This window comes from Lissotriton helveticus, chromosome 10 (assembly GCF_964261635.1).
Source record: "Lissotriton helveticus chromosome 10, aLisHel1.1, whole genome shotgun sequence".
Lineage (NCBI taxonomy): Eukaryota > Metazoa > Chordata > Amphibia > Caudata > Salamandridae > Lissotriton > Lissotriton helveticus.
Genome location: NC_136071.1, coordinates 1,099,303,691 through 1,099,375,779, shown reverse-complemented (window position 1 = coordinate 1,099,375,779; position 72,089 = coordinate 1,099,303,691). Strand labels below are relative to the sequence as shown.

General features: G+C 46.1%; 1 protein-coding gene across 1 annotated transcript; it reads left to right on the top strand.

The window, feature by feature from the left end:
• The first annotated feature begins 17,577 nt into the window (after window positions 1-17,577).
• LOC144784799 (regulator of cell cycle RGCC-like) lies at window positions 17,578-61,535 on the top strand. The gene is made up of 5 exons (XM_078663842.1): window positions 17,578-17,711; window positions 43,145-43,300; window positions 49,858-49,938; window positions 55,575-55,637; window positions 58,712-61,535. Exons 1-5 carry the CDS (start codon window positions 17,699-17,701, stop codon window positions 58,717-58,719), a joined length of 321 nt encoding a protein of 106 aa, XP_078519968.1. The 5' UTR covers window positions 17,578-17,698; the 3' UTR covers window positions 58,720-61,535.
• The last annotated feature ends 10,554 nt before the right edge of the window (window positions 61,536-72,089 follow it).

Below are 72,089 nucleotides of genomic sequence, written 5' to 3'. Positions count from 1 at the left end.
GGGGTTGAGGGTGAGTGAGGGTGAGGGGTTGAGGGTGAGGGGTTGAGGGTGAGTGAGGGTGAGGGGTTGAGGGTGAGTGAGGGTGAGGGTGAGTGAGGGTGAGGGTGAGTGAGGGTGAGGGTGAGTGAGGGTGAGTGAGGGTGAGTCAGGGTGAGTCAGGGTGAGTCAGGGTGAGTCAGGGTGAGTGAGGGTGAGTGAGTGAGGGTGAGTGAGGGTGAGTGAGGGTGGGTGAGGGTGGGTGAGTGAGGGTGAGTGAGGGTGAGGGGTTGAGGGTGAGTGAGGGTGAGGGTGAGGGTGAGGGAGGGTGAGCGAGGGTGAGGGGTTGAGGGTGAGTGAGGGTGAGTGAGGGGTTGAGGGGTTGAGGGTGAGTGAGGGTGATGGGTTGAGGGTGAGTGAGGGGTTGAGGGTGAGTGAGGGTGAGGGTGAGTGAGGGTGAGGGGTTGAGGGTGAGTGAGGGTGAGTGAGGGTGAGTGAGGGTGAGTGAGTGAGGGTGAGTGAGGGTGGGTGAGGGTGGGTGAGGGTGGGTGAGTGAGGGTGAGGGGTTGAGGGTGAGTGAGGGTGAGGGTGAGTGAGGGTGAGGGGTTGAGGGTGATTGAGGGTGAGAGGGTGAGGGTGAGGGGTTGAGGGTGAGTGAGGGTGAGGGGTTGAGGGTGGGTGAGGGTGAGGGTACATGCTTTTCACTTTCTTCAAAGGTTGTCCGTGCATCAAGGGTAGTTGACTGAACTTTAAGTATAATAATTGTACGTACTCTTCGGTGGCATTGAGCGCACACCCTCGAATGATCTTCGGTAGTATTGTTTCCTGTAGAATTCTATTTCCTGCTTATAAAGCGCATGTCTCGGTCAGTATCAGCAAAGTGGTATGTGCATGTGAAAGTCGGAGAGTTGGAGGCGGTTAAGGAAATGCAGAACATTCTGCAAAAGTAATGGGAAACCATTTTTATCTTGAAACTGTTTTTAACCGACAGTCTTTTATTCCTAATCATAGATGAGTGGGAGTAATACAGGGACTGGAGCAGCAGCGCCTCAGTTTGGATTGGTGTGGCAGGCAGGAGAAAGTCAGGAGAGGGAGGAGAGGGAGGAGGGGGAACTGCTTGTGAAATGAAATTAAAAGCGGCCGGCCGGGAAATGCTCTCGGTAGCATTCGTTTGAAGTGTGAAGCAGGGGGCGGGAGCAGCCTTTGATGTGCGGATAATTAGGGGAGGAGCAACCAGGAGATCCAAGCTGGGAAACAGATGGCTGGCGATTTGGTGCTGTGCACGCGCATTTTAGGTCAAAAGCCACGGGCACAGCACCAAATCGCCACAGTTAGGTAAGCTTTGTTTAAAGCCCTATAGTCTCGCTTCTCTCAATGCGCATGCGCATTGATAGGTCACGAGACCTAAAAATGAAAGTAGGAAACATTTTTTTTGCTAAACTACTGTAAAATTTCAGGTTCCATTTCTTTGCCGCATCATTTAGTAAAATGTGTTGATGCATGCTAGTATTTCCCCAAAATATTCATATTAGAAAATCAGTGTAACCAGTTTCAATAAGATTGTGGGAAACATAAAAATAAACAAGCAATGGCAAAGCCAGTAGGTCTGAAATGGTGGTCAGCTTTTTCGTTTTGGCAATGCGTGACTTGTTGTGGCATGGGTTTTTGTAAAACTTTGTGAGAGCTGCCGAACCCTCGCCATTATAACAAACATTGGCAAAAGCAAAAATTGTTTTTGGTCTCAGAAAAGCACACACTGCCACATTAGTTATTGGCACTGAACAAAACTACTTGGTGTGCCGATAAGCTCCTTATGAAAGAGCAGAATGCTGTCACTCACGTGAAGCCAGCCGATAGAGAGAGAATATTAATAAACACTAAAGGTCATGGTTAACACCAGAACAAATTAGGGGCCCAAATATTAAAGAAAGTTTCAAAAGTGCACCCTTAGTTTATGTCCATGTTAAGGGCAGCTATATGGCTTTCGTGAATTCACAAGAATTTACAGCAGTAGGGCAAGAAATACTACTCATAGAAAATATTTGTGTACTGCATTTTAGAAAGCAAAAATGCATGTGTAGATTTGCTCATGCGAAAACCTGAGTGTTTGCAAGTTTATTTTCCCTCCAATCACTTTTCTACCAACTCTGGAAGAAGGTTTACGTCTGCCATTGTCAGGAGTAAATTTCCAACATTTCTCAGTATTGGAAAAGATTAGCGAAGATTTGTTGAAAACCCTAAAAACATGCAAGTTAGTAGGTTTGTACAGACTCAAAAGGACATTCCAACTCTGGAACTATTGTTTACCACTTCCTTTAGTCCCAGTATGTTAGTCCCAGTATGTAGATCTGCGGAAATGTAGCAACATAAAGGGATTACTAGTATTCAAACACTACTATGGTATGAGCCCTGGCATAATCAGAGAGGCTATCTAAGAGCTCTTTTATAGATTGCTGCCATAATTTGTTGCCGCACATGGCACCGAAGGGACAAGTGGATTTTGTTACAGGACAAGTAGATTTATGAAGCAACCTGCCCCATGGACAAGTAGATATTTTAATGAATTCCACACCCCTGCCACACCCAAACTGGAGGTCTCTCCTTCCAAGTTTAGGTAGCCCTTGTTTGGAACATCTTACCAGTAACTCTTATACAGGCGTCGGAAGTACTTACCTTTAAGAAGTTGTTGAAAACCTGGTTGTTCCAGCAACAACCTTAAGGATTTTTGCATTCCCCTTCCAGGGTCTGCAACAGCTATGCTTCAAGGTTTCTTAAGCGCCGGGACACTCTTGTTGAGTAGCTGTGCACTCTACAAATATCATATATCATACGCGCTCAGCACAGTTGCATACTTACTCCAAGTCTCCAGTGTAAACTAATAGTGCTGAAGAGAATGGGCGATATAGTATGGTAGTAATGGGTCGTCAAACCTGGTGGAGATGTGGAGTTTCTACATGAACAATACTTACCCAGGAGTATTTGAGGCAGTCCACATCAGTTCTCCAAATAATGTGGATAGGTAGGGAAAAAAGGGAGACCAGTGGTTTTCAAATGATCTGGGTTTGTTTTCCAGGGAGGAAGTTATCTTCTTCGTGGCTAGTAAATTACAAAGGTGAATTAGCCAATCTCCCAGCCCCAGGATTGCCAGTTTAGCCCATAAAACCAAAATGGCTTGTATTGCAGTCACCAAGAGTCAACTTTTTGCAAAAGCCACAATTTTAGGGTGCATTTGCCCTAAAATGGGAGTCCTAGGATGATCACCTCTGGATTCCGTAGGATTTGTATGTTGTAGATAATATTAATCAGCTTCGAGATCCCTTCTTACAATGTATCCTGTTCTGGGCAGCGCCTAACTACGTGGCTGAGAGGACTCTACACACCACATCTCCACCAGATAGTGCTCTGTTTTGTCTGATCTCAGCCTGACAACCGCTCAGGGGTGTGGCACCTTTACATAATCAGCATGTGCTGCCTTTCTTTCCCTTTGCATTTCTAATGGCTGTGTGAGCTTTGTTATGTTATGTTATGTTATAAACCGTTTTGTAACGCGCTCTGTTACTGGTGAGTATCCTGGCGCGGGGAAAGGGACAAATCGGCAGAGAACAGAACAACGGGGGATCCTCCTAGCCTACACTCGTGAATAGATGAGTTTTCAGGTGTTTTTTGAAAGCAGTCACTGTCGGCCTTGAAGCCCATAGGAATCAATGGGAAATACTGATTCGGTATTTACCGAATCGGTAAATACCGAATCCTGGCAGGGGGAACAGGGTGTCACTTTGACACCCTGTAGCACCCCAATTGCAGGCTTGTGTGCCGTGTGGCACACATACATGCCCTAAGGGCATGTCTGTGTGTCACATGGCATAGGTGTACATGCACAGATGTGCATGTACACTGGAATTCGGTATTTTACCACCCAATAGGATTGGGTGGTAAATACCGACTCCTATAGGGCCTGTGGCACTCTTTGAAGTGCCACCTACATATGGATTTACAGAATCGGTAAATTTACCGATTCGGTATTTTACCGATTCTGTAAATTTACCGAATCGGTAAATATACCGATTCTGTAAATATGAGGCCCCCTACATGTCAAATCCCAAATACCGGTCGGTAACGGCCGAATTCGGCCATTACCGACCGGTATTTGGCGACCTACATCTGGCCCCTAGTACTTCCCTCAATAGCTCGTTTTGTGTCAACGTTTAAGTCCCCTTCTTCGCCGTTCATAGAGACCATCATCAGGACTTGATGGAGGTCCAAGCATTCCAAGGTACTACAAAGAAAGGAGTGGAACAGAGCTCAAATCACTTAGTATTACAGTACCATCTGCTGTTAATTATCATCACCAGAGGTTTTAAATAAATCACTGTTGATCAGTTGGTACCTTGTTACCCAAACTGTCAGCAACATCATGATCACTCCCAACCTCACTCAAAGAGTCTGAAGCAATGGCCAGAGGGAGGTCTCTTTGATCAGATAGTAAATAAAGCACCATAGCTTTGCAGTATCCCTTTCCCAAATTCTAAGTTGTTGCAACTAATTTGTTTGGTCAAGTGTGAGAGGGCCAATCGCCCTGGGACATCAGGGTGTTAGAGATATCTACTCACTATTCTAGGTTTCTTGCCGTCCCATATAAAGTTACTAACAATCACTTGGAAATGTTTAATCAAAGAGGCAGATATTGCAAGTAAGATATTTTTTTAACAGGTAAAGGATTTAGGAGGTTATTGCAATTTGCACAATAGCCACCTTTCCAATCCCTGAAAAATGGTTCAAATGCCATCTTTGCTGGTTCAGGTGCACCTCTCCCAGATTTAGGGGTAGATGAATGCAACCGTGTGCGATATGGAAGACACAATTTGAATTCCCAGGTTACTCATTGCTATAGACATCTAGTGGATCGGAAAAGGTGCATGAAGGGAATCATTTTGGTCCAGCAGGGAGTTAGGAGGTGTGACTCCAGTTCGGTAATATTTATCTTAAAACTGGAAACCACTCTGAATCAGTTCAATTCATCTGTCAATTGTGGCATGGATGAGAAGGAGTTTGAGAAGGATACCATCATGTCGTCAACGAGCATGGTTAATTTAAATGTCTATAGTTCATTTAAAGGTCTCTCTAGATCCACACTCACTGAATGTGGTTGACTTATCTAAAAAAAAGACTGCAAAAGGTTCCAGTATAAGGGCAAAGAGGAGGCGTAACCCTGCCGCACCCCTCTCCCGATGCTATAGTTCCAATTGTCATACTGTTAATACTAATATGTGCCGTTGATGCCTGATAAGTCGCCAGCAGTCACCTGGTAAAGTGGGCTCAAATATCAATTTGTGGGCTAGTGAGCACATATATGTTAAGTTCTCTCTGTCAAATACTTTGTCAGTGTCCACACAGAGGACAGGACAACTCTACATATATCCTCTGGGCCTTTTCAACAATGTTCAGCATTTTTTGGTGTTGTCACCCAAGTAATAGCCATATTCGCCTGGAACTATCATGTCAGTTTTAAAGGGGGTCATGCTAGCTGTCAGGATACTCATGAATAGTTTTTTAACAAGATTGAGTAGGGAGCTCCCCGTTTATTTTGTTGAGGTGTTGTGTCCTCAGTACAACAAACCGGCATCCAGCCTGTGGCCCTCTTATACACACACAAACACACAACTAACCATCCCCCTTTCCACACCCTTTGCAGTAGTAGAACTAGCTGCAAGGTTGCCCTGTATTTCCAATTAATGATACAGGAGCCGGGGCGGCTTGAGGGGCACTGCCTGGAGACACGCAGGTTAATGGTCAAAATATTAGGTTGACCCTTGGAGCTTAAACTGACAAGCAGATGAGTCCTTTACATCTTAGCTCTTCCCTGAAAATCTCTCTTTTCTGTGCACTTCACCTGCTTTTCCTGAGGTAGACCTGTCTGGCCTTAGATAGGGTTTTTGGTTTCAAGCTGGGTTTGATGCTTGACTCTACTGAGTGCCACTCAAAGTTCCCCCTGTAATGCCTGGCATACCTGGCTTACCAACATTGTGGAAAAGAGACTCCTTAGGAAGAGCAGAGAAGAGCAGTGCTGGTCCAAGTGGTGGTTCCCAGTCCTGGCTCTGTTCTACAGTTCATTGTAGCAATTGCACTCACAAACCCACTTAGTCAGAATCTCCTTGCTCCATCGCTCCTTCTGGGTACAGACGGACAGGCATTACAATGCACCATTCCTATTGTTAATCTTGTCTCCTTTCCTCTTGTTCCCAGGTGAGTTAATCTCAACTTCTCCCTCTCAAATGCTCTGGGCCTTCTCCTTTTCCTAAGGCTTAGGCCTCTGGGGCACCAACTGCACGTTCAGGGTCTCAGTCCCAATTTAACCACTCAAGTGATTGACTCTGTAAGGTGGTGACAGAGGGGCCCTTCCTTGAAATCAGGGGTAGCGGAGGATAGAACGACTGTCTCAGGCAAACCATGGAAAGCACATCTGGGACAGACTTGGGGCATGTCTGGAAAAAATCTGTGCAAAGAGGCTAAAAGAGCCTGACACTAAAGCATTCCCTCCCTGGACTATGATTATGGTTCCCTCTCCAGAGTTCATCAGTTGCTTCTCTACCGCCTAGTTTTTCTAATTGGTCCTTAATAAATTGTACAAGGTTCCCCCTTCCTTGTTCCAGGGAACCCTCCACCCTTTCTCTAAACATAGGTCCTTTGATTTGATTTAAGAACAGCATGTGCATGTGTACTACAATCAACCTTCTCTCTATCATTCCAATGTCCAGGAATGTTGTGTCAAGGCTTAACTTATTATTCCATTCAATAAGGATGGAATTAGCGCTTGCAGATCCAACACTGGTTGCCACTGATTTTCAGTCCCTGTTTGGGGAGACCTTCGGTGAGACGTTGGCTATGAGGCTCTAACTGTGTGGTTAAGGTCATTTGCCACTGGTTTTCTGGGGTCTGTCCTTCTATGGTTCAACAAACTGGGACAAGTAAAACCCTTTCTGCAACTGACTCTAAGAGTAGCGAGTAGTACAGTGCTCGTCTTTTAAGGACAATGTTAAGAATTTACTCTACTGGGATGCATTACAGGAACCACGAGCTTCTCTACAGAATGAAAATATGGAAGTAATTAAAATTGATGCCTGATCCAATCCTTTGAGAGTCACAGGTCACGGATGTTTTACTTGCCCTCTTAATCCCCCACTATGTGGTAGAGGTCATTTTCCAAAAGAGTCGTGGGGTCCATTCAACGAGGGTTCTGAAAACTAGACCAAGGACACCTTTCCCACACTTGACGCTCAGTGTAGTGAGAGCAAAAGTCACATTCTTCTCACCAAGGAGGTGATGGGGGCAAGAACTCAGAACTTGACAAATAACCAACAACCACAATAAAAAATCTGTCCGGCCCAGAGTTTTTCTGTGAAAAAGGAAAACTCCATTAAAAACTCAATTAACAGTAATACTATAGACATAAATGAGGTCCAATTACAGGATACTTGAAATTGCTATGTGCTGCAATCAACGTGTATAGTTTCTGTACCCACTCGGGGTACGGATCAGGGATCAGCGGTGGTGTCCTCTGCCCTGATGCAGCACTATCCAACTACAGCAATAGCCCCCACCTGTCTGCGCAGGACATATACTAATAGTGAATCTCAGGCAACAACAGGATCAGATGCAAGTACACTATTATGGTTGCTTGATCAATGGCACAATGTGGGGGACCCATATGTCCGCTCACTCTCATATGTTGCTAAAAGTTTGAACAGCACACTGGCCGGTTTTAACTATTCAGTTCAAGGAAAAGATGTAGCTTCAGTCTTTTAGACGTAGACTTGTGTTACCTGCTCGGGTTAATTACTGTTAAGTCTTGTGGGGTTCATCCCACACCCTTCCTGGTCACAACAGCAGAGTCCTCTGGTGGTGGGAGAAAGTTCATGGAGGTGCCCTGTTCTCGGGCCCTGCCAGAGTTGCAGCACGGCAGGCCGGAATCAGTGGTTGTCGCTCCTTGGCAGTTATGGCCCCCGGGCTTTGGGGAAGTCCTCGACTGCAGCACTGATGATATCTGGACACCCAGCTCGTTGCTGTGGCAGGAAGACCCTTCAGGTTACGACAGAGGTCCTGGCCAGCAGGCCGCGATCAGTGGTGGTCTCTCCTGGGATGTTGTGACCTGTGGATCATTGACGAAGTCCTCAGCTGCCCCACAGGCCATGGTAGAGATGCCAGACATAGGGTTGCCATATGTCTTAGAAAAAAATACTGCCCATTTGATCTCACTGTGCTATTCCGGACCAGCCAAGATCTGGTGGGTGAAAAAGAATGCCTCCAAAATTGTCAGGATTCTTTCGTAACATAGCAATAAGCCCTCTGTTTGCTCTAATAATCTTTCTGAAACAATTTAGACAGCTCTCAGCTACTATTGAACAGATTACTTTGTGCTTGCTGTTTAAGATTTGTGTTGGAGAAGGAAAAAATACCAGATTTCACTGCTTTTCCAGATATTTTTACCAGCCTTGACTTAAAAATACAGTCCAGGTAGGTAATAAACACATTCAAGTGGCCAACCTACCTAGACGGCACAATGATGTTGAAAGTTAATCCCGCTTAATATAGTTTGACAAATGAACCACAGAGGGAGTCCTCTCTCTGCAGGGCACCAGGCTCAATCTCAGACACATGTGTCAACTTCTTCTGAGTGGTCATCTCACTGGGAACACAACTGAGTTCCCCCTGCCCCAGACAGTCTCTCCTCCTGCAGCCCCAGGCACCCTCATTCCCTCTCTGAGTAGGCAGACAGACAGGCTTCTGGGCACCAGGCAGATCCATAGCAAGCTGTGCAGACCCCGGGTGATGTCCCTCATCTCTGAGAGACAGGCTGCCAGGCAGACACCAGCCCTGGTCACATAGCAGCTCTTTGAATACTTTGTGGAGCTCTTCTCCTCTTGGTCAAGACGAACTTGGAACTGAAACAATGTTGGGTTATTTCGATCCCATTTTTATAGTAATTTTCTAGATAGTGGATGTAGATCCACTGTCTAAGTTCTGGAACCAGTTTGGGATGGTTTCCTTTAAATTGTAATTTAATGGCTGCAGTGCAGACACAGCTGTTGTGCAAGGTGATGACTCTCTCAACAGGTAATGATAATGCAGATTCCATGCAGGAGTATCCAAAACAAAGACACAGTCAAGTGTGAGATCTCTGTAACTCACTGTCATCAGCCATCCTGAAGTGGTATCAGGGCCAGACAAGGGCTAGAAACGTACTCAACTTTAACTACAGAATCCGCTGGCTCACCCCCTCTTCCCTACCTCAACCAGCTGGCAATGCTGAGGAAGGAACTCTAATCAGCAACTCACTGCTAAAAGGTCCTCATAACATTTCTATGGGTAGCCTCGGTTGTGGCCGGTAATTTTAGGAGGGCAGAAGGGACACTCATGCACACATGCACACTCACTCACCCATGAATTCAAACATGCGTGTGCACACACACAAACACATCCATTCACAACACTCATTACCAAATATTCAAACATACAACCATGCACCAAACATTTATTTAAAAAAAAAGAAAAATCACACCTACCTGTAGCTCGGCCTCCGAGATCACAGGGTGGTTGGGGCTGCTGCCTTCCCATATTGGTGGACCTTAGGTCCACCAAGGAGGAAAGGCAGCAGTCCCAAGCGTTGACGGTTCCTGGAGGATTGGGACTGCTGCCTTTCCTCATTGGCTGACCTAATGCCGACCAATGAGGGAAGGCAGCAGACTCAACCTCATCACAGAGTGAAATGGGGTCAGTGAGACTGCTGACCCCACTTCACTCTATGACGAAGTGTCACTGATTGGCGCTCAAACCTAGGCGCTTCAGGGCTTAAAACGGAAGCACCCAGGTCCAAGGCAATGAGTGACGCTCCCCCTCGTCACCGAGGGGGAGTGCCTCAAAGACATTTGCTGAGCTGAGGAGGTCATGCCCCCAGGAGCTGGGACATCCTCAGCCCAGCAAAGTTCAATTCTGGCAGCCAGGAGCCTGCACATTCAGCGCATGTCTGGCTCCTGACTGCCTGAGATGAAAATTGAGAATGTCAGGCTGACCTTTGCTCAGCCTGACAGACACTGTTCATGAGTGGCAAAAGTGGATGGGGCGTGACCAATGGACCTCCTCCTCCCTCCCACAGCCCCTCATATGGAGGCCACGCAGCGCTGAAGGGAGCGACCCTTGACCCTGCCAGCAGGTAGGTCGCCCCCCCAGCCGCCACACGGTCCTCCTGTGGCGCTGCCCCGCTAGTGCTCTCGCTGCTGCCTGAGTGAGTCCTTCTGTGCCTGATCACTTTTGTTTCCCTTCGTTTTTCTGTGCCCTTGTGCCCCATCTCCCCCTTTTTTTGCATTCTGTGCCCCTGATCACTGTTGTTTCCCTTCGTTTTTCTGTGCCCTTGTGCCCCATCTCCCCCGTTTTTTGCATTCTGTTCCCCTGATCACTGTTGTCCCCCTTCGTTTTTCTGTGTCTCCCTGCCCCCTCCCCTGTTTCCCCTCCGTGCCACATTTTCCCGCCGCTGCGTCCCTGCGGTCCCGCCCCCCCCGCTGTCCCATTCGCCACCCCGCCTCCCAGCTGCTCCTCCCTCCCACAGCCCCTCATATGGAGGCCGCGCAGTGGACGCGCACAGCGGGCGCGCCAAAGGCAAGCCCGTCTGCGCCCGTCCGCGCCTGGACCGCGCCCAATGCCACAACCCCTGACCCCCGCCGCACCCAGAGTACCCGACTGTGATATGACTCCGCCACCCCTAACGCACTCAACACCGGACACCCACCCTCCTGCTACCGAGCCACCACGAAACGAACCCACGGACCCTTCGCCTGCAAAGCCTGCAAATTTACATGCCTTCGAACCTGCCCCCGCCAAACAAACAAGCAGCAAAAGCATCAACAACCTCAAATGCATCCTCCTAACCAACCGCTCCGTCCACAAACACGCCGTCGAACTCTGGCACCTCCTCGACACAACAGCAACGGACGTCGCCTTCCTCACGGAAACCTGGACGAACGCTTCCTCGGCCCCCGACATCGCCATAGCCATTCCGGACGGCTACAAAATCACCGGGAACGACCGCGGCAACCAAACCGGAGGAAGAATCGCCATCGTCTACAGGAACACCATCAACATCCCAACCAACATCAAAGACACACTCTCCACCGCCGAACACCTACACTTCCAGATTCACACCGACCCCAAGACCACCATTAGAGGAACGCTCATCTACAGACCCTCGGGCCCGCGCACACAATTCAGCGAAACCATTGCCGACTTCATCAGCCCGCACGCCCTAGCCTCACCAGAATACATCCTGCTAGGGGACCTGAACTTCCACCTGGAGAAAAACAACGACAACAGCACCTCCACCATGCTCGCCAACCTCGGACTCAAACAACTGATGAACACCCCCACCCATCTCGCTAGCCACTCGCTCGACCCCATCTTCACCGCCAGCAACCACGTCTCCTTTAGCCACTCCACCGTACTACACTGGACCGACCACAGATGCATCCACTTCACCTTCGAAAAGAATACATCGCACCACTGCACACGACAAATCCCCCGAAGATGCTGGAGCAAAATCACCACACACCAGCTCCTCTCATCACTAAACCAGAACCCGGCAGCCGACACCACGAACACCAACGAAGCAGCCCACAACCTCGCACGGTGGATCACCTACTGCGCCAACGACCTCGCCCCACTGAAGAACCCCCCAAACAAGACCGGCAACAGGAAAACATCATGGTTCACAGACGCCCGCAAAGAATCAAAGAAATCCTGCCGAACCCTCGAAAAAACCTGGCGCCACGAACGGACAACAGAAAACCTGACAGCCCTCAACGCCACTCGCGAACACCACCAGCTGATCCGCACCACCAAAAGGGCATCGTTCAAAGAGCGGCTAGACAACAACACCCACAACAGTAAGGAAATCTTCAGCATCGGCAAAGAGCTCTCCAACCCCATCCCAGCAACAGTGACATCACACCATCACAAGACCTTTGCAACTCCCTCGCCACATTCTTCCACCGCAAGATCACAGTTATACACGACAGCTTCGGACCCCAGACTCCGCCTCCAGTCACCGAACCAACGACCCCCACCACCACCCTCAGCACCTGGACCCCCATCAGTACCGAAGACACCACCCACGTCATGAACACCATCCACTCCGGCTCCCCCTCGGACCCATGCCCCCATCATATCTTCAACAAAGCCGACATCATCATCGCACCCCGCCTCCGGAACGTCATAAACAACTCCTTCACGTCAGCCACCTTCCCTGAGAGCTGGAAGCACGCAGAAATCAACCCCCTTCTGAAGAAACCCACGGCAGACCCCAAAGACCTCAAAAACTTCCGCCCCATTTCTCTTCTTCCCTTCCCGGCTAAAGTCATCGAGAAGACCGTCAATAAACAGCTGACTGCATTCCTCGAGGCAAACAGCTCGCTCGACCCGTCCCAGTCCGGATTTCGAGCCAACCGCAGCACCGAGACTGCCCTTATCGCGGCCACTGATGACATCAGGACCATGATGGACAACGGAGAAACAACCGCTCTCATCCTCCTGGACCTCTCAGCAGCCTTTGATACCGTATGCCACTGCACCCTAATAACCCGCATCTTCAACACTGGGATCCAAGGAAAGGCCCTGGACTGGATCACCTCATTCCTCTCCGGCAGAACCCAGAGAGTCCGCCTCCCTCCCCTCCCTTCCGCTCAGCGGCCACCGAGATCATCTGCAGCGTCCCCCAAGGCTCCTCGCTCAGCCCAACCCTCTTCAATATCTACATGACCCCCCTTGCCGCCATCGCACGCAAACACAACATCAACATCATCTCCTACGCCGACGACACCCAACTGATACTCTCTCTCACCAAAGACCCAGCCACCGCCAAAAACAACCTCCAGGAAGGAATGAAAGACGTCGCAGAATGGATGAAGCTCAGCCGCCTGACGCTGATCTCAGTCAAGACGGAAGTCCTCATCCTCGGACAATCCCCATCCGCCTGGGACGACTCCTGGTAGCCCATGGCGCTGGGCACCGCGCCGACACCCTCGGACCACGCTCGCAACTTGGGATTCATCCTGGACTCCTCCCTCTCAATGACCAAGCAAGTCAACGCCATCTCGTCCTCTTGCTTTAACACCCTGCGCATGCTCCGAAAAATCTTCAAGTGTATCCCCACCGAAACCAGAAAGACCGTCACCCAGGCCCTCGTCACCAGCCGACTGGACTACGGAAACGCCCTGAATGCAGGAACCACTGCCAAACTCCAGAAACGACTACAACGCATACAGAACGCCTCCTCACGACTCATCCTCGGCATCCCTCGCCACAGCCACATATCCGCCCACCTGAGAAACCTGCACTGGCACCCCGTCAGCAAGAGGATCACGTTCAGGCTACTCACCCACGCACACAAAGCGCTCCACGACATAGGCCCCGAATACCTCAACAACCGCCTCTCGTTCCACACTCCCACCCGCCAGCTCCGCTCCGCCAGCCTCGCCCTCGCCACCTTCCCACGGATTTGCAGATCCACCACCGGAGGAAGATCGTTCTTCTACCTGGCAGCCAAAACATGGAACTCCCTCCATGCACACCTACGACTGACCCAGGACCACCTCACCTTCAGGAAACACCTCAAGACCTGGCTATTCGAGCAGTAGCAGCACCCCCCCCCCCTCCCCCACCCCCATCAGCGCCTTGAGACCCTCACGGGTGAGTAGCGCGCTCTATAAATGCATTGATTGATTGATTGAATGGACCGTGGCTGAGTAGCCTTGTCTCCAGCCTACCTCATTTCATTGACTGAGTTTCCACCCTCCAGTCACAGAAATGAAGGCAATACATTTTCACCATCTTGGAAAGCTGCGTCCACCTTCCATCTTGTGCCTTGTTAACCCAGGGGCCATCCAAAATGGATAAAACGGATCCTACTGGCATGCATGCCACTATTTAGAAGAGTTAAGTGGGACATTTAAAAAAAATTATCAGGAGAATGCATTTCCCCTATTGACTTCTACTGAAACTCATGCAATGTCATGAAAGAAACAGCCAAAATAAAGACATAGATTAAAAATCAGGAGCCACCCGCCTGAATCGTGACGATTGGCATGTATGCACTGGTCACAGCACTCATACTTTCACTAACACAGAGCACACATGACATGTCAGCACAAGGGTCGTGTTGTCATATGCCACTTTACACCAGTGAGCCGGTAGGCTGCACGCCTCTGATTCAGACATAACAAGCACTGGCATAGCCAATAGGTCTTGCTTTTGGGACCTTCTAAGTATTTAGTTATGCAGCACAATATCCTTGGTGCAACAACATCAACTGTTGCATGGCTAAACACTTATAAGGCCCCAAAGGCGAGACATATTGGCTATGCTAATGCTTGTTATTTTCTGTTCTTGGGGGAAACCGGGCTAGTGCCAAGAGGGTCATGGGCGAGTGGCAGGGAGGTGAGGAGTGAATGTGAGGAGGGACAAGGGTGACTGTCAGGCCATGGGGGTGAAGGGTGAGTGTCAGAGATGTGAGGAGTGAGTGCCAGGGAGATGAGACGTAAGAGTCAGAAGGGTCAAGGGTGAGTGCCAGGGAGGGGAAGGGTGAGTGCCGAGAAGGGGGAAGTATGAGTGCCAAGGGTGAGGGGTAGCTGCCAGGCCAGGGGGGTGAAGGGCTAGTGCCACGGAGGTGAATGTTGAGTGCCAGGTCAGGGGGTGAAGGGTGAGTGCCAGGGAGATGAAGGTTGAGTGCCATGGAGGTGAGACGTAAGAGTCAGGAGGGTCAAAGGGGAGTGTCAGGGAGGAGAAGGGTGAGTGCAAGGGGTGAAGGGTAGCTTCCAGGCCAGGGGGATGAAGAGCTTGTGCCATGGAGGTGAAGGATGAGTGCCAAGGGGGCATGTAGTGAATGCCAGGAGGGACATGGGTAAGTGTCAGGGAGGCGACAGATGAGTGTTATGCAGAGTCAATTAGAGAGCCAGAGAGGGAGAAGGGTGAGTGCCAGGTGAGAGGAGTGACTGCCAGGCCTGAAGGGTGATGGGTGAGTGCCAGGGAGGTGAGGGGTGAGTGACAAACTGCAAACAGTAGTGAGCTGGGGTCTAGAAGGAGGTGCGGAGATCATCACCCGGTGTGTGCCAGGCTGGGACGCACCACTGCCAGGCCAGACTTGGGCGGATGCAAGAACCTCTGAAAGGCGGGTGCCAGGTCACTAGTAACCTTAGTACAGGAGTTGTTTGCACAGGAGAGAGTAACATCTTCAAACAAACTATTCAAAATCCTGAATACTCCACTTTATGGTCTTGCAACCTTATGTGGAAAATATTTAGCAAATAAATGGGCTTCCGTAGCGGACTTGCAGCTTGTTACAGCAACTTATTGAGATAAAGTTTGTATTGCAAATAAGCCAAAGCTAACACAATTTGAATTAATAATGGTAAGATTTGCAATGAACTAGAGACAAGTTAAAACAGCACCCCAGAATTGAACCGAGGATACAGAATAATAAAAAAATGGGGGCAATATTGGTCTCCTTTTCACAGCTGACAGCCAAAAAACAGGGTGTTGTGGAGGACTCGGATTCTGGTGGAATCAGAATTTTTAAAAGAGTCAATTTTCCATAAAACTTTTTGTTGCAGTTGTGTGTGTGGTTGTGTGGTTGTGTGGGTGTGGGTGTGGTTGTGGGTGTGTGTGTTGTTGTGTGTGGGTGTGTGGGTGTGGTTGTGGGTGTGGTTGTGTGGGTGTGGTTGTAGTTGTGATTGTGTGTGTGGTGGTGTGTGTGGTTGTGTGTGTGTGTGGTTTTGTGTGTGGTTGTGGTTGTGTGTGGGGTTGTGTGTGTGGTTGGGTGTCTGTGTGATTGTGTGTGGTTGGGTGTCTGTGTGGTTGGGTGTGGTTGTGTGTGTGGTTGTGTGGTTGTGTATGAGTGTGTGGTTGTGTTTGGTTGTGTGGGTGTGGTTGTGGGTCTGGCTATGGGTGTGGTGTGTGTGGTTGTGTGTGTGTGTGTGTGTGGTTGTAATTGTGTGTGTGTGGTTATGTGTGTTTGTGGTTGTGTGTGTTTGGTTGTGTGTGTGTGTGTGGTTGTGTGGGTGGTTGGGTGTGGTTGTGTATGTTTGGTTGTGTATGCATGGTTGTGGGTGTGGTTGTGGGTGTGGTTGTGGGTGTGGTTGTGTATGCGGTTGTGTATGTGGTTGTGTGTGTGTGGTAGTGTGTGTATGGTTGTGTGTGTGGTGGTTTGTGGGTGTGGTTCTGTGTGGTTGGTGGGGTTGTGTGTGTGGTTGTGGGTGTGGTTGTGTATGTGGTTTTGTTTGGTTGTGTGTGGTTGTGTGTGTGGTTGTGGTTGTGGGTGTGTGTGTGGTTGTGTGGGTGGTTGTGTGTGTGTGCGTACTGTAATCCATGCAAGTTGTGTGTTGGGAGCAAATAAATTAGGCCCAATACCAATTTGTATAGTTGTTAGGCATTGACGAGCAGAGTAAAAACGTGGCCGTGCACGGAAGACACTACAAAGTTTGAGACCAATAAGTTTATTCATAAGACTAATAATAATAAGACTATTTTGATGCAACTTGAAAAAGTTTGCACACCATGGTAATTTACATTTGGATTCAAACGAAAGTGAAAGTGATCGGACGGAGGCAGAGGGGAAAGCATGGGAAATAAAAACAAGCAACCTAATGACCCGTGACGGAGGAGACAGATGGCGGCTGCGCGCGTGCACGCTAGCATGTGGCCAGCCAGTAGCACTTTGAAAACTCACCTACTATATGTCTCTCCGCCAGCGCATGCGCTGGCTCAGCGAGACCTAAAAAGGCTCTGCTTAGAACTATTAATGCCCATAGCTTGCTACCTCCCACCACTGCTGTATGTAACCAATAGCAGACAAGCACAGTATTTCCATGTCACTAGAAAGCCTAGCGCGCAGTCAAGGGACATAAAATAATAGGCTTTGAACCTTGACTTTTCCATGCACAGGCCTAGGCCTCACTCCACATGCTAGGTAGGTAGCATGCTGGCTGGACTAAAATAAAATGTAGGATACTAGCAGTCGGGCACTGAGGACAGGGGTACACCTGTGCACCATGCAGGGGGCATTTCCATGCTAACAATTACATATTCCTTAGATAATCTGGTTGAGACATGGAATCTGCTCCTGTTGGAATTCCTCGATTTTCTAATTATGTACATTACATTTTATCCTATCGGCATCGTTTGTGCATGAATGTATTAGTCATAACTTGTGACATGTTTTACTTATGGCTTCTCTGACGGACAGGCGACTCTGCCAGTATTTGAGAGAGGACCCAAGCGAGACCCCGCCCACAGTTCGCAGATTAAGATAAGGCATTAATGCCAGGTGGCCTGTGGGCCCCCAGAACTTCCACGCTCGAATTTTCGATATTAACATCTCGCACAAACACCCACGTGATCGCAAACACGCTAAAATTCCGTGTCCACGTCACGGTCGGCTAATACGTTATTTCCATGGGTCCCCACGTGCCATGCACAGAAACCCCCCGGTTCCAAGCCAGTGAGCGCCGAACTGACAGGAGGGGGCAGAGGGGGGCCGTGTGCGTCGCTTCCGAAGGATTGTGTTTTGATTGGCTAGAGGGCGGGGCCACAGGAGCCTTTTTACATGGACTCCTCACAGCCCCGTTAGAGCAGTCTGAGAGCTTCACACCCCGAGGATTACCGGCGGCTTCGCGGACCCAGCAGCATGGACGCTCCAGGTCAGTGCAAGACCCTCGTGGGAAGCTTGATGCGGGGGTCCTAGCGCCTGGATTTAAACATTAGTGCCAGCCCACTTACTTGTGTGTGATGAGCTTAAATACTCTGCCAGACCAGCTGTGTCTGACTGTTATAGAATATATAGATACTGTCCCGTCCGTCTTCCAACGTGCCAACTGCACTTTAAAGTGCCAGTGAGAGCCTAGATGCGCTTTAAGCCTTTATTCAACCACTTCCAAACTAGCTGTGTTTTAAAGTGCCGGCTCACCAGTGCTAATCAAATTGGAATATTGTGCTGTTCCAGACAGGTGTGCACGGACGACTCCCTGTGGGTCGTTTATTCCTTTATTGCACACTGCATGTTCCATCGTATGCCTTAATATTCTAGCGCCAAACAAACTTTAATCCAGTTCTGTGCCAGATGTACATTAATGCTTCACTCCCATGTTATCCGCGCCTTCATATTTCAGTGACTTCATGCAGCGCTATATTGACTTGAATTAATGACTCAGTGTTATGTCATCGGCGCCTTAATATTTCAGTGATCTCTTGCAGCGCTATAAACATGCATTAATGGCTCAGTGTCATGTTATGTGCGCAGGAATGTTCCATTGACTGTTATGTTGTAATGCAGCGCTATACCGTCTGTTCTTTAATGCCTCCCTGCCATGTCATCTGTGCCTTAATATTCCAGTGTCCGTCTCAGTGCAATGCAGTGCTGCCCCAGCTGTGCTTTCAGTGTTTACCTGACATGTCATCCATGCCTTAATATCCCAGTCACTGCCATGGTTACCTTTATCGTGAGCAGGTGTGCTCTGTTGCCTCAGCGCCTTGAAGTCTATGCATCATCATTGCACTTACAGTCAAGCTGTGACTTATGTTGAAAGTGCCCCTCCAAGAACTGTTTATTGCCCAGTGCCATTCCAGATGTGCTCTAAACAGGGTTGGATGGGGATTAAAAATCGGCCCGGGCACGCATAACAAAATCGGCCCACATTTGCATAATGCCTTCCCTCAAATCACTGCTTTCGGCGTAATTTTACAGGGGGGGGGGGGGTTAAAAAAATGCATGCATCAGTTTACACTAGTGAAACTCACCTGAAAACAAGTGAGGCGACTTCTGCTCAGGCCCCCTCCCCGCTCAGTATGCCTACATTAATGGGAGGCCCAGTGAGAGACAAGGGGTGACACCTCTACCTGTTGCTGCTATACGGGCGGTAATGAGTGCCCATCTCCCTCTAGAAAGGCCACTCAGACACCCACTGGGCCGCTGGCGGTATAGTCGAACAACAGAGACACCGCCCAAATCGGCCCCCAGGCTGATCAATAGCAGCCCTCAGCTGGAACTCGGACCCCGGCCCCTCGGGCAATGCCCCGTTACCAATCCAACGCTGGCTCTAAACCATTAATGCCAGCGCACCCGAGCTTGGTCTCGGATGTCTCGGCCATGCCACCCCTGCTTCAGAACCCAGGTAGCAGCCTGGCAGTCGTAGCATCTGTCCTGTAATGCACCAGTGCCCTCCAGATGTGCCCGGGTTCCCTTCAGGCACCATCCGTGCTTGCTTGTGCAGTGCCAGCCTCCATGAGCTATCATACCCAGCACCTTACAGTCTATCTATGCTAGCGCCTACACGCCCCTGGGCATTCTCTGCGCTCTATATATAATATCAATTTAAAGTGCCTGCGCCACTCCACGCGTGTTCTCACGAGCCTTCGGCACTCACACGTGCATTCACGCCCCCCCATACAGGTCTAGAGCGCAGTGTCTGCCTCACCAGTGCAGTGTAGTGCCATCAAACCTGTGCTAATTTGATGAATGCAGTGCCATCTACTGGTTTATATGAATGCAGTGCCAGCTTGGTCAATGCAGGCCCATCACGAAATTACTGAGTTCATTCAGTCCAAGAAATACTATCTAGATTATGAAATGGTTGTACAGACACGTCACTTTATTGTTCTGCAATTGCTTGATATAAAACACCGCCGAAGAGCCGGCGCGCTCTGCTCTTAGAGAAGCCCGCGTTGTCAGGGCTCCGTGTAATGCAGTCAACAAATCCCGTGGAAAGCATCCCTTATTACAGAAATCCCCCACCCAGGCTGCTTCGTTTGGTTTTGCCAAGCTGAGCGTGTGTGTTTTCAGGTTGAGATCGCCGAACAGGAGAGGAAAATAAAATGCCGTGACCACCTGGCATGGAGGCAAATGCAGGACAGACAGGACTGTAAAAGAATTCAGGACAAAGGGTCAAAATTCAGGGAAAAACTCCGGACAAAGGGTCAATTTTACAGACATCCGAGGTGTGGCCATTCCCCACTACTTTATCAATGCATTTATTTACTATTTTTATTTTACACTTGTTTACAATTTTTCTGCAATGTGCTATATGAGTGCCACTATGTGTGGTACACTCAGGTGGCGCATTATGTCCTGGTTTATCAGTACATTGATGCCCTTGAGCAGGGTGTCAAAGAGCATCGCCCCCTACCCAAATCTACCCAGACTTTCTTGGAGGAAAAGCAACAGTAACATTTTTATTATGTTTCTAAATATTTCAATACCCGTGGCAAACAGTTTGGGAAACATTAAGGCTCATGTAAAGTGTATGTCTGAAAGTGACCTTGCAGGCACGAATCATTTTATTCACAAGCAGTTTTACTCTCTATGATGGTGTACACCAGAATATCCCACACAGAAGGGGTTTCCAGTCTGGGGGTGCCCCGGAAAATGTAGGAACACCCATAAACACCCATGAACAGGAAAGCCTGTGGTTATAGTCAAATATTTCCACCATGGAAATGGTCGGAGATTTATTCTTGTGAAAGGCAGGAGTAAAACCTTTCCAAGGTGGAAAGAGGAGGGGCATAACCCCAAACTAGTGCAGATGTGCGGGAAGGGCGTTTTCCGCAGTTAAAAATATTTTCGATGTGGGGGCATTCAACAAAAAAAAGAGAAAAAGAAAAAAATGCATTCCCACAGATGGGAAGGTTCCTCCGGTACAATTGTACATTCTGGAAAAAACGTAAAAATACATTCAAATGTGCGCATTCTGAATACATTATCAGGAGTATACCTGGAAACCTCCGACCCTTGCTGATTCCAGAGGTACGTACCCTGGAAACATTTGTGAATTCCAAAAAACTGGAAATCCGCACCATCGTGAGTTCGGGACACTGAAGGTGCAAATCTCAGATATTTTTCTGTGACTCGGGTCCAGTGGTTTCTTTTTCAGGCTGAAACCAGCGATGCACAGGAGCAGTTAACGAATCCTGACTGTATCCGGTGGTCTATGCAGGGCCGTTTCTACCATTAGGCAACACTAGGCAGCTGCCTAGGGCGGCAAAATGGCTAGGGCAGCAAAAGGGGGAAAAATGTACTTAATAAGTATTTACTTTCTTTGCCCTGAAGCTGCCCCTGTGCGCGCACGAAGATGGAGACTTCTGTAAAGCACAAATTATTAAAAGCCAATCCCCGGGAGAAAGATTGTAATGAGAAATGTAGTGCTCTCATCAAAACTATGGATAATTCTGCTTTCTGTGACCTCGACCCTGCAGTGTTGGTGGTGGGAAGTGGGCGGGGGAAGGGACTGCGCAGCACAGAACTTTAAGTGCAGTGAAAGGATTGTTTCCTTTTACGCACAAAGAAAATCAGTGCCTCTTTGAAGTACTTCAAAAATTGCACCATCAGTAATACGTGTGCGCCCACACGTGCATCATGTGCAGTGAAGCATAGCAATGATGATGTAGTTATAAAGCGCCTACAGCCAAGGACCTGCAGCTTAGAAGCACACTGGCTCATGGGTTTTTATTTTAATTCCCACAGCTACGTGTTACATAAGATAGCTGCCCAGAACGGCTTATTGTCTGAATAGGCCCTAAATGATCTACTGCTAGTACATTCAAGCTATGCAAGTGCCCTAGCAGCAGGTGTTGAACCCACTGGACTATCCTTAGCTGGTGGGTTGGTAGAAGGCTAGAACTATCAGGGTTCTCGTATTTTGTCATTTTTTACGCATAGCAAATGTTTTGTATTTTGGAAAGCTTTACTTTGCGCTTGATGCCGCACTAATGGAACAATATGCATTATGTAAATGACTTCTAGCATAAATAAAAGGGAGGCGGGGAATCCTTTATATTTGCCCTCTCTAACTAAACACGCATTTTCAAAGCCAATAGGTTTCACCTGCGCAAGAGCTATTGGCTATGCCAGTGTCTTTTAGCCATGTTGTGCGGCAGCGTGGAATGGAGAGGAGGGGCCTAGAGTGGTGTGTCGTCGGGTTGAGTAGAGTGGAATGACATGGAGTAGAGTGATGTAGAATGGCTTGGCATAGAGTAAAGTCGCGTGGTATAGAGTTGAGATGAGTGAAATGCGTTAGACTAGAGTGGCGTGGGGTGGAGCAGACTATAGTGAGTGGAGTGTGCGTGGCGTAGAGTATAGTGGAGTGTCATAGAGTACAGTGGCGTAGAGTAGGGCAGTGTAGTGCGGTTCAGGGTAAACTAGAGTGGCACTGACGTAGAGTGCAGTGTTGTGGCATAGAGTGCAATGGCCTTAGAAAACACAATTGAAGTTTGAAGAGAGAAATTTAAAAACTAAATAAAATATCAAGAACAGTGCTTATTTAGTTATTTAATGTTTGATGTGTTATATTGCTTTTAATGTTGAATACAAGTTCTTTAATATCTAATGCATTCATTCTTCTGCCCTGGATGACAAGGGGAGAGAGTGAGGGAGGGAGGGGGCGGCATTTTTCAATTCTCGCCTAGGGAGGCAAAACACCTAGAAACGGCCCTGGGTCTATGCAAGTTCCTAAAGGCCATTACATTGGCCATATAGCGCTACACAAAATATCAGGCGTGCAACGCCCACAGGGCTTCAGCCCCATCGTGTGTCAGCCTGGGCTGAGACAACTTCCCGGGCACACATACAGACAGTTTTTGAACTGCTGTGGGCTGGCTGGTCTGGCGTCTGTCTTCTTGCAGCCACACCTGAGTACTTCACAGGTCTTTAAAAGACCATTTACTTGTTAACGAGTTTTTTTCACCCCTTCTTAGGGCCCCTGCATCTCCACTCTGCCTATTACTGGAAGAATTAGCCTCCCCCACCACACATGTTTAGTAGCCCTCTCCGAAATTTGGCTCTAATTGCGACTCTGCAAAATATTAACATAAAAGTAGTTGTGAAGCTGAACCACCTTACGACGTTGCCTGAAGTCACACTTCAATGCCCAGCCGACATTGTTTCAGAGTTGTTGATTTTTAAGGTACAAAGTTTTCATCGAGGGCTGTCTGCAGCGCTTCGGCAGGGCGTAGGCCTGAGTTGGCGCTGTGACCCGCCGGGCGAGGTCACGTGTACATCTTTAGCTCTTCCTCTGGAGGAGCTTGTTAACCACAGCCCGAGGAGTACAATCTATTCTAAACTAGGGCCCCGGTTACCACCTCGTAGCGTGGTCACTGGTCAGCAATTTACGAAGGAATTCTGAAAGAAAGCCATTTGGTCTTTTTATAAATATAAAACGAGCGGGCACGTGGGCTTTTAGCAAACGTGCCTCGTGCACGCAAAAGTGTAAGTCCGTTTCACGGGCTCCCCATTTCTACACTGTTCATCTCAGCCCCCTCACCGCGGGTTACCTGCAGCCCAGGGTCTCCTAGGCAGACAGCCCCCCTCAAACCCCCCCTGTCCTGAGTGTACTCCAGGAGGAGTCAGTTGGCACGTGCTTGTAAACCGCAGACACCCCTTTCTGTCGCATTAAGGAGCGGACAGGTCTGGTCTCTCCTCAGCTAAGTCATCCCTTGGTTCACTCAGGTCAGCAGGATGGCTCAGCGAGATGAACGCTGGCCGCAAAAATATGCAGTGATCGTCGGATGCCAGGAAGGGTGACTCACCCGTCCTAATTTGGGTATTAGTCACGTGTGCTGTGTACAGTGGAGCACAGCAGAAGCCTGCATAACCCAGAAATGTTGGTGCAAAATTACCATTTACATAAACAGTTCATGCCCTCTAAGCTGAAGGACATGACGTCTGAGGAATGCTGACCACGGCCAAACCAACCATGGGCTAGATTACAATTATACAGTTTATTTATTTATTTATTTATTTATGCAATTTTATATAGCGCGGACTTTACCCGAAGGTGTCAGAGCGCTTCACAAAAGGAACAGTAATGATACATGCGGAGAAAAATTACAAGTGAACAAATTACAAAAGCAAACGTTAAGTTACATGAATCAAAAGTGACAATAGTGAGCAACCAAAATACATGAGGTAGCAATCGGTACATTACAGGAGGAGAAAGTGATATGTGTGCAGGTTACAAAAGCGTACAAAGTACAAGTGGAGGTATAATACTGCAATAAATGGCAGATACTCCAGCACAAGAACAAACGTTACGTAGGCAATGGTGGCACTTGTGCAAGTATCTAAAGCAAACAAAAAGTGAGAGGTAGAAAACAGTGTATTACAAGAGAAAAGTGACGTGTGCAAGTTACAAAAGGGTACCATACACAGGTACAAGGATAATACTGCAATAAATGGTAAACACTCAAACTGCCAGAACACACTGGGAAGGCACTTCCATAGTCATGGACAATAGAATTTTCAATAATGGGAGGTCAGTGCATAGTCTCGGCCTGAGACTGGTGCACATTGGGATCATGGGTGGACTTATTTAAAAAATGTGCAAACTCTTGCAAAAACGTGCCTGAAGTGGGGAATAGCACCGCATAAGTACGGACCAGCGGTTTCAAACTGCTGTCCTGTCGTTCAAGGCAGAGACATTCAACATTTTTGCTAACATTTCATGCAACGCAGTTGCATTAAAGGGAGACAGAAGAAATGCACCATATTTACAAAGAAAGGATGCATTTTTGCTGCCTCCTTGAGCTGGCGACCTCTGCTGCCTAGCGCCAACACACGCACCCTGGCACCAAACTTCCTGCACACATACCATCCTTAAGGGCATTACCATGTTTGCATGTGTGACGTGGAATGTATCGCACATAGAAAAAGGAAGTAATGAGGACGAATAAAGATATTACTCCTTGTTACGCCTGGGCCCGGCAGGTGGACCATTTGGATGTGTTCCCAGGTTTGCAACTCTGTAAATGTGGGAATGCCCCAAACTCCATGGGTGGATACGTGGGAACGCCAACGCTCCATTCAGGGAACGCCTCCCTGCCGCAAGGTAACGCACTGCAGCAAAATGCACTGCCTTGCATCACCTTGGATTTACTAAACCACGCAGAGCAATCGGAAGGTGGCTCTGCGCGGCTTAGTAAATCCCAGTTGACCTTCTGTCGCCTTAGAAAATCTGGCCCTAACTGTCCATCAGTTCCTCTGAGGCGCTCAGTCAGTGAGCCTCCTGATAACATTTTGGGGGACCGGCACTTATTTTTCCTCGTCAGACATTTCTCGAGAACAAATGAGGGAAAAACACACAAACCGAAAGACAGAGAAATACGGAAAAATCATCACAAAGCAGGAACTTGTAAGAGTGGGATAAGGGGGCAGAGTGTGTCTGGCAATGAATTCAAGAGGGATGGGGTGAATTCAAGGCTGCATAGCTTGTGGTATTCAGCGCCCTGCTCTTCAATAGCGCCGGAAGGGGACTTTTGAGCAGAGCTTTGGGCACTGGTGCTTATTCTTTTACAAATTAACCACTACTCAGGAGGGGTAAAAATCAGAGGCCCCAGAGCGCCCTCCTAAAAGAGCAATGCTGCGCCTCCCGGTCCAATGCCTTAACTTTCTGGCAGAGAGACACCATAGAGAAGTGTGGAGAAGTGTGGCTCACTGGTTAGAGGAGGCAGACCCTGAAGCAGAGGTCACACCCAGGACCAGGGTTCAATTTCCGACACGGCAGGGTCTCTAGCCCAAATATCCACGGACTCGATAATTCTCGTTTCGGTGCCTACTCGAACCACGGGTTCACACTCTGTAGCTCTGGGCATTAGCCTGCTTAAGCTCCACTACGGCCCCCCCGCGGCGGGATGCCTGGCTTTCACCTTGGGGATGCCCAGTATGGGTATCTCACAGGGAAAAAAGCCAGGATGGGTTCCCAAGGCAAACGCCGAGATGCCTACGGGTAATCGAGCGCTATATAAGAACGCATAATAATAATAATAATAATAATAATAATAATAATAGACAGATAACAGGTTGTTCAACCCACCCAGGTCGGCACCCCTTATCCTCCATGCAGTAAACAAGAGGGATCCCCGGAGGTTGATGGTTTTTAACAATCACCAGGAATGCCCACATCATTACCAACGCTGGGCATGGTCTCTGCCATTCCCCTGGCTCATTGGTTATTATTGCGCCATAATTCAACACTGGATCCCTTTGAATTCATGACTGTCTCCGAGACCGCCAAATGTGGTGTGCCGGGGACTTGCACGGACTCAACACTTTTCCTGGAAAACCAATTTTCTAACATCCCCCCAGCCTCTTGCATTCAGTCTCACCCCATAACTTTTAATTCTTTGGGGATTCCTTCATTTAAAAAGTGACCTTGCACTGTGCTCATTCTCCTTGTGCGTATGACTAGTTCGCAGCCCCTAACCTCCAGCGTGGATCATCTGCACCAGTGGTTCTTAACCTTTGAACTTCTGTGCCTCTTCACTTAATTATTACTGGAATCCAGGGACTTCTACAAAATCTTTATTGGAATCCGGGGACCCCCCACTGAGACATGACTGGAAGCCGGAGACTCCGGTCTAAGCAATTTCGATGATTTGAACTTCAAAATAATACACAAAAAGACAGACACGCGGGTTCATCAAACAAATACCCAAATAGCTAAAAGTTTTATTTATTTCACAAACACATATATAAATATCACTATTTTCATTTTGATGGAAGATTAAGCTTTTCTAAAACCAATTGAGGCCCTCCATGGCCATACTATATTCTGTTTGATAAATTTACACTGCTCCCACGAAACAATCTGAGGATACCAACTTAATTTTCAGTCCCCAATTAAAAAATTCTTCACATTTACAGAACGTTTTGGAAATTTTAAAATTTACATTTTGAGTCTTTATGTAGGCATACTTCATTAATGTGTTAATATTTCATTTTCTATGCAGTCAAGGCCCCCCGCGTAGGCGTACCGTATCCCCAGGGGTCCGCGGACCACAAGTTGGGAACCACTGACCGAAACTGTTTATAATCTTCTAGGCCCATCTGTGGACGGACTGCACCACACCCTTATCCTTCTGGAGCCCCCGCGGCCTCCAGAGAAGGAGACAATAACCCGGATGAAGACCTGCTGGTGCTGTGAACAGTGCTTTAGAGGCAGTAGCCCAGCCTGTGTGTCATTGGCCCTAGTGTAAGGAAGGAAATGTACCCCCTGGCTGCTGTTTGAATGATAAAATACAGCAATGATCGGAGGTTCAGTGCCCCCCTCAGGCCTCCGAACCCCGGTGCCACTGCACCAGCTGCACAAATGGAAACTATGCCCCTGTCCAGAGGTCCCCTTGCTCTGCTGGTTCGGGCTCTCCCCAGCACCCTCCCATCCTTTGTCGCTCTTGGCGCTGTATTGTCAAGTTGTGAAGCTATTTTGAAGTCATCTTACACAAGGAGTCGGTGATCTCTCTGCTGCTCAGTATGTGTCACCCTTGAACCGCCTCTAGCAACCGAAGCCCTCGTAAACTTGAAAAACACCGATGCTATAAACGAGACAGGTGTGTAAAGCACTGCAGAGCCTCGAGGCGCTTCTGACATTGTCAGAAGACAGAGGCACTACAGTCCAATGGAATATTAGACTGCGTAGTGTACGGCCCTGTAGTTCCAATTCCTGGGATAGATGAAGAACAAGGACCAGGTACCCCAGGGGTGGATGAACAAGGAACGGAGTACCCAAGGGGTTGGTGAACAACAAGCAACTGAGTACCCCATGGGATGGATGACCAACAAAGTACTAGATACGCCAGGGATTGATGAACAACAAGGAACCAGGTACCCGTGGGATAGTTGAAGAACACAAAACCTGGTACCCCCTGGGACAGATGAACAACAAGGAACTAGGTACCCCTTGGAAAGATGAACAAGGAACGGCGTACCCCAGGGGTAGATGAATAACAAGGAACCGGGTACCCCCAGGGATAGATGAACAAAAAGGAACTGGGTACCCCTGGGATAGATGAACAACAAGGACCAAGTGTCCCAGGGGTAGATGAAAAAGGAACAGAGTATCCCAGGTGTAGCTGAAGAGGAACCGGGAACCCCTGGGAAAGATGAACAAGGAACAGCTACCCCAGAGGTAGATGAATAACAAGGAACCGTGTACCCCTGGGAAAGATGAACAAGGAACTGGGTACCCCAAGGGTAGATGAACAAAAAGGAACTGGGTACCCCTGGGATAGATGAACAACAAGGACCAAGTGTCCCAGGGGTAGATGAAAAGGGAACAGAGTATCCCAGGTGTAGCTGAACAACAAGGAACCGGGTGCCCCTGGGATAGATCAATAACAAGGAACCGGGTACCCCTGGGATAGATGAACACTAAAGAACAAAGTACCCCTACGATTAATGAAAAACAAGGAATGGGATACCCCTGGGAAAGATGAACAACAAGAAATGGAAAAGAGTGTTGGTGCTGGTCTGTCCTTAGATCAGTGAATGTCACTTAGTTTTTCCCTGTGGTAGTAGCTTCCAGTTTGTCCTTTGGTGCACTTGGCACTGCCCTGCCTACCTCTGGGTCAGGAGGCATGAAGCCAGTGACGTGACAAGGAAGCAAACAGAGTTCTAGCTGCCATGTTTATTTTTTGTGATTTCCACTCATTGTCCTTTCTCTTGAACCTTCACAGCAACTCCGATGTTATTGATGGGCTAAAGCATGGGGAAAGGGTCCTGTGATGTCATCACAGGTTAACAATACGTGATGGCACATCCGCTACCAGTGGCAACTTTAACGATCTTATCCAGTTGAGATTCTGAGATGATTTTACGATTTCATCGTGTTAAAATCTCAATCTAGTTCTGACCCCTAAATGTAACCACATTTTGTGAGCCTAGTCAGCCTCGTCTCACTCTACCTCAGTTCCCTTCAGTTTCGACGCTAGTAGCGCTTAGAAACGGGCTAAGCAGTAATGTTAGACACCGCACATTACACCAAACCCTACCTTTCAGTGTGTAAGTATTGATGATATTGTGATGAATTTAGGTTATTTATAAAATCTTGTGTTTTTATGTTGTTTTAAGACCAGTGGTCTAAATAAACGTTGCTCAGACTGACAGACTGACAGTGTGTAAGTAAAACATGATTACGTTTGTATTGTGAGCAGAGTTCATGGGTGACCACATGGCGCTTAATGTGTGAAAGGAATATACCATGAGCTATGGCTGTGCAGATCTACCCTGATCTTTACTCATGCGCTGCAGACAGCAGTGGTGTTCGGTTTTATCCAATTCTCCTTGCATAGTGACTTTAGATGAATGACATCCACACACTCCAAATAGGGGCCAGTTGAAAGCGCTGCATTTTTCTAGCTATAAATATGTACGTTCTTGAAAAGCACTGTAATTGCACACTCTGTATGTTTGCCCTGTAGCGTGACTGAGGCCGCATGTTTTGATTTCTGCATTGTTCCCATTGTTGGAGCTTGTTTAGAAAAGGAAACGGAGTTATTTCCCTTGGATGACTGCTTTGTCTGCTGTCTTCCCTGCTCATCAGCAGCATAATGTGACCAAATTGTCAGTCGCCAGGACAGGACAGGGACATGGGAACCATGAAGGGGTGGGTGAAGAATAATACACACACACACACACACACACACACACACACACACACATATATATACACACCCATACATATTATATATATATATATATATATATATATATATATATATATATATATATATATATATACATACACACACACATATATATACACACCCATACATATTATATATATATATATATATATATATATATATATACATACACACACACATATATATACACACATATATATATATATATACACACATATACGTATTATATATACATATACAAATATACATACACACTCTCACACATACATACACACACACTCACACACACATATATATATCAGCATTATAATGCTTCACTCAGCACTCATGTACTTTCTAAGTGCTGTAAATTCAATGGCGCTCCATTCACGTACCTTCGGCAGATTGGACGGTTGAGGGGATCTTGCCCTGATTCGAACTCCTCTTGCCCAGGCTTGATGGGCCATTTCACCACCCATTTCACAGTGGTCTGCAGTACGGGGGCTGCTTTTAGGTGGCATGCTCGAATACCCACCTCTTCTTTTCAACCTTCTATCAAGAACATACCGCGGCGCTGCACCAGGTTGTGTTGTAGACTTGCTGGGGAACGTCCATCAGACCGGATAGATGACTAAAGCCGGACCCGCCGTGCAACCACACTGTGGCTGGTGCAGTATCGGATAGATGGCTAAAGCCAGACCTGCCGTGCAGCCGCAATGTGGCTAGTGCAGTAACGCATAGAGGACTAAAGCTGGACACACTATGCATTAACGCTATCTCTCACTTGTCACAGACAGCAGAACTATCCCTCACTTGTCACAGACAGCAGAACTATCTCTCACTTGTCACATAAAGCAGAAAAATCCTTCACTTGTCACAGGCAGCAGACCTATCCTCCAATTGTCACAGACAGCAGAACTATCTCTCACTTGTCACATAAGGCAGAAATATCCTTCACTTGTCACAGGCAGCAGAGCTATCCTTCACTTGTCACAGGCAGCAGAGCTGTCCTTCACTTGTCACTGACAGCAGAGCTATCCTTCACTTGTCACAGGCAGCAGAGCTGTCCTTCACTTGTCACAGACAGCAGAGCTATCCCTCACTTGTCACAGACAGCAGAACTATCTCTCACTTGTCACATAAGGCAGAAATATCCTTCACTTGTCACAGGCAGCAGAACTATCCTTCACTTGTCACAGACAGCAGAGCTATCCTCCACTTGTCACTGACAGCAGAGCTATCCTTCTCTTGTCACAGACAGCAGAGCTATCCTTCACTTGTCACTGACAGCAGAGCTACCCTCGCTTGTCACTGACAGCAGAGCTATCCTCCACTTGTCACAGACAGCAGAGCTATCCTTCATTCACTGACAGCAGATCTATCCTTCACTTGTCACTGACAGTAGAGCTATCCTTCATTCACTGACAGCAGATCTATCCTTCACTTGTCACTGACAGCAGAGCTATCCCTCACTTGTCACAGGCAGCAGACCTATCCTCCACTTGTCACTGACAGCAGAGCTATCCTTCACCTGTCACAGACAGCAGAGCTATCCCTCACTTGTCACAGACAGCAGACCTATTCTCCAGTTGTCACTGACAGCAGAGCTGTCCTTCACTTGTCACAGTCAGCAGACCTATCCTCCACTTGTCACTGACAGCAGAGCTATCCTTCACTTGTCACAGACAGCAGAGCTATCCTTCACTTGTCGCAGACAGCAGAGCTATCCCTCACTTGTCACAGGCAGCAGACCTATCCTGCACTTGTCACTGACAGCAGAGCTATCCCTCACTTGTCACTGACAGCAGAGCTATCCTTCACTTGTCGCAGACAGCAGAACTATCTCTCACTTGTCACATAAGGCAGAAATATCCTTCACTTGTCACAGGCAGCAGACCTATCCTCCACTTGTCACAGACAGCAGAACTATCTCTTTCTTGTCACATAAGGCAGTAATATCCTTCACTTGTCACAGGCAGCAGACCTATCCTCCACTTGTCACTGACAGCAGAGCTATCCCTCACTTGTCACAGACAGCAGAACTATCTCTCACTTGTCACATAAGGCAGAAACATCCTTCTCTTGTCACAGGCAGCAGACCTATCCTCCACTTGTCACTGACAGCAGAGCTATCCCTCACTTGTCACAGACAGCAGAGCTATCCTCCACTTGTCACTGACAGCAGAGCAATCCTTCACTTGTCACAGGCAGCAGAGCTGTCCTTCACTTGTCACAGACATCAGAGCTATCCTCCACTTGTCACTGACAGCAGAGCTGTCCTTCACTTGTCACAGGCAGCAGACCTATCCTCCACTTGTCACTGACAGCAGAGCTATCCTTCACTTGTCACAGGCAGCAGAGCTATCCCCCACTTGTCACTGACAGCAGAGCTATCCTCCACTTGTCACTGACAGCAGAGCTATCCTTCACTTGTCACAGACAGCAGAGCTATCCTTCACTTGTCACTGACAGCAGACCTATCCTTCACTTGTCACAGGCAGCAGACCTATCCTCCACTTGTCACTGACAGCAGAGCTATCCTTCACTTGTCGCAGACAGCAGAGCTATCCTTCACTTGTCGCAGACAGCAGAGCTATCCTTCACTTGTCACAGGCAGCAGAGCTATCCCTCACTTGTCTAAGGCAGCAGACCTATCCTCCACTTGTCACTGACAGCAGAGCTATCCCTCACTTGTCACAGGCAGCAGACCTATCCTCCACTTGTCACTGACAGCAGAGCTATCCCTCCCTTGTCACTGACAGCAGAGCTATCCTTCACTTGTCACAGGCAGAAGACCTATCCTCCACTTGTCACTGACAGCAGAGCTATCCTTCACTTGTCACAGACAGCAGAGCTATCCTTCACTTGTCACAGACAGCAGAGCTATCCTTCACTTGTCACAGACAGGAGAGCTATCCTTCACTTGTCACTGACAGCAGAGCTGTCCTTCACTTGTCACAGGCAGCAGACCTATCCTCCACTTGTCACTGACAGCAGAGCTATCCTTCACTTGTAACAGACAGCAGAGCTATCCTTCACTTGTCACTGACAGCAGACCTATCCTTCACTTGTAACAGACAGCAGAGCTATCCTTCACTTGTCACAGACAGCAGAGCTATCCTTCACTTGTCACAGACAGGAGAGCTATCCTCCACTTGTCACTGACAGCAGAGCTATCCTTCACTTGTAACAGACAGCAGAGCTATCCTTCACTTGTCACTGACAGCAGACCTATCCTTCACTTGTAACAGACAGCATAGCTATCCTTCACTTGTCACTGACAGCAGACCTATCCTTCACTTGTCACAGGCAGCAGACCTATCCTCCACTTGTCACTGACAGCAGAGCTATCCTTCACTTGTCGCAGACAGCAGAGCTATCCTTCACTTGTCGCAGACAGCAGAGCTATCCTTCACTTGTCACAGACAGCAGAGCTATCCTTCACTTGTCACAGGCAGCAGACCTATCCTCCACTTGTCACTGACAGCAGAGCTATCCCTCACTTGTCACAGGCAGCAGACCTATCCTCCACTTGTCACTGACAGCAGAGCTAACCCTCCCTTGTCACTGACAGCAGAGCTATCCTTCACTTGTCACAGACAGCAGAGCTATCCTTCACTTGTTACAGACAGCAGAGCTATCCTTCACTTGTTACAGACAGCAGAGCTATCCTTCACTTGTCACAGACAGCAGAGCTATCCTTCACTTGTCACAGACAGCAGAGCTATCCTTCACTTGTTACAGACAGCAGAGCTATCCTTCACTTGTCACAGACAGCAGAGCTATCCTTCACTTGTCACAGACAGCAGAGCTATCCTTCACTTGTCACAGACAGCAGAGCTATCCTTCACTTGTCACAGACAGGAGAGCTATCCTTCACTTGTCACTGACAGGAGAGCTATCCTTCACTTGCCACTGACAGCAGAGCTATTCTTCACTTGTCACTGACAGCAGAGCTATCCCTCACTTGTCACAGACAGCAGAGCTATCCTTCACTTGTCGCAGACAGCAGAGCTATCCCTCACTTGTCACTGACAGCAGAGCTATCCTTCACTTGTCGCAGACAGCAGAGCTATCCCTCACTTGTCACAGGCAGCAGACCTATCCTCCACTTGTCACTGACAGCAGAGCTATCCTTCACTTGTCACAGGCAGCAGACCTATCCTCCACTTGTCACTGACAGCAGAGCTATCCTTCACTTGTCACAGACAGCGGAGCTATCCTTCACTTGTCGCAGACAGCAGAGCTATCCCTCGCTTGTCACAGGCAGCAGACCTATCCTCCACTTGTCACAGACAGCAGAGCTACCCTTCACTTGTCACTGACAGCAGAGCTATCCTTCACTTGTCACTGATAGCAGAACTATCTCTCACTTGTCACATAAGGCAGAAATATCCTTCACTTGTCACAGGCAGCAGAGCTATCCTTCACTTGTCACAGACAGCAGAGCTACCCTTCACTTGTCACTGACAGCAGAGCTATCCTTCACTTGTCACTGACAGCAGAACTATCTCTCACTTGTCACATAAGGCAGAAATATCCCTCACTTATCACAGACAGCAGAGCTATCCTTCACTTGTCGCAGACAGCAGACCTATCCTTCACTTGTCACTGACAGCAGAGCTATCCTTCATTCACTGACAGCAGATCTAACCTTCACTTGTCACTGACAGCAGAGCTATCCCTCACTTGTCACAGACAGCAGAGCTATCCTTCACTTGTCGCAGACAGCAGAGCTACCCTTCACTTGTCACTGACAGCAGAGCTATCCTTCACTTGTCACTGACAGCAGAACTATCTCTCACTTGTCACATAAGGCAGAAATATCCTTCACTTGTCACAGGCAGCAGAGCTATCCCTCACTTGTCACAGACAGCAGAGCTATCCTTCACTTGTCGCAGACAGCAGAGCTATCCTTCACTTGTCACTGACAGCAGAGCTATCCTTCATTCACTGACAGCAGATCTAACCTTCACTTGTCACTGACAGCAGAGCTATCCCTCACTTGTCACAGACAGCAGAGCTATCCTTCACTTGTCGCAGACAGCAGAGCTATCCTTCACTTGTCGCAGACAGCAGAGCTATCCCTCACTTGTCACAGACAGCAGAGCTATCCTTCACTTGTCGCAGACAGCAGAGCTATCCTTCACTTGTCGCAGACAGCAGAGCTATCCTTCACTTGTCACTGACAGCAGAGCTATCCCTCACTTGTCACAGACAGCAGAGCTATCCTTCATTTGTCGCAGACAGCAGAGCTATCCCCCACTTGTCACAGACAGCAGAGCTATCCTTCACTTGTCACTGACAGCAGAGCTATCCCTCACTTGTCACAGACAGCAGAGCTATCCTTCCCTTGTCGCAGACAGCAGAGCTATCCCTCACTTGTCACAGACAGCAGAGCTATCCTTCACTTGTCGCAGACACCAGAGCTATCCCCCACTTGTCACAGACAGCAGATCTATCCTTCACTTGTCACTGACAGCAGAGCTATCCCTCACTTGTCACAGACAGCAGAGCTATCCTACACTTGTCGCAGACAGCAGAGCTATCCTTCACTTGTCACAGGCAGCAGACCTATCCTCCACTTGTCACTGACAGCAGAGCTATCCCTCACTTGTCGCAGACAGCAGAGCTATCCCTCACTTGTCACAGACAGCAGAGCTATCCCTCACTTGTCACAGACAGCAGAGCTATCCTTCACTTGTCACTGACAGCAGAGCTATCCTTCACTTGTCAGTGACAGCAGAGCTATCCTTCATTCACTGACAGCAGATCTATCCTTCACTTGTCACTGACAGCAGAGCTATCCTTCACTTGTCACTGACAGGAGAGCTATCCTCCACTTGTCACTGACAGCAGAGCTATCCTTCTCTTGTCACAGACAGCAGAGCTATCCTTCACTTGTCGCAGACAGCAGAGCTATCCCTCACTTGTCGCAGGCAGGAGACCTATCCTCCACTTGTCACAGACAGCAGAGCTATCCTTCACTTGTCACAGGCAGCAGACCTATCCTCCACTTGTCACTGACAGCAGAGCTATCCTTCACTTGTCACAGGCAGCAGAGCTATCCTCCACTTGTCACTGACAGCAGAGCTATCCTTCACTTGTCACAGACAGCAGAGCTATCCCTCACTTGTCACAGGCAGCAGAGCTACCCTCCACTTGTCCCAGACAGCAGAGCTACCCTTCACTTGTCACTGACAGCAGAGCTATCCTTCACTTGTCACAGGCAGCAGACCTATCCCTCACTTGTCGCAGACAGCAGAGCTATCCCTCACTTGTCACTGACAGCAGAGCTATCCTTCATTCACTGACAGCAGATCTATCCTTCACTTGTCACTGACAGCAGAGCTATCCCTCACTTGTCACAGACAGCAGAGCTATCCTTCACTTGTCGCAGACAGCAGAGCTTTCCCTCACTTGTCACTGACAGCAGAGCTATCCTTCATTCACTGACAGCAGATCTATCCTGCACTTGTCACTGACAGCAGAGCTATCCTTCATTCACTGACAGCAGATCTATCCTTCACTTGTTACAGACAGCAGAGCTATCCTTCACTTGTCGCAGACAGCAGAGCTATCCTTCACTTGTCGCAGACAGCAGAGCTATCCCTCACTTATCACAGACAGCAGAGCTAACCTTCATTTGTCACAGACAGCTGAGCTATCCTTCACTTGTCACAGACAGCTGAGCTGTCCTTCACTTGTCACAGACAGCTGAGCTATCCTTCATTCACTGACAGCAGAGCTATCCTTCACTTGTCACTGACAGCAGAGCTATCCTTCACTTGTCGCAGACAGCAGAGCTATCCCTCACTTGTCACAGACAGCAGAGCTATCCTTCACTTGTCACTGACAGCAGAGCTATCCTTCACTTGTCACTGACAGCAGAGCTGTCCTTCATTCACTGACAGTAGAGCTTGGCACTGCTGAGCTGATGAAATAATGGAACCTTGCAGCCCCAGGACAGAGAGCCTCATGGGCAAGAACTCACCAGGGGCAAGGAGCAGGCTAGCCTGCCTTGGGGAAAGGGAACCCTAGAGACATGGACCCTGACAGGACAGTCCTAGACAGGCACTGGGGGATTCAGGCACTGACCCTACCCGTCAGGCACAAGGAGACGAGAAAAGTGATTCAAGACCAGAGACTCAGGATGAAATGGGAATGGATCTGTCCCAACAACAGGGAAACAGAAAACAAGAAGCCAGTGCGACCTGGGTCCATTAGAACTTATGTCAGGAGCAGTACACCCGCCAAGAAACTGACACGTCACAAACGCAGCGCTATGAAGAGTCTGATGCAGGACCACTTCTTTTTAGGAAGAGCTCAAGATGAGTACATGGAGGTCGACAACGCTGCCATCAGTGAGAGGGGGCAGGTGGAGGGCTGTAAAACCCGAGCCACCCCAGCACCCCTAGGAGAAAACCCAGGCCATGACTCAAAATCTGGGTCATATCATAAGAACTGTTCCCCAGAAAGCACAGAGGGCCTTACAAGGCACAGCGCCCACACTGACTGGAGAAAGGATGAACATTCCCCTCTGGTCTTCAGCCACACACAGATGCTTCTATGGGTAAGTCCATAATCACTAACATCAGTTTGTGCATGAAAACCTAATGTGCCTAGAAGTAAGGGAATGCGGCGCTATACAAAAATGCATAACATAAAATGACAGACGCCCAGTGCTGGAGATCCGATATCTGTCTAGATGGTTAATTCTCGTCTCTGGTAATACTATTGCAGCATTTAGTATTAAGGTACAAGAGATTGTGTGATGAACACATGACACATCTGTTAAAATAGATGTATGTGAATCAGGGCTTCGTTCTATTTAATTAGAAGGCCTCTGTGGCTGGTGAACAGGTATGTGCAGTTGCCATGCCCTGAAGAAGGAAGGAAGGGGGAACATCTTATTTGATTTATATTTGGTTTAAGTCTTTCCCGCGTTTTTATTGAGAAATGAGTAACGCTAGCCAAATACAGCTTGTCCTAGATCACACGGCATGTCAAAAGGACACGTGGGGATTTGGAAGGAAAAGGTTGGCTTCAAACAGAAGGAATGTGGCACTCAGAATGCAACATTTGTAGCTATTTTCGCATTACTTTTTTTTAATTGTGATTTTGAGTGCAGCCAAGGCCCAATGCAAGGTGTCGGAGGACTGCACTTACATATGGCAAACATAAATTAAATCTATGTAAAGGGAACAATACAATTTGGAAGATGCATTGAGATTACAATAGCACGACTAGATAGGCATTGAAATCCTACATAAGAATTATTTGATTAAGCTTAATGCAAATAATTGTTTAAAGGTGCATTGAAGGTAGGAAGAGCAGCGGTGCAGTGCTCCAGGTACCTTAAGGGCTCCAGCTGGAGGGGTTTCTGGTGAAATGTGGGTGTTTTAAGCATATCATATTTTTGTTCCTGACATTGATGGCTCCACCTAAGACTGTTAGCTTCTTGAAGAGGTATTTTGGGGAGATGTATTCGAGGCCTTCCGGGCAATATTCAAGAAGAAATATTCTTCTATCAAAGGGCAGCTGAGTCAAGGTATCTAGGACTGGGAATCGGTGGTTAAATTACTTTTCTTGGAGATAACGTTAGCAGTTGGATGCAGGCCTCGTTTTGGTGAGATAAGATGACATTTTCAAGGAGTTTTAGGAGCCATTGCATATTCAGTGCGTGATAAGACTAGGGACAGCATCACAATCTAATGTCCATTTCATGAATACATCGTCGTGGCTCTTATACACAACCAATGCTTGTTTATGTGCAAATACAGTCAAGGTAGCGGGGATAAGACAGTCGGACGCAGCCCCCCGTTTGAATCTTGTAATCCCCTCTGTGATGTCCTCAAATATGGGAATAGGCGGAGGAGCAGATTTGGAAAATGCAGACGGAGAACGAAGGACATTTTAGAAACCTCTCTCAGCAGAACACTTTACATTCTTTGAAAGTGCGTGGCTTTGCTTGCTGTAATATGTTTTTCACTTGGGCAAATATCATCTAAGCCTGGGCCATCCTGAGCCTAAAATTTACTGCTGAAAGTGTTCTGTTTCAGGTCAATACTTTGCTTCATGTATGCGCTATAAGTCTACTGGAGCGGGCAGATATCATCAAACAGGCCCAGTGCTTAATTTGAGCCGGTGCTCACAGGTGGGGACTACAGGTACTCATTTGTGGTGCCTGGCACTTATTTTTCCTCAACAGACTTTGATCCAGAGCAACTGAGAGATAAACACAAAAGAAGGAGGAGAGAGATGGAAAAACTAACAAAGAAATAAAGAAGGGATGAACAAGAACCTGAAAGAGTGGGATAAAGAAGCGGGGAGAGTGGGGTGGTGGATGAAAGAGGCATGAAGTGGGATCAGGGCTACGGAGCCTTGGTATTTGGCACTCGACCTTTTATAGCACCGACTAAAGGCTTCTGAGCCATTTTTTGTACCCGGCATTTATTCTTTTACAAATTAAGCACAGCAAACAGCCATGCACTTCACTAGTGCAAATAAGCGGGGCCAGACTGGGCAATGCCAAGATTCACAGCACCGTGGGCATCAAGCTTTGACTTCAGTGGAACTGACAGCCACTGAAGTCAGAGGTATCTGGCAGTTAAGGGCCCAGTTAGCATCAGGCATCAGTCCAGCTTTGCATTGGACAGTATCTCCAAGATGCAGACACCAAATTTCACTATTGCATCAAATCCTGGGCTTCTGAATGGACGAAGCGTTGGTTCAAACAGGGCCAGACTCACGATGACTCTCATGTACACAAGTTCCCAGTCTAAGCCACAGATGACCTTGAGGTTCGATTGGTACTTGCCGGTACTTCTAGGTTCTTCAACATCAGGAATGAAGGAGGCTATGGCTGGGCACTGGACTCTTAAGTTTCTTGCTGATGTCATGTGATTATGGACTTATCAGGTGTGCTTCTGTGTTCATGCCTTTGGGCACGAAGTAGCCCCAGGATATTAAAGTAGGCCATCAGGTTAGCCAATCAAAGATGGTTTCCACACTGGAGGTCTGAAGGGAAAGGTGACAACCATTGGGGAGAGGATGTAGCCTCACGGCTAGAGTGGTCGACCTCGAAGCTGGGGAACTGGGTTCGAGTCTCGGCAACAACGCTCAACATCCTGGGATTCTGGGCAAATCACTTAATCGCCCCGTGCCTAACAAAAAAATGAATGTGTCCATCTGTAATGAAACTGGTGCTCATGTAAAGCACTCTGATACCCGATGTCTCGGGTCTAGTTTCCGCTATATAAAACTCTAAAAAATTTAATTTAAAAAAAAACATTGACTCAACCGCAAAGATTTAACAAAACAGGGCATGTCCTGCCAGAATTTCTCTGATGGACAGTGCTCACGGACAGTAGAAATCACAACATATTGTGAGACTTTTGTATTGTTTTCAGACATCAATCAATCAGCGCGTATAGCGCAGCTAATCACCCCAGATGGTATCCAGGCGCTGTGCCTCAGGTATCAATCGAAGAGCCAGGCATTGAGTCCTTTCCTCAAGTGGGTCAGGAAGGGTGTGGTGTAGAGGTGAAGGGGGAGTGAGTTCCAGGCTTTGGAGACGAGGTAGGAGAAGGAGCGTCCTCTGGAGCGGCAGCAGTGGATACGTGGTGTCTGCGAGGGCGAGGTGTGTGGAGCAGAGATTCCTGGTTGGTCGATGGAAATGAGGTTGTTGGTTCATGCATGCTGGTCCTTGATCGTGGAGGGCTTAGTATGCTTGGGTCTGAAGCTTGAAGTAGCATCTCTTCTGGATGGGGAGCCAGGAGAGATCCTTCAGGTGCTGGGTGATGTGTGTCCTCTTTGGCAGGTTGAGGATCAGTCTGGCTGCTGCATTCTGGATTATCTAGAGTCTGTGCATAAATTCGGTGGTTGTGCCTGCATAGAGTGAGACATATTTCTCCATGGTATGCTAGTGAGCGAGGCCCGCATGTTACCAACCACTCTATCAAGGGAGTCAGCATAATTATTTTATATTAATGCAATATTTCACCTAAATCACCATATTAAAAATGCATGCCCTTGCAAACCATGTCTGTGGTAGAGAGACCCCTCGTCTTTTCATACCATTAGGTGCACTCAGAAAGCATGCTTGCATTGTATGATACAGGGACTTCACTCCACCCTAAGTAAATTTTTTAAACAAAGTTTTTATTTAGTTTAAGGAACTTGATAGCGTTTCAGAGCTATATCTATGAACCTCTGTAAATCTCCAGTCATGGGTAATTTATCAGGAAGGCTCATAAGGCAGTATCATCGCCAAGCAGCTTTGCAAGGGGCGTGTTGGTGTTTGCATTACTCAGCACTTCTGTGGCTGTGGGTTCAGTGTCAAGGCATGGGCGGGGGAGATATATGAATGCAAAGGTGGCATTTGGTACAGGCGTCGGGTGGGTGGCTTAAAAAATGACTAAAACCGTTGCTGATAAGGGCGCGGTAGGACCAGGCTGTACTCAACACATTAACGTACAAAGTTGGAAGATTTTCAAATCTGCACCACTCCGCGCCTTTTCTCCGAACTGTTACCAGCTCAATGTTTCATTTCTATGGTTTTTTCTCCATTCACCTCATAGTTTTCTGTAATCTTCACTGAAGTGCCAGTTAAGGCCTCAAGTGCTAGGAGAATCCATTTAGATACCACCTCCCCTCTGTGGGCTTTCGCAGCACTCCCATGGTGCGTGTGGACATGCACATACATGTGCATCATCTACCAACTAGTGGTAGAGGTGGGAGCAGAAAGTGGACATGAGGAGGCCTCTGGCCCCTGCGGTGATCAGATGATGGGCCTGGATCCTCTAATCTAGAGCCTAGCTTTTGATCAGAAAGAATCATTTGGATCTATCGGTGAACGCGGGGGCCACTGGATGCTCCAGCACGAGCAAACCGAAAAATGTGTCCCCATTAATTTAACCCGCAAAGAATACCCCAAACTATCATCGCCATTATTTTGCCACAGTAGTGACCAATATTTATTTGCCATGTTGACACTGAACATATGTCGGTGAGCATTCTCACAACATTTCTTTGGACACAGTCATGCCCCCATACATTTCTGTGCAATATTAATGTGCCAGAATTTTGCACTAAATGAGATTTCCATATTTCTGCCCTGGTTTGTGAGCATGAGTGTACAAGGTGTCATGGCATTTCAACTGCCTTTAGGCTTTGTGTTGGTGGAGAGTTGGAGGTAGGAGGGACCTGTACAATGGAATATTCTACGACTCGTTGTATATAATTTATTTATTTTAGAGTTTAATATAGCGCTAGCTAGACCCGAAGGTATCAGAGCGCTTTACATGTTAGGCAAAGAAGTTTAATCGAGATACATGTGAGGAATCATGTGGGTCATTACAGTCGACCAAAGAGTGTAAAACAATACAGCATTAATGTAGTTAACAGTCAAGAAACATAAATAAATAATACAGCAGTAAGGTAATGGCATTAGTTGGCCCAACCTGATTGATCAGTTCCACAAATCAGGTGAGCTAACAAATTCAGTGCTTGTTGTGCACCAGGCATGATAAATGTGGAGTCGGTCCAGTTTTCAGCTGGACAGAGTTGTACCCAGTCTAATGGTGAGACAAAGGTCTGGTCTTCTGTTGGTTCTTATTCTTGCTTTGCTTTCTTATAGCACAGGGAAATGTGGTGCAGGGTTTGGATGGCAGACACCTGGCAGCTCGATAATGTGAGTCAATAGCTGTGTGTTTTTATGTTAGGAAACTGCCTACAAAAGCCTCACAAACGTATGAGTTTGGGGTTCTGCACCTACTTTTGCTGCTGGGCCCAGAAACAGTCACAAATTCACCCGGGGAGTGAGCTTGTTCACATGGAAATTCCTTTTAATGGCAGAATTTCCACAGCTATGGGCACTGAGGGCTGAGAATCAGTGAACCACAGTCGGTGACCAGGGTCCCTGTCTGAGTGTTAAAATTAACCCAATCTCAATGAAAATCTAACTCTAAAAATGCAGGTGACAAAGCCCACTCTGTACATATTCTGCTCATCAGGACAGCTTTAGTATAGGATTTCCAAGGCACCACAGAAATTGGGATCTGGCAACCACAGAGTGTGTCCATTCTCAGTCTATTAGAGGCTTTATTGCCGGAAATGGAAGAATTCTGATTGACTCTCCAGATCTGAACATTCTACTCTGAGTGCTATTATTGCTTCATAGCTCCATGCCGAGCGCCATACTGGCTGCTAAATGCCCTCAACCGTTGAAGCAAAAACCTATAACAAGGGTGAGGGACGAGCCAGACTGTCTGGGGCAGAAGCGATAAAATGATATTAGAAGATTCCACCCACTGTGCGTCGAATGTTCTATGATAAATAGGGAAAAATAGAATGCAAGTATTGGAATGTTTGAACAAAATCTACACAAGCCATTGTTAGTCCTGACCCACTCCATTGTCTTTACTGGAGCTCTCAGCATTCCAATGTTCTAATATTAGTTATTGCCTGCATTCTAAGTCTTCTGATTGGCTGGGCAAAAGCCTAGACTATCATAGAAGGTGTGAATGTTTCTTGGTGATTTTAAGCAAAGGCCATGACCTTGACTTGCATCACTCGTAACGCTGTCAGACTGTGTGTTTCTTCTCTCTCATAGCTGTATGCGTGGATGGTAATTGCCTCATTCCAAACGCCAGTTGTGAGACGTCCATTTGATCTTCTCTCTTTGCAGTTTTCCATGACGAGGACCTGAGTGACCTCCTTCGAGAGTTTGACGAGGCCATCTTGGACTTTGACCGCGGTCCATGCCAGTACGAGGAGCACCTGGAGGCGATGAAGCGCCGAAACGTGCCCAGCGTCTGTGACAGCGGAATTGACGAATCGGACAGTGAGTCTCAATTCGGTTGCTTTCTAACTTGACCATGTTAAAAAGAGAAAGAGTGATTGAAGTGCAGTGGCTCAACATGGTTTGACACTCTTTTGCAGATTGTTAGGTTAATACATTCCACGTCCGCTGATTTTTTAAGTACAATACAGTACGAGTTTAGAATGTTTAGAACGTTCAAACCAGCTCTGGGTCTTTTGTGCTTACTTTACCATTAGTATATCTCCACTCACCAAACCTACACAACTACTTGAGTCCATCTGCAAAAATAACTAGTCTGCGCCCCAGCAAGACAACCTAGCAGTACTGGACAGGTAGGGGCATTTACATAAATGTGTCTTCAGTGTAGGAGTTTCCCTACATTTCAGGGCCCCCACAGTGAAGCAGATAAGGCAGGCAGGGCTGGAAGTAGTGGTGCCCTTGGCATTGCTTCTTTGAACATGGACCAAATGTCCTAAGGTAAGGGAGGTACAGATAATGGTTTCCAGCCCTCATTATTCGATTACCTTCTGCTGTTCATAAAATCTACCGAAGAAGAATACTTGGAATGTGGGTTCGCTTCTCCTGTTCCATGGTTCCCCAGAATATTGTCACCTTAGTTGCAGGCAAGTATCTAGAAACATGATTTGTCAGAAAGTAACTAAATATCTTGGATGGTTTTCATTGTTGCTGCACGCACAGCGCGAATCAGACTGTTTTGCACCATTTTATTGAGTTTTTTTTATTATCCTACAAAATGATTGTACCCCAAATGTCAACTTTCACGGTATAGTCATGGTAAGTATGTTTAGGTAAATGTAGATTCACTATTCTTAACTCCACACATAGGTGCCATGACAACTTATAGACAGAGGATGTAAATGTGGAGTTAAGCATGGCACAGATATACTGAACTATATTTACTTTTTATTTTTTAAAATTTTATTTATTGATATTTTTGATCAACGACATGAACAGTACAAATAACATGCCAGTTGCTAATCAATGCCTCCATTGCTGTACATCCATGCATATGCACCATAACAGTGGGTAATAGATATATATGTCCCTATTCCCATATACTATGGACAGATGATACAACGTCTACACATTTTTACAATTTGAGAACACAATATAACTTACTAAACATGTCTTGAGGTCTGGTTCCTCCTACTTGTTACATCTGGCATCCACCATCAGGTACGCTGCACTTTTCTAACCTACCCCTTATGCAGTACTCTCATCTCATTTGTCACTATTTTCTGCAGTATCTATAGCGCCTGTCTGCGTAGTCCCTATTAGCTCCTGTTCCTCTCCCCTTTCCCCTTGCTGCTCTCGAGCCCATGACACAAACGGTTCCCATATATCTTTGGGTCTGGACGCTGATGGCATCAATTCCCAAAATGTGGTTAGTTGTGTATGCCCGAATGTACGTCACATAGACATTCTTTGATGTTAGGAGTACCTCTCCTCCCCCCTGAACGATATTTACTTAACTTGAAGGTATAGTGATTGTCAATATTCCGAGGTCACTGTTTTCTGGACACACTATTTTTGTAGGTTCATAAAAAAAACTCAATATTTTTATACACGCTATAACAGCCCGCGCTTTGAAAGGGCAAGTGGGTTTGTAGATATGTAATAGCCAAAATGAGAGACTTGAGATCTTATATAAAGTTCTGGTGCCCGGCCCGCAGCCTTCCAGGATAACAGAGATTATAACCTCCTCCTCCCTGCTAAATTTAGGGTTCTCTGCCTGCCTAATGGAGCTCTCTCTGACTTCAGCAAAGCCACCACCATGGCAGCTCCTCAGAAATCATTGAAACTTTGCTGAGCGACCACCGTGCTTCATGCGGCTACTCCATTAAATTATTTTCGTTTTTGAAGAACAAACTTCTAAAGTGGGAGACTTTTTCAAAACAAAATATTAATAACTGTCTGGCCCCCTGAAGTTTTCTCCCAGTGTGTGGGGCTTATGTTTCTCTTTTTCTGTTTGGAACCTCCATGCTTTTCCTGTCGGTCGCAAACAGGAGAAAAGATATATCAGAACATCTGCCGTAAATAGGGCGGTCGGTCAAAGGCTCCAAGTCCTCATGGCCATTGATGTAAGGTTTGTGGCGGCAGAACCATTGAGGCTCCACCAGCTAAAACATGATGGTCTGTCAGATTCAAAACAGGGCTCACAGACTGCCAGGTGGTGGACAGGATACTCCACCACACTTTTGGCAAAGTACCATGTCTACAAACTAGAAATGAGGCCAATAGTTTGTTACTATACATGGGGACCTTGTTGCGCAATTTGTTGAACCCAACTATATCTGCCAGAAGGTAAGTGCTGCATATTTGGGGGTTGGATGAAGTAAGCTCTCTATCTGCCATCACCATAATGTTAATTCTTCCACAAGCCATGAGAGGGATACATGGTAAGCACCATGTCAGCCATCATGGTGGACATGTGAGAAGTTATTCTTCTTGATTCCATAACCTGTTAACTTAATGTCCTTCGGGTGCCTGAGACAATTCATGGTTCAAGTCTAGTGCCAGATTGAAAGCACTTGAAGTTGCAGTTCTCCAAAGTACTACGAGCATCTCATAGAGCCCACGAATGGGTCTTGCACTGGCTCATGTATGAAAGAAGGTTAGTCAGACACTGTCTTTGATCAGTCATTGGTCTCTATGAAGAGATAGTCAACATTGTACCAATCGTGAAGGTAGTTTGGGGTTATTTGCTTGTTAGAGGCAAAATATAACCGATGCAGCCCAGATGAGAGAAGGAGGTGGGCTTATATTCTGTTGAGCAACGAATATACCGCCCCTTGTTTCAAAAAGCTCTTCAGTAAATTCAGCTTTTCGGTGAGAACAATATACGAAGCAATCATGGCTTGTGTATGAAGCGTAAAACCTGATGCAGTGTCTATTGTAAGGCAAACTATATAGAGCTACATGTATATGGACCTACAATACAATACAATACAACCATGGTATATCATGTGCTTGTCCATAAGGACATTCCCAAAACATCTGTAAGGAACATTACTAAATTATTGGTGAAGTGTAAATCTGGTGAGTTAATTATAACAGCAAGAGATGGAATCTTAAAAACACATGCACCATATTTCAAGTTTCTTGGTGTTCACTGCACCACTCAAGGGAGTAACATTACACATTACTGCACTGAAAAAGAATGGGATGGTAAAAACCCACCCATCGGGGAATACCAGATTTCTCCAAAGGTTATTCTCACTGAACCATTTTGTGAGACTGAAGATTTGTTTTTTGGTAGACTTCCCTAATTTGCATGGTATGAAACTTACCAGCCATCATTACAAAAAAAAGTTTCAGGTTCAGTCACAGAGGCAGGAACAGGAAGTTGGGCGCACGTTCGATACCTTTGTCGCGTGTTTTTTTCATTGTGATCACAAACACCAGACAGGCGTCAACATAGCTTCAGATACTGCACAGTCTTTACTTCTTGCGTGTTTTTTACACAGACAAATTCCTTGCAGCCCTTCAACGAAATTATGGAATTGTTTGGTGGTGGTTGCATCATTTGAGGTTAATAAAATCTCTATGTTGCCCCACGGTTGTGAACAAATTTCAGACACACCAAACTCATTCATGGTGAAGGCATACACAGAGAACACACAGACACATAAGGTATGCACTCCAAGTTCGTGGTTTCCAGGTCTTAGATTCACATGGCTCCTCAAGCAAGCCATTTTGCTGGCCTGTAATCTTCTGCCTTTCTAAATGAAAAAGCTTCCAGAGAGACTTTAACAGAAGTAACACACCACACTGGCTGTGTAATACTTTACTTACAGGTCACCTGAGTTGTGTTCTCCGCCCTGGATGGCCCCTGCAGTGGCTGGAGCCAGTAGTCAGAGTATCAGCTGCACCCAACAGAGGGTTTTACCCATTTGGTGTAGACTTCAGTGGTTTCTGAGGGGGTTCTGTGATCAGCACCAACCCTGGTCCCAGCAGTACGTAGAATACCCCAGGGTTTATCATGGTTTTTTAAATGTTGACGTGAGGCTGCTATGAAAAGTCTCCAGAGCCTGGGGTATAGCTTTTCATATGCATGAAGATTATACGGAATCAAACATGGGCTGTCCGGAAGATGTGATGGGTGATGTACAAGAGGTGTGTCAACTATTTCAGGAAACTCAGTGGTGGATGGATGCGTGTCAGGGGCGGCCTTAGGCATGTGCAAGCTGTGCACCTGCACAGGGCCACCAAACCCCAGGGGCCTCCATGCCAATATATATCCTTAATATAATAATCCTCTGAGGTTGGATACATATTTGCGTGGCGTTCCCTGGCAGGGATTTGGCGGCCTCCGGCTCTGTTCCACTTCCAAACTCCCTGACCCCGGTCCCCCCCTCTTCACTGGCCCCTGCGCCTGCGTTCCTCCTCTTCCGGGGCCCCCTAACTACGCTCCCTGCCCAGGGCCGCCATGAGCCTAGAGTCGCCCCTGTGCGTGTAAACTGCGATTGAGTATGGAAAAGATAGACTTTTGACAAGGGATCTTCTGAAGCTTAATAACGCAGCTCCACTCGGATGTAAGGCAAGTACGACATGTGATATTGAATGCCTGAAAGCAAATAAATATATAATAGTGTTCTTATATTTGTCTTTGCACAATAAGCCAAAACCTATAAAAGCTGTAGTTTCATCCGAGTTCTTCAACCTGACTGGCCCGAAGCAATAAGGAACTCAGGAATTTCCGACAGCACTGCTTTGTTGCTGAACACCAAGCCTGACTGCGGCAATATCTTGCATGAGGCATACAGACAGGATTGATTCATACATTTCACTCACTCAACGGAGCAGCCAGAAAATTAAAATACCTCACAGTTTGAACTAAAACTTTTGATGGCACAAAGCAGGCGAAACAAGTGATCCAAACCCTCCCTAGAAGAGCTCCCTTGTCTCTTCCAAATCAACTTTCTATTCATTCATCCTTCCACCCTTCCATCCAAACGCTGAGATCCACTATTTCACTTCAAATTCTGTCATCCATTACTTTTTTCAACCATCATTAAGTATTTCCCTTGTCCATCTATCCATCCACACTGAAATCCATCAATCCATCCTGCCATCGATTCATCCATCCACTCTGCTATCCATCCATCTATTTTCTCTGCCTTTCATCCATCCACTTTGCCATACATTCATCCACTCTGCTTTCTCAGCTATCCACTCTGCCAACCATTCACTCATCCATCCACTCTGCCAACCACCCATCCACTGCCGCCCATTCATCCATTCTGCCATCCACCAATCCATCCAGCATACATTAATCCATTTTGTCATCTACCCATCCATCCAGTTGCCCATCTCCTCTGACACCTGTTGACTAGTCTTTTTAATCACTCATCATGCCTTTACTCTGCCATCCTTTAACCGGTCCATCCACCTTCCCATCCATCTCTCTACTCTGCCATCATTTCACCTGTCCATCCACCTATCCAATAACTCACTTATCCATCCATCCATCCATCCATCCATCCCCTTACTATCCCATCCTTTCACTTGTCAATTCACCTATCCATTTACACATCCTTTCACCCAATCACCCATCTACCCACTTATTCATTCACCCACTTATCCATGCATCCTTTCCTCATTTCTTCCATTCAATATTGCTTCCATCTTTCCCTCTTCTAGTTACCCATTTTTCCCTCTTTCTTGCTCCTGCTTGCTCTTCTATTGACGCTCTATTCCTTTATAGCAGTATTTTTCAGCTTTTGTCTGTCGAAGTGCAGACAGAAAAGGCCAATTAAGAACCCCATCCCGGTTGAAGCTGCTAAAGGTGGGGGTTCATGAAGCGCCTGCGTGACTCCCTCCACTGGACACCAACATGACTGGTAACAGGTCCTTAAACATGTCAACATTTGTGCTTAATGTCCTGACATTATATTGGCGTCATGTCCCTCGGGGGTCCTCATTTAAAGTACCGACTCCAGTGCATACAGTTTTGTATGGAGACGACCGGGAGAATTATTGTGTCACACGTGTATTCCCATCGGGAATTTGAGGTCACAGAGCACAAACATTTGTGATGATCCCCAGAAACAAACGATGCTCCCTTACATGGATAGCATTGGCCCCTTAGCTGTGACATAGGTTCCCATAACAAGTCTAGGACCTTTATCTTTTTTGCCATTTAAGAATAAAGGCTGATAGGTGGTTGACAACAGGTTGTTGAGAAGAGCTTCAACGGGACTTTAGACTTGTGGCACAATAGTGCTGTAAGTTTGCCCTTCAATATGACTTCTTCTTTGATATCGCAGTGATTCCATACTTTAATAAAATATAGGAAATTATAAAAAATAAATAAAGATGTATGAACCCAGTCGGTGTGATCTGAAACCATCTACAAATACCACATGTTGCACTTGCCTGTCAGACCACTGTTGGTCTTAGTTTAGATTAGCGGTGGTGGTGTTGGTGACGATCTGTATGACCAAACGCTCCTTCTTCACACTGTTGGTTGGTACCCAGCATCCGAGCCCATGGTCAAGCCCTGCCTTGAAGACTCCACTCATTGCCCCCTTGTGCTTCATTGTTGTCTCCTGCAGGTGCCAGCACGTCTCCTGGGAGCAGCTTAAACAGCAGCGAAGAGAACCTCACAACGCAGCCCCCACCACAAACCCCCAAAGGTAAGCGAGAGACAATCCGATGTGGCACACTGGGTATGTCATATTGTAGGCATCGGAACAGTCTTCCCTTATCCATTGTGCATTCAAATAGTAGAACTCATGTGATTGTGTTTCAGAGGGAAGTTGTTGGGTTTGCCAGTTTGCCCGCTGATAACATCCAGCGTATGCTGTGCACCCGAATTACCCACTGTCACAATGTCTAGTGCCTAGACAATGCCTGGTACCTAGACAATGCCAAGTTTTCTGAGGCTTTTGTTCCCATCTTCCACAATTACACAAAGACGCAATCTTGGGAGAAAGGCGGGGGTTATACCGTGTGCACTGTAACCTTACGATAGGGCCTCAACGAAAGAGGATCAGTTTGCACGCTACCCAACCCAGCGCTAGCTGCATGTTTACATCTCTAAATATAAGCCCCTCCCATTTTAATTCTCTGTGGCTTAGAGAGTTCTCCCTCCTTCCTTAATGGCAGTTTTCTAACCTAGACTTATGATCTCACTTGCCCAGTTCTAGGATCGTAGCTATCGATGTTGTAGCAGGTGCAGTGGAACCAGGAAACAGAGTATGAGGAGCCCCTTGTACTCCATTTGTGGCTGCCATTAAAAGCCAAGCCTGGTGACGGGCACACTTTCCATGTGTGCCTTAGGAGTGTTGGCACCCATGCAGGGTCACGTTTCAGTTCTTACCCTTCAGTGCAAGCACTTACATAAACTCCTAGCACATTTTCCCTATTTCTTTCCCTTCATCTGCTCCTTTTCCATTTTCTGGCTTAATTACCACTGACCGAAAAAATGACTGAACCTTCATGTGTATTCAGTTATCATTTTTGAACGTAATATCTCCCTCTCTTTGTAAGGTACTTGACATTCTTCTGATCCCATACTCTGACACGGTAAGAGCAGGTTGGAGAAATCATAGCGAAACAGACAAAGCACCGCTGATACCTTTCAATAGACACCAATTTCAAGTTTGCCAATCCCTCCAATAAATCAGAGATAGATCTGGGGTTTGCCATTCACTCCAACATTTCACACATAGATCTGTGGTTTGCTAATCGCCCCGACAATATACACATAGATCTGGGGGTCGCGAATGCCTCCGACAATTCAGACAAAGATCTGGACTTTGCCAGTCGCTCCGACAATTCATGCACAGATTTGGGCATGGAGGAAGACAGGGATGTTCCCAAGCACAATGGCGTTACATGCTAGGTCTTCCATGTTAGACTTTTTCCAAGCCTGTATGACAACACAACACTTTTTACTATTATTGCATCTAAAAGTGACACAGAAATTTGATACCGATGAATGTTTATGATGCAGAAGGATCCCTACGTATATTAACCTTCCAAAATCAAGAACCACTCTCAAAAGAGCCCAGAAAATGCCTTTCTTACTTTGGGACCAAGTCCTTATCACACTGCCACTTTCCAAGTGGTTCTAAAAATGTTGTTGACTGTATTTGGGTGCACATGATATTTTGCTTGTCAGAAATGACTGTTGTTTACACATTATGGAAAATCAGGTCTTGATTGGGCAACACCTTAACCTGTATTTTCATACGTGGCCTACAGTGAAGGTGGTACGGCGGCCATTTTAGAATCCTCTTTCTCTAGATAGAAACAAAGTATTGAGTTCTGTGAAATAACCCGTGATAGTCTGATTGTTTGACTCAGGTCCTGAGGAGAAAACTTTGATCCAGGCATGGCTGAACTCTCCTTCTTACAATGTTCTTGTGCACAATGAAGTTACCCTGAGTGCGGTCGAATATTTCGATTCACTGTGGTTCAATTAGTGACCACAGCTCCACTGACATCATCTCTGTTGTTTTTAGGAGTAGCTTTAAGAATCAAGCGTCTGTTTCCCATAGATTTTTCTCGGAGTAGGTGTGACTTACATTTGATTTGGTCTATGCGCAGTGTACACCTGAATTTCCATGAGTAAGTCACAGCTAATCGAGGAAGATAGCTTTGTGAATCAAACCAAAAGAGACATAAATTTGTCTTTCATGCATGTGATGCTCTCCTAATGGTACTTGGCTGAGACCACTGTCCCCACAGTCTGAGGCAGAAAAGATCCACAATGCATCTCCTTCCCTGCGTATGTCAGAATGGCTGATAGGTTGGGCCCACAGTGGGCTTATGCCCTGCAAATGCTGGGATAGCATGTGCTTGAACTCAGTCACTCTGCCAGTCACACTGAGTCACTCTCAGCCTCAGAAACTCTCTCTCAGGTTGAGTCACTCAGTCTGCACCTCTCTTTAGCTTCAGTTACCATACATCGGTTTGTCTCTGTCACATTCACACCTACCTTACCCCCTTGGTGGGGAGAGTAGGCACTGTGTAAAAGACTTCTTGTGTTCCCTGCGAGTCACAAATGTTTTTTTCTGGCAAACTCCATCCTTGTGATCCAGAGCAACGATATGTTTCTTAAATCTCAGGATGTTATTTCCTTTTTGACCCCGAAGTGAACGTGATGTTTATTTATTTGATCCAATGACGTATGTACCAAGAAAAGTATGAGGGATTTTCCAAAGTTCATGACATTACCGAATAGGGATGGGAAGGTGGTTAGAAGATTTTATTTTGGAAGCAACCTTCCCGCTTGAGGTTGTTTCCGTTTCCTCTGCAACACCCGAGGTGATATGACAAATGAAACAAGAGTAAGTCAAGGGCCTACAGCTCTCTGAAACCTGGAATACAAATGTAGAACTTATTTTAAATATTGCACAGAAAGGACTTACTGAACAAATAACCGGACACCTTTTCATAATAACAGTTTGTTAATAGATGCATGAATAAGGTGCAGAGAATTGTAAAAAAAAATTAGACATCAAATAATATATCACAAACCTGTGGAAGGAACACAACGATGAGTAATTGTGTAGGGGGTTGTGTATAATGTTTGCAAATAATGTAGAACACACTTGTAACAGTTTTAGAATTCCAGTAGAAATGTCGTTTCATCGCTCGATACTATGTCAATATATGTTTATTAATTTAAGCTAAGAGCAATGTTACGTATATTCTGAATTGAAAGGAGTTAGCTAACAGGCAACGCGATTATGAGTAAATGTTGTAATCCGGTTTTTACAGTTTTAGTCCCTTATTTGACATCTGCACTTTATAATATTTACAACACAGATGCTTATACTGACATTATAAGTGCATTCATGTTATATATTTATAAACATTCATTTATTCATCGTTCTAAAACAAGAGAGAGCTTTAGCTATAAGGATTCTTTGCAGGACCCTGTTTTGTTATGAAGAGAACAATGTGAATGGTTTGATTAAATGTTTATTGAATCCCATCACAAAGAGAGAAGCCTGTGTCCAATGAGTAGCCATGTTAAGGTCAGGCACCGGGGTCATTTTAGAGTTAGTTTTTTTTTCATCATATAAACTTTATTACAATCTCAGAGATTCAAAAAAGTACATCACAGCACAGGTTCCATTTAAAAAACAATAACACCATATAAGAAAATCATTAAGAAAGGGTTATCAGTAGACATTGCAGCAACTTATTATACAATAAGTATAAATTCAAGGATAAAAAGACAAAAATCAGAGTAATAACTTCCTCCACCTGGCCCACATAGCATACAGAAAACGGGAGATACCGAAGACTATCAATCTACGGGTATCCGTAGACAGCAGCCTCAGGATTTCAAGATAGTGGCCCGGAACAACAGCTCTACATAGTGGTATTGTCCATTTTTTCCTCAGTAATACATAATGGGGACAGAAAAAAGAAAAGTAAATGAACAATGATTCTGTTGGGGATTTACACGCAGGACAAAGATCAACTACAGGAGGATACATGTACCATCTCGAACAGAAAGAGTTAGTTGGTAGGGTCTTGTATCTAAATTGCAAAAAGAGCTTGGGGGCCAACGGAGGAGTAATTTCATCGTTTGCTGTTTCAAAACATGGAACTTTTTAGAGTTAGTCTATGTGCCTGACCATACCAGGACTTGGGCACTAGAAAGCATATGAACATGAGCTTTTTGTGTCTCACACACACAGAATATGTCTACTGCTTCTTGCAGCCCTCCTTACTGTGCCTGGAATGCATAATGGTAGCCATTTTATGCAACTCCTCCCACCAACAGACATTCTTTGTGTTGGTTGCTACTTTAGCTCACCAGACCTCCTTGGTGGGCACTTCCTCTAACACCAGGGACATGGTGATTGTATCTCACAATACTGGAGATAGAAATATCATTTGACCTATATATCGCTTTCTAAATAACGTTTACAAAAATATCACCCCACTGAGTGTAGATTTTCTAATATTAACTTCAATGGACTGATATTTTGTAGATCATGTTTAGGCCACAATACCTATGTCAAATAATAGTCTGACTGCAGTATTCTGCTACTATATCAACATTGCAGCTTACATGAATTAATAGTAAACAATAAAATTAATGAACTTATCCCTTACTGCCATCTATTTGAGCTATGGTATTTGTGCATATATGCTCTGCATTCAATGGAGATTCATTTGACTGAAAAAACATTAGATTATACATTTTAAATAGGTTTCCACTTGTGTATAATGCCTGCTGTTTCGCATGATTGAGCAACGTAATTCCGCTCTTGGCTACTATCCAATTCTTTTTTATTTTCGCAAAACTATGAATCAAGTTACCCACTAAGTCAACCAAATTTACCCTCACCAAGAACCAAATATGCATTTCACAGAACTGTAAACCAATTCAACAAAATAACTTAGAAACATACCATACAAAAGACATCCACCGATTTCAACTACCTTCAACAAAAGCACATATAAATAAAAAAAAGTCTTCTAAAAGCAAAGATTGGTAAGGATCTATGTGAAATGCAGAACCGCATAAGCATAATATAAAACACCAAAATATTTGCTCCATAATCAATAAACCATAACCAATATTTACATATTTTTTAATAGGTTAACCATTACAAGGTTCCCACAATTGTGAAAGCCATGATGCTGAAATTATGGAATGAACCTTTACATTAACTCCAACTTTTTCCATCTAAAACTAACCTAACCTAACCTAACCCTTATTCATATCCTAACCCTCACCCATGCCTTCCCATTGCCTTTATCCTTAACCTAACACTAATGTACATGCTGATCCCAACCCAGACTTTACCATTGCCCCCTTGCGTTGCAACACACCCAAACCTAACCCTAAATTGAATCTTATACCATAACCTTATCTAATACCTAATATTAACACTTACCCTAACCCTATCTCTTACTTTTACTCTAACTCTGGCCAACCATATCCCTAATCTTAAATCTTCTCCTACGCATAATACTAATGGTTACTCTTTTTCTTGCTGTAAGTCTGTCTTAAAAAAGTGAAAAGAGACATTGTCTCAATGTCCTTAATGTTTTCTTCATTATTATTTTTTCATTATGAACTTCTGTATTTTGTATTTGTGGTCATGGCACTGCAATTCTTTATTCTAGTTTCTTTATTTTCAATAAGTGACTTTGCAATTGCCTGCTAACCCTCGTCATCAGCTGCCTTTGCCCCTTTTTAGAGAGGCTGATTATTCCAAGTCGTTGTTGGTTCAGCATGTTGCCATCTCTCCACACTGTAAGATGTCTCACTGCTGCCTTTCTGGTTTGTTTTTAGCAAAACTTGGAGACACGCGTGAACTCGAAGAGTTCATTGCAGATCTGGACAAAGTACTAGAAGGTAAGGATTCCTCATGTGTAAAGGGTGCAGACTCTTTTGTAATATTGTATTACAGTCATGTGATAGCCTCTCCCTGTATTACAGACTCTACAGCTACATCTATTAAAAAATCTTTCTTGTGTGGCCTAGTACCTTGTAGTATTTCTCAGGGCAATGCTGCAGCTGTTGGGTAACCAGGAGAGAGGCCTGCCTCTCTCACTAGGCTTCTGAGTGGTTGCTAGTGAGAGTTTGTTCGCTGTCCGTCCAATCAATGCCTCAGCCAGTTCTTGATAACTGGAGGTTCTATTAGTGGCCCCAGAGAGTTATATTATTAATAAAGCAGTATGCAAATACAAGCATTGCTCCTTGTCTATCACTGGATCACTCAAACTGCATAACATAACATAACATGTGTACTTGTAAAGCGGCATGTTCACCCCAACGGGGCATCTTGGCGCTGGATAACAGATTTTTATTGTATGCATAATGCCATGTTTAATATAACCCAATCTATAACCTGCTGCCCCCTTGACATGAATGGGAGACTCCTTATGAGAAGCCTGGAAAGAAGACAAACACGTTAATGCACCGCTGGCTTTTTCAAACCCCAAAGTTACATCTTCCCTTCGTTTTGTGTGTTTGAAATAAGTCCTTGTACTCACACCCTGTCTTATATTTAACCTGAGTCTACATCATATTTATGACGGCCGCATAAGTCCTGCAAAATGACTATTCTAATGTCTTTGTGGATTTGTTGAACTGAAAACGCACAGGGCCCCTCAGTTATTTAATAGTGTCACTCCCAGTGTGCATTTACTTTGAATTCATCCTAATATCCAAATTCTTCTTGGCTGAGCTGCTATGTGCCAAAGGTTTAAGGGCATGTTCCATATATTTTAAGCCTTTGTATCCAGCATTTGATACATTACACCGGGTCATATCATACATATGGCGCGTTTTTAAAAGGTGGGCCGGGGGAAAACAAAGAAATTGGGCCGTATCAGGATGAAAGTGCTGCCCCCAGGGCAGCTGCGAACTCGCCAGCGCATTCATGTGAAAAACAGAGCGGCTGCTTTGAAGGCGCTTCGTGTTTCACAGTGAAGGCGGCAACCCGCCTGCACTTTTTAGGGGGATTAGAGATCCCCTTGCAAGTGGGTGCAGTGAGTGACTGCACCCACCTGCAAGGGGAAGTCTGGGGAGGGTCCATGGGACCCCCTCTGCCCCCTCCAGAGTACTGCCATCAGGGAGCGCACTGACAGTGTGCCACCTTTTAGGTGGTGAACTGTCAGTGCACCTCCTGACAGCTTCTTTGCCACTGGCAAAGCGATTCCCTCATTTGCATGGGGCCACGCCTCCATGCAAATGAGGGAAAGTCCTGTGATAATGGCACTGGCGCTTTATGTGTGCCAGCGCACTCGGTATTACAGAAATGGTTGCACAAGCGGGCCCTGCTGTAATAACAAAGTGCCCTGGGGGCACACAAAGTGGGTGCAAACACCCGCTGCACCCGTGGGGCAGTTCCATAATACGGCCCCTGTAAGGGATCTTTGGGCCATCCCCCAGCTTGCATCCTTGGTATGGAGTAATATAGTGTGACTTAGGTATTACTTCCTCTCTCAGAGCACCATATATTTTGCAAGAGAAATCTATTTGCCTCTCACCTCATGAACCCCAGACCCAGTCCTTGCAGTCTTCCGTGCAGCAGCCTCAAACATCTGTCTGATTTTTGTGGTTCACATTTCATCCATCTAGTGCAAGGACTCATTGAGACACATTATAGCAGTAAAAACCAACTATTGAGTCTTTTGTGGAACTCATAGACACCCCCAGGCCATGCTAAATGTTCTCTAAACTCCATAGCTGAGCACTCTGTGCCGTATTACAGAACATGCCTCAGGGCACGTTGGTATTACAGAAGGGGCTGCAGACGCTCCGGCGGGCCAAACTGTAATACTGAAAGCGCTGGTGCACATGTAGCCCCGCGCTTTCTCAAGAAGGCATTCCCTCATTTACATGGGGGCGTGGCTTCATGCAAATCAGGGAATCCCTTTGCCTCTGCGCCCATGCCATATTATAGACGCGGTGCAGAGGCAAAGACGCTGTCAGGAGGTGCACCGACAGTGCACACTATCAGTGCGCCCCCTGATAGCAGCCTTCTTGAAGGGATAAAGGGGTCTATGGATCCCCCAGACATGCCCTTGCAGGCCGTTGCAGTCAATCACTGCACCCACTTGCAAGGGGATCTCAAACCCCTCTTTAAAGTGCAGGCGGGTTGCCGCCTGCACAGAGAAACACAGAGCAGCTTTGAAATGGGAGAGGATGTGGCATAACGACCAAAGCTGCCAAGTTTGGAGCTGGGGAACCTGGTTTAAGTCTCAGCATCGGCTCAATTTCCTGTGATGCTGGGTAAACCACTTAATCTCCCTATGCCAACTTAAAATGAATGTGTCCTTGTGTAATGTAACTGGTGCTCTTGTAAAGTGCTCCAATACCCTTCGGTTAAGTTCGCGCTATATTAAACTGCAACAAAAAACCAGCTGCTTGGTATTTCTCTTGAATGCGCAGCCCTGCGGCAGTGCGACTTTGAGGCTGCCCTGAGGTCAGTGTATTCTACATGATAGGGCACAGCTTTTCCTCTTTGCCCCTGCTTGCCGTGGCGCAAACAGGATAGGTTCGCCCTATCTATAAAAGGGCCCCAGGCTGTGTCCTGGTGGCAGAAGGATGATCATTCCCAGGCTTGTCCTGCTGTTAGGTGTAAGCAGAAGGAGTTGATGGACTGCGATAGAGTCACTCACATGCAGGCCTTGGTAGAGATTTTAGTGCCATGCTCACCTCTACCTGCCCTTCAGCGGTGGCAGACCCTCTAGACATCTCAGGTCACTAAACCATCGCTAACCACTAGAGCACACCTTCTCGCATCCCTGGTGTGCGCTGTTAGGTAAAGTGCAAATGCACAAGATGTTGCCCCAAAGCTTCTGTTTTCTTGCTTAAAGTGACAAAGAACAGTGCACACCCTCTTGCAGCACAGCACTGCTCTGTCTCATGACACTCTGTCCTGTTTTTTCAATGGCACTTTTCTCTTCTTTACTCTGCAGAGATGTGACGTCAGAAGTAACACCAGACTCCAGGCTGCACACGAGTCCTCTGATGAGTGGAAGACATCTACTAACCCCAATACCCTGTGGAATTCATTGGTCACCTTCTCATCCACCAAAGGTCACCTGTTGGAGCCTGGTCCCACGGCTGCTGGAATTGCAGGATGTGGCTGCTGCAAGGAGCTGACGTACCACCGAATGGCCCTGACCTGCATGTTTCAGAAGCCTCCACCCTACTTTGATGCCCAGGAGCCCAGAGAGTTGTGGTAATTTGGTATGTCCTTAGAACCCTCAACTGGAAGGCCCTCTACCATAACCTCAGTCCCTCTAAGTACATCAAGAGTTCTAAGTGCCTTCGCGACAAGACAGAAATAGGAAAGTAACAGAGGATTATCTGGAACCTGATTAAACATACTACATAAATTTGGGGTCACCAAAAGCAACCATTTGGGTGAACTATGCGTGCTCCAGGGGGATAGTCTTTCAAATAGCATCATACAGAGGGATCCTGCCCCCTGGCTATGCCAGCGGGCCTTCATCCCATCAATGAGCCAAGGACATTTGTGGACTTGAGAACCAGAACTTTAATCCAAAAGGCTGCATCGAGTGCAATGAAATCCATGAAAGCCGCCATCTTGGACCTGTCTTCGCCATCCTGTTTCAAAACGTTTGCCTTCAAGCGTCTGTGCTTAAAAGCGTGGATTACCTCCCATTGCATGAAACTATCTATGCTCTCATCTTCCATTGGTAGCTGCCCAGCCACCCAGACTGATCTGTGTAAATGCAGAGTCCCTCCTGCAAGGATTGTTTGTTGAATTAGTGTGAGGTGGACCTAGCACCATGGAGACCTGTGGCAGCATGAAGAATAACTTGTTTATTTGATGCATCTATTGCTGCCTTGACTTGAGGTTTGGTAGCACTGTGAATAACAAGTGTTGCTATTACCCAAATGATTGATATTTATTTTACCGACCAAAGAAGGATGAACATCTGTGTTGGCCCTGTCGAGATCTACATCTAAGCTCTGTAAAATGCGTAGAATCAAGTGTGAACTCACCAGGCTACGTTCGTCTTAAGTAGCTTTTTCTTCCTGTTGTAGCGATATGTTGTTTGGCTTGAACCTGTCGTACATCCTCATAACAAAAGTAAAAACATTAGATTTGAATTAACTCCATAAGAGTATAGTTTAGCATGAGGAAAAATAGAAGGCAACTCCCCAAAAAAAACAACCCACCAAAGAAACAATAATCTCACAAATGCATCTAATTTGACTTCTCACACTCTGACAGGCAAACTTCCATATTGGGCTTTCTGCAATGTCAACTGATATCAAAACTCTAAAGGAATGTCAAGTGATACGGCGTCCTTTGACATAAGAGCTGGCGAGATGGCTCAGTGGGTCAGTGCACTTTTGGGCGGTTTGGAATGCAATTTCAATGGGTTGCCTTAACTTTACATCCTTCAAAGTGTGGCCAACATTGATTTGGATTATTTAAATCTTTTTTGGACTACTACTATTGTGCATACAGATCAAGCAAATTATTGTGCATTTGTTGGAAATGGTCCAAGTAGTATCAGCAGTAAAAACAATTACAAGCCAATCTGGTCCACCTCCCCTGTCCTACTCAACCCTAGTCACACCTGATCAAAGCATGTATCCTTGATTTTGGCTAAGTGAGTTACAGGGCGATTGTTCACTTTGAGCTGGGGTTGAAGATGGTTATAATTGGGACCATCCGGGACCATCATTAGGAACAAAGGGAGAAAGCCTTTTTTCATTACTGTGGAAAAGGAAGGACATTGATCACAGAGAAGAGGCAGAGAGGGAGAAAGTGAGAGGGCGAGAGAGAGTGAGATCAAGACAGAAGCGGGAACAAGGAAACATCTCCTCCATCTAGAGTTGATCGTGGTTGGAGAATGGGAGACCAATCACAAAGCGGTGTACGGTAGTGGTTTAGGTGATAAGTCTCTAACAGAGTAGATTAGGAAAGCTAGTGTTGGGAAGACTCCATAAAGTAGATTGGAACATGAGGTGGTAATGCTTCAATATGGTTGGAACCACAATGTCCTCCCATAGGGAGCCCTTGCACTACAACTCTGAACTGGAAGTAAACCGAGGTCACCAAATCAGGTTGGAGCTATAGAGCGGAAGACTTAGGAAAGTCAAGGCATAAGTGCCAGGAAGTAAAAGTAAGGAACTGTACTCTGAAATCTGTGCACCCTAGAGTAATGATATCCAAAAAGGAAAAGAGAGAGGCTGGTTACAGAGAAGAAGACAAGAAGGGAAGAGATCTTCTTACAGCAGATCAGGGCAGGAGCGTTAATTGAGGCTGTTTGCAGAAGATCAGGAACAGATGGCGAAAAGAGGACCAGTGTCAAAGCCAAGTCAAGGAAGGGGACACGGACGTGGGTCACAGTGGATCAGAACAGAAGGGGAAGACGGAATCTGCTGACAGGGCCGATCAAGGCAGGAGGGCAGGAGACCAGAAATAGCATGTGAGGACAGGAAAGGTGGGTGTGGCTGCTCACAGCAGCTTGGGACAGAAAGGGAAGCAGAGGCTGTTGACCTAGCAGATCATGGCGCGAGACAGGGAAAACGACTGGACAGAGAGATGGCATCAAATGCAGAGAGAGTGAGCTAGGTCACAAGAGGTCAGGACAGCACAACAATGTGACTGGTCAAAACAGGGTCTCCTTTGAGCTAAAGCACACATTTAAGCTGTATTTTTTTGTATATGATGTATTATGACAATTATGTTAATTTTTATACAGATATCTATTTTATCTATTTTAATTCAATAAAGTGCAAAATATCTTTGGAAAATTTGTACTAATCAATGAGTATTATTTTAACCTTCATGAAAGATGAAAATTAACACAATCTCTCCTTTTTGCCCCCATTCCAAAGGCATACTCTTACTTTTATGTGCAGTAGACTTACTGTACTGGAAACAAAACTGTTAAATTAGATCTGAAATTTAAAGTTGAACAGATCATCTGCAGATTTGAGCTCAACACAACTTCTGCAGGGCATTAAGGATTTACACGAGGAAAGGCAACTCCTGTCTTTAACTTGAATGTTGGCAGTCACAATTCCCTTTGATAAACAGGGTCAACTGAGGAAAAGCTTGCTCTTAAGAGGAGAGAGCCTGTTAAGAGACTTTATTTTTCAGAAACAACAACAAAATGTGCTTCCAAATGCAAAGTTTATTTACAGCAACTCTACAGAAAACAGTTTATAGCCAGAAAATCTCCAATAGCTGTGATTGTGCAAAATTACTCATTAATGTATACATTTGATGAGATCTCAAAACCTGTCAGAAAACTGTATTTAAAAAATCATTTTCTGATAAACACATCCAACCAAAATCTAGCAAAGCCGTCCTAATATATGAAGAGATGTACCCAGACTCATACATCTTGAGCTCCCAGTACACATGGGTGAGGCCTATCCAGTACGGTTGGGGTAACAGCAGGTACCCAAAGAGGAAAAAAGTGACTCTGGACCAGTGGACTGAACGGAACAGGTGGGTCGCTGATGCTCTAGTCACCTTGATGCAGTACGGTTTAGGACTAGTGGGATGTGGACTGGAGTTCCAGAGTGAGGAGTCTTGTAAATGAAGAGGCGACCCCCTTAATTTTTTCAGTCTGGGGATGGCCTGTTAATTTTGGAAGCCCGACTATTAATTACTTAATGACTACATGTTATCCAAGTTGTCATACTTCAGTCCCGTCTATTTCTTTAACCCACAATGTTGTTCTAGTCCTTTTGACGTGTTTGTGGTTTACCAACGCCACAACTCCCAGAATGCATTTGGTTGTTATCTGAATGCTCAGGACTGGAACATGACGTCATTGATGACGCAGAGCCATATGATAACCTCACCCTGAGGCGACTGGTTGATGAACCGAGTTCAGTGACTCTTGTGAGGTTCATATGCCCTGAGCCGTAGAAGGCTCTTGGGGAGGGGCGGCGTGTCTTTAGCTCGATGCCTGGTTCTCAGTGAGCCGGGTTGGTTCTTTGTGGCAGAGAGAATGATCTGGGCTCTTTAAGCAGACGATGAGGAGGGAGCAGAGGTTAGTCCGGTACGGCAATTGCAGATGGGGCTCACCTGTCTCATTTTTGGGGAAGGAACTTTTTCGTGCTCAATCCTGAGAGCAAGAGAGAGAGAAAAAAACAAAAGTGGGAAAGAAAGAGGTAGAGAAAGATGGACTGTGGCTGTGCTTACATTATTTTATTGCTTGCTAACTCAGAAAGCCTTCTTCCACTCAACTCCGAAATCCTGCATGGAAAACTGACCTTGACTCACGCCTGCTTGATTTCTCTCTTTTCTTCAGTGTGACCCTCTTCTTACCTTCCATTCTCTGTGTAACTTCTATTTCTGAGAATAGCCTCCTCTCAGCCTCATGCCTGTCTGCCTCAATCCTTATTGAAAATTCTGCAATTGGCTGATACCTCATTTCATAGATCATAACCTATCCTCTCTAAATCCCTATCCCTGTAACCTAACATTACACGAAGTCCCCCAGCCTACCTCACCATCCATTCACCTGAAACCACTGAGCCCCCAATACTGACTTCACATACCTCGAATCAATATATCGCAAAATAGCGGAGTAAATGCATGCAATTTTTCCTGAGAGCACATGAGTAATCACAATAACCACTACTAACCACCAACCTTGGGTTTCGGAGTAGTGTGCTGCTCGCCGAAAACCGCTTCAATGCCTCGTCTGGGGTAGTAAGCACTTTATGCGTCCAACTATAATTACAATTACAATTTGTTGTGCTCAAAACTAGCGCTTGTTCTGAACCAGAGCAAGTTATACATCAGGCTACAGCTCCACTACTTGTCAGATTAAAGAAGCCTTTTTCTTGGGTGCAGTGAACAATTTGTTGATTTATGATGCTCACTACACAAGCATTATTATGAACCAAATTGCTCTGACAGTGTGGTCCTCCAATAATTGTTCACGACTATTCAATTCAATTCAATTCGACTTTATTTCGGATATATTTCAATCCATAAAAGCACAAATTCAATAAACATTTCATAGTAAAAATTACCGTTACATCAGAACAAATAGTACATATTTCCAAAAAACGGTTAATACAAATTTCTTTGATGAGTAAGTAGGCAAAGTCAAAATCACAATAAAAGTGCAGGTAGTACCAAAATACAATAAAGTGCATTAGTGCATCATCTTTCAGAGATATATAATCACTCATCTAAGCACTTTCTTATTTTCACAGTCAATTTTAAAAATTCTATCACCTGGAGAACACTATCACTGTGCAGAAGCTGTAAATACATGAGTGCAGGTCTTATTTGATTAACATTTAGTTTCTTTAAAAGGGTAACAAGATAGCGTTTTCGGGGGTATTCATAAAATCTACATAAAAATATAAAATGCAGCATATCCTGTGGAGACTTCCCGTCGCAGCCACAGGGAGCTGCAATTTTCTTAAAAATGTCCAACTTTGGTCTAATTAAAAGAAGATGAAAGATATTAAACCTGAACCTTGTCAGCAAAAAATTTTCATGAGAAGTAAAGGAGCATGTTAGGTATATTTCCATACTATCACAAGTTCTTAACATGACGTATTTTCTAACATTAGGTTTCAAAAGCTCAACTTCTTCTCTTTGGGCCCTTCTATCCATATAAAAAGCCCTCTTAATTGCTGCCACATCACCCTTTACTATCTCACTCGGATTTTCAAACAGGTTCAGGCGTCCTAACTTCAGGAACTGAGACTTCAAATATTTAAGCCAGGGTACGCACATTGCGTTATCATATGATACAAGATCTTTCACTATCAGATGGGTTAACGGAATGTCATGGTTTAACCATAAATATACCCAACATGTCAGTGGTCTTAAACCAACTATGTCAGATAAATACTGACTTCCCAGCTCTTCATGCACTGCCAGATTCGATGTACTGGCTGGGACACAGAGCAGACGCTTTAAGAAATTATTTTCAGTAACCTGTAAATGATCACCGCTGACATAGCCCCATATCTCACTGCCATAGACCGCAGTAGCTATCGATTTAGCGTTGTATAGTTTCATCATGGCAGTGTTTGGCTTTTTTCCCAATTTAGTAGCAAAATTGAAAATAGAGGCATTTACTCTTGTCATTTCCCCCTTCTTTCTTGCCACATGTGGGGCCCAACTGAGCTTTGTATCAAATAAAACACCAAGATATGAGAATGTGTGAGTGATGGGGATCAGGACATCATCTAGTTTAAAAATAAATTTCTTTTTCGATGGGCGGCCAACATGCATTATATAAGACTTCGAGTTGTCGACCATAAGATCCCTATTAGTCATAAAATCATTAAAAGCATTCAAAAGTGCCTGGAGACCTTTTTCTGTTCTTGAGATTAAAACCGCATCGTCTGTGTATAAAAGTACAGGAATACCCCTCCTGCCAACTCTTGGACAATCTGATTTTACCTCCTGTAGTACGGCATCTAAATCATTAATGTAAAAATTAAAAAGAAATGGGGCCAGGATACAGCCCTAGCGCACTCCCTTTTTAATACTAAAATTTCCCGTGGTTTCACCATTGGATGAAAACCTAACATTAGCTCTTGTATCACTGTGCAGATTCATCAAGAAGTCCACAATCCCCCTGTCAACACCTTTCTCCCTCATGGTCTGCCACAGCCTTCCCCTGTTGATACAGTCGAAGGCCAATGACAGATCCATGAAGGCGAGGTGAATGGCTCCCTTCTGTACAACATGAGAAACAGGTTAAGGCACTGTGTTATAGTTGAACGGCCTTCACAGAAGCCGTATTGGGAATTTGATATAATGTTATTATCAGCAGTCCAGTTTGTTAGACGCTGCAATAATATTCTCCCCATGATCTTGACCATAGAATCTATAAGTGATATTGGGCGATAACAAAAAGCACTGCCCCGGTCTCCTTTCTTGAAGACAGGGACAATAGTTGACAATCCCCAAGACGTTGGACAACCCACTATAGTGGCAGCATTAAATACTGCCACCAGAATGGGTGCCCAAAAGTCTGGATCTGATTTAAAAAGATCCGGTGGGAAACCATCTGGTCCAGGAGCTTTATTTGCTGTGAGTCCCTCTATGGCAACCAATACCTCGCTTTTATCAAATTTAATATCGCCTCCCCTGTCAACGGAGGCAGCATCGATGGTTACAGGATCCACTGTATAATACAGGTTTTTAAAATGACATTCCCACTCCTCCTTGGTTATGCAGCAATCAAGTCCATCACCTGATTCATCTGCCAGGAAAGGTTTTTTAACTAGTGCCCAAAATTTGGTGCTGCTATTCAGGGTTGAGGGGTCAAGTATTTCATCCCAGGCCTCTCTTCTCAAGAACTCCTTGCGGGAAGCAATGACAACCTTGTATTCCTTTCTACACAATTTTACATCCTCCCGATTCCTCGGGGTAGCTGACAAAGCGGACCTAAGATTGCGTGCAGCTTTAGTACAGTCATGGGAAAACCACCTCGGGCCCACCTTCACCTGGCTCTTATTCGGGACAGATAGTAATTCTGACACCTTCTCCGATATGTTTTGATAAGCAACTAGAACCTGCCTGGGATCTCCACCCTCAAGGGTACATTCTTTGATATCCTCCGTACAACTTTCAGCGATATTTTATAGAGAATATCCGGAGAGACCATTGACCATTTAAGTCGCCTCCTCCCATCTGTTGTTCCCAGCCTACCTATGTTGTTATTCTGATTTGCCTTTTTTACCCAGGAACCTTTTAAACAGATTGTTAGAGGATTATGGTCACTAAATTCACTTAATACAATGCTGAACGAATCTAGGTAATTCTGCATCGTCAAGGAAACTAGCATGTGATCTATAAAGGTGCCCCTTCCATGCCCTTTGAAAGTAGGGATATCAAAACATTTCAACGGGTCCCTGAGTGTCATAGCCTATGAAAGGTCAAAGTTGTTCAACAAATCATTGCATGATTCCCCCTCCTCAGTGTGTTCCATATGGAGACCACCCATACGTTCACAATGCAACTCTGATAAACATTTCTTCAACGGATCAACACAAGGGTGCACGTTAAAATCCCCCATAATCATGAGGTTATGGCCCAAATCTTTCAAAGAGCTGGAAACAAAAGAATTTAATATAGAGATTTGATTCATGCCTGTGCTATCATGAGTAGCGTTATAAAAATTCACCATGCCAACCCGACATTTATCTCCGAATAGAACTAAGCCCATCATGCCTGTATGCTGTGATTCAATTCTTCGTACCTTACATGATATTAACATGGAAACAAAAATTACAAGTCCCCCCTTAGGCCTACCCCTTGTCGCTGGTGTGGCTGGCACATAAAAGGCCTTGTACCCTTCCAAAAAGAAGTCACAACCCACGTTTCTTGTAGACAGATGATCATAAATTGTTTTATATAGTTAACCCAGTTTTCATCTGACATTTTGGCAGCCAGGCCTGCAATATTCCAAGAAACAACGTAACATCCAGATGCTTTAACCTGAGGATGCTCTATGTGTATAGTTTCACCTGTAACCACAGTGCCCTGGGCCGCAGGTACCTCCCGTCAATCACACAGCTCAAGTCCAGACAATACTTCGTACCTGTTCTGTGTATTAACGTTAGACCCATACTGATAGCGACCAACACTATTAACCCTGTTATAGATTTCATTCATACCACCTGAGCCACAGGGATTAGTGATGTTGTATGTAAATTGTGCTTCCTGGACTGGTGTCTGTGGTTCAAACACCCGCCTAGTTAGTCTTTGTTGGGGTGTAGGTTTGCACAAATGTGCATAGAAATATCCCAGAGGGCGCACACAAATACTGTTCTCGTTGTAGACTAGTGAGGAGGCTCTCAAAAGGACAATTGCCACATGCTGGGGATGTTTAAAGTTTACGACAATGCAATCCCCATTGCCCGTCTTTTTGGAAGGACCTACCCAGTTCACCCGCCTAACTGCCATTATCTGTTCTGAGTAGGAAATGGGAAAACCACAATTTTTATTAAGCCACGCCACTGTCTTATTTTTCAAAGAGGCGTGAGATTCATCATAAGGAGAGGCGGGATGGGTGCCACAAGGTGGAACATTGGTCAACACTGCCACAAACGGTGCACAATCAGGTGGTAGATTTAGATATGGATTATACCTGGGGGGTCTAGGGGCTATACCACTTTGAGGGACTATATTGGGTTGTGGCCGCGAAACAGCTGCCTCTGGGGCGGCCGGTGTATTTAAAGCCTCATTCCCATTGGCAGCTGCTACCACAGTATTCCCCTTATTTAGATGATCTTTAGCCTTCACTGCATCCTGACCTTTACCACCCAAATTTATGATACCATTAGTTGGTGCACTCGGGTGTGCAGATAACAAGCCGCCCAACCTGGCTACTTCCGTGACCAGAGTCTCAATCTTGTTGGTTAGAGGTTTAATTAACTCCTCTATCTTCATTGTTAGTATTGCTTCTAGATTTTTAATGAGAGAAGCAAACTGATCAGAGTTCGGATTAAGGCCAGTATCGTTATTTCCTGTAAATACAAAAGGGGTTATGGCAGGGCTATGCGGCACTTTCCCTTTTCTTTTTTTTAGTGTTAGCATTATGCTTCCCTACCCCTTTTTGATGAGCTGTCCTACAGGTGCGCATCGGCCTGCTATCAGGCTGGGCCTCATTTAGCACACCTATTTCTTCACTTGGCAGGCCATGTTGATCTGAGTGGACCTCAATACTCACTGTAATGGGCATAGGTTGTTCCACTATGGTAACACCATTCGTGGCCTCAGCATCTAAAGTCATTCTTGTGGGAGACAGTTCTGACAGATTCACTATCACAGTGCCCTTCCCTAAAGAAGCACGTCTTTCACTATTTATCTGGTTTACTTTCTTAACCAGATAGTTATCCAAGGCGGCGGGACCCACTACTGGTGTTTCGGTTTTGGATTTAGACATATTAAACAATTATGACACAAGGTATACACTCAGATATAACCACTACTTACTCATAAGAAATATAACAAAATAAGAAATAAAGTCTCACGTAATTAATACACAATAAAGTGCCAGTTAAAATGATGAAAGGTCCCTGGCCCAGACCAGTCTCCTCAGGCCTCCCGGCTCGTCCCGCGCGCGTCCTGCGGAACGCGGTTCTGGTGCTGATTTTATGCACCTGGGCTGGGCTCGGCTCGGCTGGGCTCTTGCAGAAGGGTGTGACTCTGTCCCGTTGCCTTCTGGCCGGTGTAGTCCGCTTGCCTCCTCGCCGGGTCCCAGAAGATGCGGGCGTTTCCCGCGAAGCGGGAAACGCGAGGAGTAATGTCTTTACTCTGTGGGGGGTGCGTGGTTCACCTCCGGACCGTAACCCCAAAAGCTGCTTCCTCGATCTCCAAAGCTCAAATAAGGCACTGATTGCCTCCCCGACTAAAGCCTGGAAATCGAATGGCTTACACCGATATATCGGGGCCTATTCACAGAGGCATTTTGGAATGCATTAAGTAGTACTCCTGTTGTACTCTCACAATATTGAAAATGGTAGGAAAGTGGGAATATTCATAAACAATTAGTACAAATAGAATTACTGTGCACTCCTTTCACTAATAGCGAGTTTGACGTTTCAGGCTGATTACTCTTGTATTGCTTCTTCATGCACTCGTAAATGTAAGACAAGGCTATGCCTGTTTTGTTCCCCAAAAATATCCAGCACTTTTTTAAGGTTGTGAAAGTAAGTTAATACCGAGCACTAACGGGTGGTGAAATCAAGGTCTTCACTTTTTCTCAATCTGTCATTTTTTTCTCTCCCTATCTTATTCTCTCTCTCTTACTGTTTCTTTCTTCTATTCCCTTTTTACCTCTTCCTCTATCCCTTTTACTCACCTCTTACCACTCTCATGCATTTTCCTATCATTTGTTTTATTGTCCTCACTCTCCGTCTTTGGTTTTCCCTCCAGCCCTCATTTGTGCTCTCGACCTCATTGAGTTTCTCTTTGGGTTCCCTCTTATCTCTGCTCTCATTGCTATCCTACTCTATTTCTCTCCTCATCCCCTCTCATGCTGTCTGTGCCTGGTTCCAGCCTCTCCGCCTCTTGTGCTCTCACTGCATCCTCTGTCTAACTTCCCTCCCATTGATTTCCCCTCACCCACCCTCTTCTTTAGTAAACAATATGTTCTCGAAACCAATGTGGTTACAAGTAACTACAGCAACCGTTTCAGCAAACATAACAAACAGCACACCCTAAAAGCCACAAATATTGCACTTTAAAACCACGTGCAACTGCTGTCTGGCTGATTTATAAATGCTGATAGAAGCTGCGACGTCATTATTATTGAAGATTACAGCAATTTACCACTTCATTAACATGCCCCATGCATGCCTCTCGCTTCTTGAGCCATGATACCCCAAAAAGTTACATGAACTGGGCCATCAGGGGAATATCTGTAATATCTGTGGAAAGCCTGTGTCAAGGCTTATATTCTAGCCGGTCTCCCGTGTGTCAAAAATCTCAAATTGTCCCATGCCAGATATTAGCATTTGTTTTCATCCTAGGTTTTCAGCTGCATGTTCACATTTGTATTCATGTATTTATAAAGGGAAATGCAAAACCCTCAGCACCAGAATGGAAAGGAAATATTCAGGCCTGACTTGAGGTCTTGCATTATGCTGCACACTTATTGGTAGCAAGAAAAGTGAGTATGCAGGTCTTGAGGAAGGCGTTGAGCGGGGAAGGGAGGGGATATATCCCAGGTGCCAGGAGGTGGAGAGAACACAGCTGGGGGGATAGCTCCTTTTAGGAGCAAGGGTCCTCACACACCCCAAAGGATGTCATGCTTCATCACCGGGCAGCTCCTCGTTGGGCCAGCGCTGCAATGCCCAACGGGCCCCGCAGGGGGGCTCTTCGCCTTAGGTCTTTTCTTTTTGCCAATGTGAAGTCTGTGGGGTGAGGGGGCAGGAAAAATAGTGTGAGTAGACATGGGAGGGTGTGAGTGAGAATTACAAATAGCTTTAGGAAATCCACTGGGTTTCTATGCTCTATTTAAAAACAAGGACTAGGAAGTCGTGGCTGGAGAGGGGGAAGACATTTATAACCTCTCAAGCTCAAATTAGAATATGTGCAGTGAATGGTGTCAACATATTTGATGCCTGTTTAAAGTCCAAGGGATCTCGGCATTTCGTCAGGACTAAGGGATCTTCGTCTGCTCTGACAGGCGCAGATTATATGTGTGATTGTGTCGCAGGCGCGGTGCGTCCATAGGGGCGTGGGGGCGTAGCCCCCCCCCCCTCCCGCAGCCGCCCACAGGAGAAACCGAGGGAGAACTGACAATGCATTCCAGTCAGCATGACGTCGGGAGGCGTCATGTTGATTGACATGATTGTCACCAGGCAGGCAGCAACACGAGTGCGCATGCGTGGGGACGGAGGGTGAATTTTTTACCCGTGCCCACGCATGCGCCCTTGTGTTCGTGCTATTTTACGCATGCCCATTAGGAGCCCTTCGGGCTCCTAATGGGCGTGCTGTGGGCGTAGAGTAACCTGTGCCCCTGCAGCGCCAGGATTGGCTGCAAGGGGCTGCCAGTGCCATTCGACGACGTGAAGGTGCCAATGGGTTGAGGAGAAGAGGAGGTGCGGACCCGGACTTGTTGTCATCATTCTGTGTTACACTGGTACTAATAATGTTGAAACCTACGCCCGACTGTGTTAACAAGTGTTAAAATGACAACATAATGCATTAATACTTTCACAAAATGACATCCATTATGGCACATATTTTGCCATTTCTTGCTACATAATTTAGTCCTCCCTTGCCGCGTATTTAACGTCACCATGGCAATAGTTGTTCCTGTACATAGTCACAAATTTAAAAGTATCTAGAACAATACACAAATGACTGTGACACTCTAGAATATAAGGTCTGAGCTGTACTAATTTGTATTCGTGATTGGAGGACTCAGGTTTGAATTCCAGCTAGATAGATCAGGGAGTAATGTACCTACAGCAGTGATCGTTCTGTAACCTGCAGGGCACATAACTGATGAATGAATGATGTATGGATGCAGGATGGGTGCGTGGGTGGATGGATGGGTGGATGCATGAATGATGTATGGATGGATGCATGGATGCATGCATGATGGGTGGATGCATGATGGATGGATGGGTGGATGCATGAATGAATGATGTATGGATGCAGGATGGGTGGGTGGATGGGTGGATGCATGAATGATGTATGGATGGATGCATAGATGCATGCATGATGGGTGGATGCATGATGGATGGATGGGTGGATGCATGAATGAATGATGTATGGATGCAGGATGGGTGGGTGGGTGGATGGATGGGTGGATGCATGAATGATGTATGGATGGATGCATGGATGCATGCATG

Bases quoted from the DNA above. Each gene is read 5' to 3' on its own strand.
- LOC144784799 (XM_078663842.1), top strand. The intron at 43,301-49,857 runs GTGAGTCTCAAT...TGTCTCCTGCAG, and splicing joins CGGAATTGACGAATCGGACA to GTGCCAGCACGTCTCCTGGG. The intron at 49,939-55,574 runs GTAAGCGAGAGA...GTTTGTTTTTAG, and splicing joins CCCACCACAAACCCCCAAAG to CAAAACTTGGAGACACGCGT.